Raw genomic sequence first — 69196 nt, 5'->3', positions numbered from 1 at the left:
CGGGGGCTTTGCCAGCCGCCCACAGTCTCTTTGCTGCCTCGGAGAGCTCCCTTTTCGAGATTTCCAGATCCTCGGACCAAGGAGGAGGGTCCCTCCTCACGAGGATGTTCACATCCCTTATGGGGAAGAGGGTCTCCATCACCTGACCGAGGAATTCTGGATCGAGCGTCTCCGAGATGGAGGGGCGCCGCCGGTCTTAGCCTGTTTAAGACTATCCGGTAAGGACGCCCCCATTGGTCCAGGTCGAGTTCCGCTATCAACTCCTCCCAGGCCTTGGCCTTGGCCCTGCTGATGGTAGACCGCAGTGAGTACCTTGCGGCTAGGTACACACCGCGCGCCATAGCAGTGCTGTCATCGTTTCCACCCGCCCTTCGTTGGGCCCTGAAGAGATTGCGTCGAGCCGAGTTGGCTGTTCTGCGGAGTTCCGCGATCTCCTCGCACCACCAGTAGGCCGCCCGACGAGGGGCGGATCTCGATCGGGGCATGGCCACGTCACATGCCCGTGTCACGATGCCCACGATCGCGGCGGCCTCCTCTTCGGTTTTAACGTGGTCGGGAGGATCCGACCACGTTTCCACCAAGACCGCCGCCTCCAATTTATCCCGGTTTAGTTTAGCCAGGACCCATCTGCGTAGGGGTCTGTTTCCCCTCCGCAGGCGACGGAGCAGCACCTCCCGGGGGCTGTCAGGACCATCTCTATGGTCTGGTGGTCCGACAGGAACTCTCTGTCCGTCACCACCCAGGACTCCACTAACCGCGCAGCCCGCGGGGAGGCCCACGTCAGATCGACTATGAACTCCCTACGGGGACGCACGCACGTGCTTTTGGACCCCCAGTTTAACAGCTGGAGGTCCAGCTTCGCCGCCCAATCCATCACGTTCTCACCCCTTCTACCGATGCGCCGGGAACCCCACGCCATGTTTCAGGCGTTGAAGTCCCCGGCCACCAGCACGGGGTAGGGGAGGCATCGGCGAATGCCTGCCACCATCTCCCGCAAGAGCTGTAGAAACTCGGGGTAAGACATGCTGGGAGGGGCATAGACCCCCACTACCCTTATGGCACCCCACCGCGCAATGACAAATCCTCTCCCCTTCTCCAATAAAGATATGGGGGAGGGGGAGCGCGGGAATTGCCTTCAAATGATGACGGCGGAGCCATCAGCGGCAGCGACCTAATTGGGATTTGAGTCGGGCACGCCGTATGGCTCCGCCACCACGCCTAACCCTGCACCACGCCCGCACAGGTCCGCGAGGAAAAGATCCTGGGCCTGTCGGGCGTGATTCAAATTGGCCTGCAGGAGTCTCGTGGACATTGTCAAGTCGGCGGAATCTGTTACTCCTGCAGGCCAACCTCCATCGTGTCGTCTATCGCGACACTCGGCGACGGCTCGCACTCCATATCAGGGGGAGGACAGGGTCCCTCCCAATTGGGCAGAATCGCAGCTGCCGTCGCCTTCCTCTTTTTTGGTTGAGGGAGGGGTGCCTGGGCAGTCCCCTCCTTAACCTTTTTCCCCCGTTTTTCGGGGCCTTGCACGCCGGGCCTCCCAACCGGTGGGAGGCCGGGCGACCGGCTGCACTGCATATAGCGCAGTGGGCCGGTGCCGTGCACGCTCTCGCCTCGTGCCCCTCGGTGCCACAACGGTAGCAGCATTTGCTGCGGTCTATGTTGCCCGAGGGGCATTTGGCTTGCACATGCCCCTTCTCCAGGCATCTGTGGCACTGGAGGGGGCGTGCATCCAGTGGTTCCACTTTGAAGTGGAACCACCTTATCTGGAGACGGCCGACTTTCCCAATTTTTGTGGCCGCCTTCAGGGGGCAACGGACTCACGCGGTCCTGGTGCCCCTTGCCGTAGTTTTGATGTCCCCCACCTTTATTTCGGTGAGGGGACATCCTCCCTGCTCTGCCACCGCCCGGGCAAAATCCTCGGGTGTGGCTGAGGGATCCACGCCGCTGATCCTGATCTCCCCCATCTTCTGGGGGCGAGCGACCCAAATTTCCGGCCTGTCGGCGAACAGGTCGGTCATTATCTTGGCCAACCTGTCCGCTGTTCCTTCCTCTCGGGGCCGGACACCTCCATCAACATGGCCCCGGTTTGGGCCAAGCGGGACTTGGATGGCTCCGTGATCCCCAGGTCTTCGAGGGGGATCTCCTCCTGTGCCCTCTTCATCACCGCGGCGTATTCACCTACTGGGCAGGTGATCATGACCGCCGCTGTGCGGGGGCCTTTCTCTTCTTTCCCCCTTTTTTCCCCGCCCCCTGAGAGGGAGAAGAGGGGGGGGGGTTTGGGAGCCGGACTGCTCCCTTCTGGTTTGGAAAGGGTCTTCTTCTTACCCCTTTTCTTGACCACCTCGGAGAAGAGTAGCTCCTCTCGTCGGGGTACGACGGCAGAGGAGGCCACGGGAGTGGTCTTATCCCCTTCAGGGGGGGGTTAAGGGACTCGACTTCTTGCCAGAGTCCCTTTTCTTCCCTTCAGGGGGAGGGAAAGGGCAGTGGGCTGTCGCTGAGCGACGGACTGCGCCGGCACCTTCTTTTTCCCCTTCTTTCCCTTTCCCTTCTTGGAGTCCTCGGGGGGGGGGGAAGCTACCCTCTTAACGGAGGGTGGACCCGATTCGCTAGGAGGCTTGGGAGGGGGGTAGGGTTAGGCGAGGAGGAGAGCCTCCTATTCACCATCTCCTCAATTGCATTGAGGAGGAGCCCCATCATCCTCTTTTGAACTTCGTTGGCAATATTACCAACGAAGTCCTCGTTCTCTGGAATCCGGTGATTGCTCGTGATCACCGGTTTTTGTGGGCGGTCCTCCAATACTTTACGGACCCCCAGTATCGGGGGCCTTACGGCGGGGTGACGCTCCAGTTCCTCTCTGGAGGGGGGGGGGACGATTTCGGGAGAGGGTACCGGGGAGGGGCTCCCCTCCAGTCCCTCCATGTCCTCGTCCTCCTCCATTTTTTCCTCTTCCCCCATAAGTCCAGATCTGGCTCTGGTGACAATGGGGGATGGAGAGGGAGAAGTTCTCCGCATCTCCGCGATTTCGTTGCGGAGGTCGCGTAGTTCCTCCTCAAGGCGGAGGTTTGCCTCCAGAAGGTCTTTCACTTGTACGCCAACATGGGAGGGGGTTCTCCCAACCAAGGGGTCGTAATGGTCCTTCTAAGTACGGGACGCCAAGGCCATGGCTCCCGCCTCTATCGTAGAGGCAGCGGTGTACAGGAGTTTCTGTAGTGTACCCTGTAGCCCGCTGCCTATACTTGCCAGACACATTATAGACTTCACCTGTCCATTGAGAGTATGTAAGACCTCTTGGATAGGTGAGTCCGCAAATTGCTCCGCCCGGAGCTTCATCTCCGCCTCGTGTATGCGGAGTCTTCTCGTCGTTTGATCGACGTTAACCCCTTTTGTAATGGAGAGAGCCAGTTTCTCGTTCTGCTCCTTTTTTTTAGCAGAGTCCTCTCCCGAATTTTCTGGGCGGTGTGCTGCCCCTCCTGTTCGGCCGATTTTGCCGGGCGACCCTGCTTCCTCTTGATCGGGGGGCGAGGATCCGGAACGTCCATCTCCTCGTCCCCTGAGGAGAGTTGGTGGCGCATTTCCACCGTCCTCTTTCTCACCCTTCTCCCGTCAGGGGAATCACTTCCCCCTCGATTGGGGCCGGAGTGGGTCGAGACCACCGAGATGTCGGACGTCTCCGCATCATCTCCGGACTTTCGCCCACTTCCGGACCCAATCAGGGTGTCCTCCGTATCGGAAGAGTCCCTGACCTGCGGAGGCCCCCGGGAGAGGAATTCAGAGGCGCAATTCCGCCTCCGAACTCCGCCTGAAAAACTCCCGGGAAGGGGTGAATCTCTGGTTCCCTCCCTGTCGGCTCCGCTTCTCAGCCTCAAAGGAGGAGGAGAAGGGGTAGCCTTCATTCTCTCCGGATGCCCGTGATGGGCAACTCCGGCTTGCGCATTGGCGCATCTGCGTTGCGAATCTTCGCAGAGCTCCTCCACGTCGTAAAAATAAGAGCAATTCATTTTTGGTTTTAAACCCACAACCCATTACGACTCCGCCGGCCGGGCATGCCCAGTTACCCCCGAGTTCCCCCGAGGAGTCGGCATATGGCGCTGGCACCGGAATGGGCATCCGGTGCACGGGCCTCCAGCCCCTTACTTTCCCCTGGCAGATGTGACTCCAACCAGGGGCTTTCAGGGGTCCCACACCTCCGACTGTGTGAGCACCGTGATGGGCGCCGCCACGCGGGAGGCCCCACGGACGGATGGGGCAGAGGGTTGTAGCAACCCAACCAACCGCCTTGCCCGCCGTGGCAACCAGCGTCGATACTCCTCGTCCGCGCACTCTGAGACCGGTAGAGCCACCGGGACGCGCTCCGAAAGTGCACGGACCTCGCTACTCGACCCCGACCTCAGAATACGTCTGAGCGGCTCGAGCAGCTACCAAGCCAGGCCGAAAACCGCGAGCTATGCTCCCGGAAACCGTCCTAGCCCCCACCGCCGTCCGACCCGACCTCGGATAACTTCCGAGCGGCTCGGTACGGCCCAGCCCGACGAGCTCAGTGAATTCCGGGACATCGATGGCCCGTCGCTCTCCTTCACGCTCGCGTACACAGGGACCACGTCCCCGTGCCGTTTGAGTGGAGAGAGAGAGAGCCATCCTTGTTGTTGTGGGACGCCGCTTCCTTCCATGTCAGACCGCATCCGTTTCTCACTCAAGACCGGGAGAGAAAGGATCGGCCCCAGACACAAGAGGACCGGCACCCACATCCCTTCCCTTTAGACGGGGCCACCGAAGTGACCCCACCAGAGACCCGTCCCGCCGGAGCAGCAGTTCCGACCAGGACAGGCCTCAACCATGGGAGGAGCACCCCCCTGGCCAGCCGCCCCACTGGGCTAACGAGCCTGGCCGCCCGTGCACGGAGGGGAGATAAAAATCTCCCCCTAACAGTGTCGTGCCACCGGGGGTTTGTAGTCGGAGTCTCTATCTCCTACCGGCGATTGGGCAAGCCCTAAGGGAGTCGCCGGGCTCCCTGTTCCCCTATAGGAGGAACTGTGCGCTCTTGGCACCGCAGAAACACCTTTTCAGGTATTCCCCCGGTGAGCCCTCTCACCACGACAAGGTGGCGCACAACGAGAGGGCGACTTCCAGTGCCTCCTGAATGAGCTCTAGAAGCGTCTCTAAAAAGGGGCCTCGCACAAGTATTGCCATGTCATCCGCGTAGCCTTGTGCAGTGAAGCCCGTATCGTCCAATACCTTTAATAATCCGTCTGCTATCAGACACCATAAAAGTGGGGAAAGTACTCCACCCTGCGGGCAGCTTCTTCCCACCCAACCACAAACTTTCGCAGTTCCTAGCGAAGTCATCACACGCCTTCCTAGCATGCCCCGGATCCACTCGACGAGCTTCATTGGGACACCTCTTCTGGCGGCTTCCTCACACACTACCTCGTGCGGTGTGTTGTTAAAGGCGCCCTCTATGTCCAAGAAAGCACCCACTGCGTAGCCCTTCCTTTCCAGCTGCTCCTCAATAAACGCTACCGTCTGGTGTAGAGCAGTCTCGGTGGAATAGCCCGGACGGTACGCGTGCTGACCTCTATGGAGAGGATGCCTCCACAGAGTAGTCTCCCTTAGATACGCGTCCATCAGCTTCTCCAATGTCTTAAAGAGAAACGATGTTAGGCTAATTGGCCTGAAATCCTTTGCCTTAGTGTAGCCTGTTCTTCTTGTCTTTGGGATGAATACTATCCTGGCCAGTTTCCATGCGCTAGGTGTGTAGCCCAGCGCGATGCATGCTCTTAAGGTTCAAGTCAGTGGGCCCACGATCTGTTCCAGTCCCTCTTGTAGAAGATCCGGAAAGACGCCATCCGGTCCCGTTAACTTGTAGGGCTTAAAGGTGTTAATTGCCCATTTGACCTTCTCGGGCATGACAATCTTGGCCGCCATTTGCCAATCCGCTTGTCGGGCTTTTCTGAGTGAGCCCGGCTCCTTATATGCAGATAGCTCTCCCGGCTCCCTATGGAAGCCCGGAAAACTCACTTCCAGTAGATGCTCCAGACATTGCTCTCCAGTCACCACCGTTCCATCAGGGTCGCATCCAAGTTCCTAGCGAGAATCCTGCAGATTCTTGTCGTTTCGGGCATTCCCTCCACTTCCTCGCAAAACTTCCTCCAGCTTTCTTGTTTCGCCCTAACTACAGAGTCTCTATACTCCTTCTGTGCCCTCTTAGAGAGCTCCCAGTCGGATTGACGGCCCGTGTTCCTAGCTCTATTCCAGGCCCTGCGAGCCGCCACTCTGAGACCCTGCAGTCCAGGGGTCCACCAGGAAGTTTCTCTACTATTTGTAGCCGCCCTTTTGGAGCAATTACTTTCGTAGCAGTTTACCAGAAACCTCTGCAAGTAGTCCACACAGGTTTCCAGTTCGTCTTCTGTCCCGTGCCTCTTAGGGAAGCCTCTGAGACTGCTGGCCAGGTCTTTCCTATAAGAGTCCCATTTGGTTCTCCTTTGGGTTCCTGAATTTGACCTCCTTCTTCCTAGCCTTAGCTATCCTGAAAGTGATCTGCCTGTGGTCTGAGAGCGAGGGCTCCGTCGAGACCCTCCACTCCACTATTTTCTGTAACAACTGCCTGGAACAGACAGTGATGTCGAGCACTTCTCTTTTCGCTATAGTGCAGAAGGTGGGTTTGTTTCCTGTGTTGAAAATCTCCAGATCCTTGGATGCTAGGAACTCCAACATTTTCATTCCTTTTTCATTGGTGTCCGAGCTTCCCCACACAATGTGATGCGCGTTAGCGTCACATCCCATGATCAGGGGAAGCCGTTTCTCTTGGCAGTATTCTGCCAGTTTTATCACCGGTGCAGGCGGCACTGCCTCCCCCTCGTCATGAGAAAAGTAGGCCGAGCAAACAACTATTTTTTTTACCGGAGTCAGCAGTGAAGTCCACTTCTACAGCCGCAACGTCCCTGGAACACAGGTGAGGTATTAGCTGGGCTTCTATACCTTTGACGGCCACGCAGGCCCTGGGCCGATCCACTGATGGGGCCCTAAAGAGCCTGCCGCAGGCCGCCAAGTTCCTAATGCCACCCCGGATTACCCAAGGTTCTTGCATCAGTGATATGCATGTTTGCTTCCCAGCTTGTTGCCTGGCCAAAACAGCCGAGGTCCCTTTGCTGTGATGCAGATTAATCTGGGTGAAGGCCGCCCCTCCCGATCCTGCCATTTTACTACGAGACCATTTTAGGGGGCTTCTCCTTATCCCCGCTTACCCTCCCCCCCTTTGGCCTCACTTACCCGAAAAGCAATCCTATTGAGCCCAAAAAATGGTTTGAAGTCCAGCGTCCTCAATTTGAGGACACTAGACTCCGGGACACCGAAAACTAGATTAGATTCCCACCTTCCTTGGTGGCCCCTACTCCCTCCGCGAACACCTTCCAGCTTCCGGTGACAAGACCCGGGTTCTGCTTCTCCAGCCGCTTCAAGACCATGGCCGCGCCCTCGGGAAGTCCCGGGACCCAAACCACCGCCCTGTGCTGCTTTTGAAGCGCGTCTATGCCCACCACCTTGAGTTTGGCGCCCTCCCACGAAATGATGCCGCCGATCCGCTCCACGAGCCAGCCCAGCGACGCCTCGTCCGCGCATTTTACCACCGCCGCCCCACTCCTTAGAGAGGTGCTGTGGAATCTGGGCACCGGACCCTCTTGGATCCCGTCGATTTCTTTTAAGACCGCACCCCTCAACAGAGTCAACTGCTCTGCAGTGATCTCTGCCTCGGGGTAGCCGCTATCCCTCCGCCACAATCACCCTCGCCAAAGGGTCGGCAGCGTCCGCATAGGCATGGTGCCCATCATGAGCCCTTTGCCTCTTCAACAAACGGCCGCCCGATAGAGGGGTTTCATTGGAGCCTTTCCGATGTCGGTCTTACCGTCGGTGTGCTCCTTCACCACCTACACCGGCGTACAAGGAGGAGCCACGAGGAGAGAGCGAGCCCCTTCCGGAGCCCCTGCTCTAATCCGCTTTGCCCTCCTTCTTTCGGCCCCGCACCGGTTCTTTTTAAAAGGAGGTGAAGCCTCCTGCCGCGCAGCCGAGCCGGCTTCACTTCCGGAGCCCTTAAGAGTCCCGTCCGTTACCGCCGTCCCAGCCCCTTCCCTCGGAAGCCCGTCACTCGAGCCCTCCCGATCTCCCACTTTGCCCTTTGAGTTTAAATTATCAACTTTCATTGTGGTCCCACGAGTAGCTAGGGAATTACACGGTTCGCCCACGCAGAGCCCCGCATGCGTGGGTAAGGCTGAATACTCTGGGGTTTTGCCCGGTTCCCCAGAGGCATCGTTCGCGACACTGCTCCCCCAGTGACATGCAGCCATCGCCACGATGGCTTACAACTTGGTTTGGGGAGCTGGTCCGCGGCAACGGTCTTCCCTTACCCTCCACGGGGTCTTACTTCCGTGGGGCCAGGTTATAACCGCCACTACCCAGCAGCATTGAATCCCCTCAGGGGGCTCACACCTACTGGGCGTCCTCCTATCCGCCACCTTGGAGACGCGCCCGGTGGGTAGCTCAACCCCCGGGAAATAAATCGTTTTTTAATGGTAAACGTTAATGTAAATATAATCGTTCGATCAATACGCGATAGCCAAGCTCGCGTTAATAAACAGTTTAAACTTACCTGTCAAAAACTCGATCCACCTGTTAATCAGCGGCATAGCGCAGAGCTCGATGAGGGCCATCGCTCTATCGATGTCGGACGACACAATCGACGGTTTTCTCGTTAAAATGCGGCACATCTCAAAAGGATGTGTAAACTTAGAAAAAAAATCCACATTGGTTGCGAGTGCACCTAAACAAAATAATAACACTTGTAGAAACTGTGGCAAAAAGGGACACTCGCACAAAGAATGTAAAGGTGACACTACCTGCTTTTATTGTAAAACAAAGGGTCATCGCCAATATGACTGCCTCGCGCTCAAGAACAAGAGCAGCGGAAAGCAGACGATGCCGCAACAGCCAACGACGGCCTCCGCAGCGGCGGCCGTCTCCAGCGAGGCGGTGAAGGACGACGTGGTGGCGGTTATCTAAGCCCCGGTTATTTAAGCCCTCAGATAATCTGCAACAAATTTTGGAAAATAGTATTAACGATTTAGACTTAGACGTAACAGATAACTTAATAAGTTTAATATTAGATATAGAAAATAAAGAAATAACGCCGATAAAAGATGATTATAAAGTGCGAGTTCATTTACGTGATGCCTCCATCTATGCGTATGCGCCGCGACGCTTTGCATATGCGGAGCGCATTCAGATCAGAGAAATTACCGATGACCTCTTGAAAAAGGGAATTATTCGTCCGAGTGTCTCACCATATTGCGCTCGAGTAATTCCTGTAAGGAAAAAAAACGGGCAGGTCAGACTATGTGTTGATTTAAGGCCGCTAATTAGTCGGGTCGAAAAACAAAAATATCCTTTCCCGGTGATAGAAGATTGCTTGTCTCGATTATGTGACAAGTCCGTATTCACACTTCTTGATCTCAAAGACGGGTTTCATCAAATAAAAGTACACGCCGACTTAACCCGCTATTTCTCGTTCGCGACGCCAGACGGCCAGTTCGAATATACGCGCTTGCCCTTCCGGTATTCAGAGGCACCGGCCGAATTTTAAAAACGGATTATACAGATATTAAATTCACTTACCCGAGCCGATAAGGTATTAATATACATAGATGACGTGCTGATATCAACACAAACAGTCGAACAAAACCTCGAAATTCTCAGCGAGGTGCTTCTCATTTTGAAGCAATACAGTTTTGAATTAAACTATAAGAAATGTTTGTTTTTGAAACGTAAAATTAAATTTTTGGAATACATAATTTCGGTTAACGGAATTACGTTGTGCGACGTAAACTAGTCTCGGGCACGCCACGTCCGAGGGAACACGTCCAATGTAAACGGTAACCCGCGGTACTCCACGTAATTCGGGAGCTAGGTAACTTGCGCGATACCGGCAATAAATGCACGATTCTGTAACCCGCGATACTCCACGTAATTCGGGAGCTAGGTATAACTTGCGCGATATCGGCAATAAATGCACGATTTGGTAATCAAGACGGTAACAGCGGTAACAGCGGTAACAGCGGTAACTGAAGCGGTAACAGCGGCAACTTAAAAAATCGGTATCTGACAATGGGCGCCAGGTACGTGTAATCGCACCGCGGTAACGGTAACTCCAATAAATTACTTAATATGTCTGGCCGTTCCTTGCTCAGTATATGGTAGAGGGGCGCAGTTCTTTTATTTTTGTTGAGGAGTGAGAGGCGAGCACAACTCAATATTGTACATTTAACAATAATATATTGTTACGTTTCCGAAACGCGTCGCACAGTTCGCACAAATAAATGAACACTTTTTATAAAAGAGAACACTTTAATAAATAACACAGAACTCAATAATTAGTAACCGGGAATACAGTACTAAGATCGGAGCTGTCATAAACGTCCGCCCGAGCAGACAGCTATCAAAGATCTGACATATAACAGTTTGTTTATAACTGTCATAGAGACCCTTTAAACTGTTAATCAATATTCGTTGTCTTGACAACGAATATAAGAAAGATTATTAATAAATGCCATTTGGCTTTAACTCTCTAATGACCGATCGATATTATCGATCCCCACCACCTACCCCATATTTGACCCAGTGACCTACTTATGGTCTGGCGTCAAAACATTCCCCCACCCCTCTCTAACGGGATAGAAAAAAAGATGGCGGTCAAACAAGATGGCGGCTACTGGTAAACAAGATGGCGGATGTTGACAAGATGGCGGAAATTTTTATTTTTCCGAATTGAGAAAATCCAAACGGGGTTCGAACCTGTATCGCTGGGTTTCTAGTCCTGGTCCTAGTCTGCTGGGCTACCTATAGATCTAATGAAGTAAGTCGTAGGATCGTATTTATAGTAGGCGCGGGATGACGTATTTTTATTTTTTTCCGAATTGAGAAAATCCAAACCGGGTTCGAACCTGGATAGCTGGGTTTCTAGTCCTGGTCCTAGTCCGCATGGCTACCTATAGATCAAATGAAGTAAGTCGTAGGGTCGTATTTATAGCTATGGGGCCTGGCAGGTATGGGGCATCAAAACAAACGACGTCACGCAGTCGAGAAGGGGTCGTATTTATGGCGGGGCCGCGTCTATATGAGGTACCCCGAACTCTCTGGCAGGTATGGGGCATCAAAACAAATGACGTCACACAGTCGCGAAGGGGTCGTATTTATGGTGGGGCCGCGTCTACATAAGGTACCCCGTACTCTCTGGCAGGTATGGGGCATCAAAACAAACGACGTCACACAGTCGCCTCGTGAAGGAGCGTATTTATGGTGGAGCCGCGTCTATATGAGGTACCCCGGACTCTCTGGCAGATATGGGGCATCAAAACAAACGACGTCACACAGTCGCCCCGTGAAGGAGCGTATTTATGATGGGGCCGCGTCTATATGAGGTACCTCGGACTCTCTGGCAGGTATGGGAAATGTAAACAAACATCACCAAGGTGTCGGGCGGGGGATGATAAAACTACGACCTGTGAGCAAGTATGGGAGAACAAAAGAACGGCGGAGTCAAACGGTGGATTCTAGTTTGCTAGACCAATATTCGACGAAATGACGACTAAGGGGGTGCAAACGGTATGGTAGAGCACGCGCTGGTATAGCGAACAAAAGAACGCAACGACGAATGATCGGACGCTTTTTAGTCTGATATTCGGCATGTTGGTTAAGGGCGCAGCGATATCGCGTGAACGGAGTGAGCCACCCGTTTTCGCGGATTGAGCGCGCTGTATGGATTGGGGAGTGCAGGAACATGTGAAAAGAGGAAGGAAACAAACACGAGAAATGGAATACAAAATCGTTTATTTGAAATTTTTCTTAAGAATACATAATTGTACTGACAAAATAAAGTTTATACATTTTATGATTTTCAATAGAATCAAATTTAATTATAAATGATAAAAGTATACATTAATGTATGAATTACAATTTTCGTTGAAATCTAATTATATGTACAATTTGATCGAAGTAAAGAGCGATTAATTCTAAAAATATAATTTCAAATTGATCGTCGAGAAATGTTAAATCTTTTAGTTGCGTACGTACATTAGTTTGTATTTCGTGACAATTAGATTTGAACGCGAGTTTTATAATATCGTGTTCGATATAGCCCACGATAGGTAGTCTTATTTGTATTTCATTAATAAGATATTTAGCGCAATCATTGGCACTAGTGGTGATTATATTCAGTCGATTCAAATTAGCGTTTACACATTCGAATATATTTTCTAGCCCCAGAAAACTAGCTCTCTGCATTGCTATAGCGAGCGAATAAGTCCGGCGTTTCTTCGGAGCATGAATTTCTTCTTTAGTCGTGGTATTTTCCAAAGGTTGAACTTCTTGTTCGTTTTCTTGATATGTCAATAACAAAGCTCTTGCTCCATAAGCAGTGGTGAAATTTATAATTATCTTGTTGATAATAATCGAGTTTGCCGTAATACTATTTCCATTTAAGTAATCCGACATTTGCTTCATTATTTCTTGAAATTTTTGCCATTCCGCCATGTTGAAGCAAATACCATCGGCTCCCTTGGATGAAAATTTAACGAAAGGTTGAAAATCAAACTCGTCGCCGTTGATTGAAGTTTGCAGCCCAACATGAATTTTCTTCGTATAGGAAAAATTCAATCCATATGTTGTAGATAACAGCATGCAATTCTGCACAATTTTTTCGGAGATGTCGCATCTTGCTTCGGAAGTGTCGCTGCACTTTGTCGGCTTTTCGGATTTCACAATTTCCCGTCGTTTATCCATGACACTGATTTTTATACGCAGACGCGAAACAAAAATACGAAAACTGAAACTTGTTCGCTGTTGAACTTGTAGGTTCGAATGCTAGGAGACGAATGAGAAAAATGTTACAATCTTTCGCGTAACAGAAAATCGGAAAATGGTGAGGGAAATTTAAACACATATAAACTTTTAAGCACTATGATTGGTCGCAAAGGCGACGCATTAACAAATATTACTTTTCCGAATTTCCACGAAAATTTTACTAGATAAAGAAAGTTTCGATTTTCGTGTCGCAACATGTTACGGAATAAATTTTCATGATCTTACAACGGAAAAATTTTTGCTACCCTATTGTGGTTTTTACTACGCAATTGATATATAGTGTATTATTCTTATTTAATCAATAGAATTTCTACCCGTCGCGTAGTATTTCTTAACAAGTTTATCGTCGGAATTGTTACTACGTGTTCAATACTATAGGATTATTCTTACCCTGAATCAATCAGCTTAATATTTTATTTTTTCCGAAGCACCTTGCTCTCCTATCTTGAACTATCGTTCGTTGAATAATAGGATTATCATGAAAAGTATGACGAAATGACCGAAACGTTGTACGCCGAAAGGACCTGGGTCGTTGTCCAGTTTCAAAGGAAGTGTAATAAAAATATTTGAAAACGATGCTTTTTTCCTAAATTTTTTCAAGGTGGGGGGAAAACTGGTATAAAACGGGAAGACGCTGAAAAATCGCACAGTTTCACATTTTCTCGCGCATTCGGGATTATAGCGATCTGTATTTCCGTCTTCGTGTGATTTCACTGCGTATCGAAGCCGCGTTGAATTAAAAATGTCTAGTTTGCGGGAAATTATCGAATCATGTTTGCGATTGACGCGTAGTTTAAACGGGCTCTGCATCGATAATTATTTATCGTTGTTATCCGACAACGACGATAATAATTATGTTGTATTCGCAAAGTTTGCGCGTGCGTGCCCTAGCGCGGTGCTCGCGGTTTTATTCCGTTTGGGGCATTTCTTGATTTACCTCCAGCTTTTGATTATTGCCGGCGAAATAATCGAGATGAGGCGTGTGTTTAACGACAACGAAGAAGAGGATGCGGAAGGCTATATCGCCGGCCTGCTGAATTACTATCGTGGTGCGGTAAAAAATGGTAAGTTTCTATTTTTTATTATGAATATTTAAAACAAAATTTAAAAAAATTAAAATCATTATTTTTTAGGAACACTACAATGTCACGAGCCGAAAAAAGTTATGGCGGTGGAGGGTGTAGCGCGTAGCATGCGTCAAAATTATGTCGAAGAGCGAGCTACTCAACGCCGCGGGGTAAGACGGCGAGCCGATACCTCGCCTGAGGCTGGACCAGGGCTGACGAAATGTGGCTCGCGAGCCGACCCCTACTTCGGACGCTTCTCCCTCCAACGCGTCAGCCGGCAGAACCGACCGACGTCTGTCAGGACCGTAGATAGCCCATCGTGCGAGATTGCGGGGCCATCGTGAATTTTTGGAAATTTCGATGTTTAACGACGTAGTGAATGTATCGTGAATAAAATGAGGAATGAAAATATTAATGTGACAAATGGATGCGCTTAGTATTGCTAATAAGTTCTTCAATGTCAATATTAATTTGCGTTGAAGCGAGACGAAGTTGATGTTCTAACACTTCATTGGACGGCGAACAACGTTGAGCAGATTTGATGTGCTTCATAATAGAAAACGTGCTTTCACAGATGTAAGTTGATGCGAATAATGATTTTATATAAAGTGCAAAGTCAATGAGTTTCGGATACCGATCTTGTGGCATAACTTCAAAAATTTTTGAGTCTGTCTCCGTTCTCGATAGCATAAATGGATCGTTTTGTAGATTGCACACTTCTTCTTGAAGATCACTTTTAACGCACTGAACATTTATTTTCATTGGGTTATTGTAAAAAATTAAATCTGTTTCTATAGATTTAAAATCTTGAAAACGACGGTCGAATTGATCGGAAACTTCAGAAATAACGGAAGTAAATCTTGAGAATTTTATTTCCTTGAACTCTTTTTTTCAGTTCAGAGCAACTTGGAAAATGGCAAACATTTTCGTTGTTTAATTGGCATTTAAATAATGTAAGTTTGCTTCGGAATCCATTAATATTTGCCAGCATATCTGAAATAGTGCGACCTTTCCCTTGCAAATTTAAATTTAAATTATTCAAGTGATTTGTAAAGTCCGTTAGAAATGCCAATTCTGATAAAAAAGATGGATCCTGTAGTTTTTTTACGAATTTGGTAGTATCCGATTTGATTTCTTTACTCAAAAACTCGGCAAGTTCTTTTCTGAGTGCAAAAAAACGAACTAAACATTTTCCTGCACTTAACCAACGAATTTCAGAATGAAGAAGTAAATCTCCGTATTCAGCATCCACTTCTTCTAAAAATGTTTTCCACTTTCGATGAGACAGCGACCGATTTCCTCCGCGAATAAGGTTCGTAATTTTTGTTACAATTTTCATTGCTGACAGCATTCTAACACTTTTCTCGCATAATGCTTCCTGATGAATAACGCAATGAAAAGTTAAACAATTTATACCGTTTTTTCTTAAGTGACCAACAAATCCATTTTCGCTACCAATCATAGCCGGTGCTCCATCGGTAGCAATAGCAGAACATTTCTTGAAACCATCAATTTCGTCGATACACTTTTTTACAGCTTTAAAAATATCCTGGCCTGTTGTTGTTCCATGCAACGGAATTACAGCGAGTAGTTCTTCATATTCCGAAAAGTCGTCCATTATTATACGAATAAAAATAAGTAATTGACTTATATCTGTTCGGTCAGTACTCTCATCCATACACAAAGAATAATACCGACAGTGAACAACTAAATTCGTTATTTTCTCTTTTATACTATCGCCCATGTCAGTAATTCGACTTTTCACAGTTTGTTTTGACAAGGCAACTGTTGCGAAATCTTCAGCAGTATTGTTATGGTCGAATGCTTTTGCCATTTCTATTGCACATTCTTTAACAAGTGTGTCATCGCTGAAGCATTTTTGGGCTTTTGCTAATTTCAAGCACACCGCATATGATGCAGTTAAACTCTTTTTATTAAGAGATGCTGGCACAGACACTTGCATCTCTTTTTTGAATTTGTCTACAACGGCGCGTCGCTTGTCATCAGAGTAATTTCCATATGTTTTTTCATGAAGTGAAGAGAAGTGTCGAACAAAATTTGAACTTTTATTATTACTCAAACAATTTTCACATAATACGCATTGCGGCTTCTCGTCCGAATTCTGAATAAAGAAATACTTTATTTCCCACTCTTTATTGAAAGCGCGGTTCTCGGTGCTCTTTCTTTTAGACATTTTGACACTTTTATTAAAATGAAGTTATCTGTTTTTTATAGAGTCAGAACTAGCTGAATACGGAGATTTACTTCTTCATTCTGAAATTCGTTGGTTAAGTGCTGGAAAATGTTTAGTTCGTTTTTTTGCACTCAGAAAAGAACTTGCCGAGTCTTTGAGTAAAGAAATCAAATCGGATACTACCAAATTCGTAAAAAAACTACAGGATCCATCTTTTTTATCAGAATTGGCATTTCTAACGGACTTTACAAATCACTTGAATAATTTAAATTTAAATTTGCAAGGGAAAGGTCGCACTATTTCAGATATGCTGGCAAATATTAATGGATTCCGAAGCAAACTTACATTATTTAAATGCCAATTAAACAACGAAAATGTTTGCCATTTTCCAAGTTGCTCTGAACTGAAAAAAGAGTTCAAGGAAATAAAATTCTCAAGATTTACTTCCGTTATTTCTGAAGTTTCCGATCAATTCGACCGTCGTTTTCAAGATTTTAAATCTATAGAAACAGATTTAATTTTTTACAATAACCCAATAAAAATAAATGTTCAGTGCGTTAAAAGTGATCTTCAAGAAGAAGTGTGCAATCTACAAAACGATCCATTTATGCTATCGAGAACGGAGACAGACTCAAAAATTTTTGAAGTTATGCCACAAGATCGGTATCCGAAACTCATTGACTTTGCACTTTATATAAAATCATTATTCGCATCAACTTACATCTGTGAAAGCACGTTTTCTATTATGAAGCACATCAAATCTGCTCAACGTTGTTCGCCGTCCAATGAAGTGTTAGAACATCAACTTCGTCTCGCTTCAACGCAAATTAATATTGACATTGAAGAATTTATTAGCAATACTAAGCGCATCCATTTGTCACATTAATATTTTCATTCCTCATTTTATTCACGATACATTCACTACGTCGTTAACATCGAAATTTCCAAAAATTTACGATGGCCCCGCAATCTCGCACGATGGGCTATCTACGGTCCTGACAGACGTCGGTCGGTTCTGCCGGCTGACGCGTTGGAGGGAGAAGCGTCCGAAGTAGGGGTCGGCTCGTGAGCCACATTTCGTCAGCCCTGATCTACATTAACCGTGAGGTCGTTCCGATACGTATTATTATAAAATACCTATGAACATGGCAGCTATTAACATAACATATAAAATTGACAGGTTAAACGCTGACAATTATAGAACATGGAAATTTTCAATGAAGATGTTACTAATTCAGAGAGAATTATGGTCATACGTGAATGGAACAGCTGAGTTAAAGCCGGAAGCAAGTGCGGCTGAGAAACAAGCATTCAAATCTAAAGATGAAAAGGCTTTATCTACATTAGCGTTAGCCATCGATCCAGATCAACAAATCCATATAGTGGGTTGCAAAACTTCGACTGAAGCATGGGCCGTATTAGAACAAGTCTACGAACCCAAATCGAGGCAAAGGATTATGCAACTAAAACGACAATTCGTAAGAATTAGATTAAGGCTGCGTTCGGTTTGGGCGCTTACACGTTTAAAGCGCTTATAAGCGTTACTCACATCGTTCGCTTTGGAGATGTTAGCTATTGAGACAAGTCATCGCATTTAAATTAGGCGACAAACGCGGGGCGAGAGCGAGAAAAAAAAAAAAAAAAAAGGATCGAGTCGAGCGTCGGCCGAACGGTACGGAGACACACGAGCAATTCGAGTGTCCTTTCATAGAAGTCAGTTGCGAGCGAACCATTGTTCAGAAAGCACGTAGTGGTTCTCAATAAAGAAAAGTTCACTCTCTCATTTAGAGACAAACACAAATTAGCCACGATCAACTTCCTCTCTCCTTTCGCGAGACCATCCTTGATATCAACGACCTCAACATTAGTGCTCACAAATCGACTAATGACGTCATCGTGACGTCATAATTTCTGCTTACAAACGCTTATTTCTACGAGGTAGGGCAGTGTGAGCGCGAGTAAGCGTAAGCGCTGGTAAACGCTTATGTTTATTTCGGAACGCAATTGTAGCGAAACACATGAGAAGATGGCTTTCAATAGAACAGAATTTACACAAATATATTTAAAAGATGCAGAAACCAATCGCGTGTACACAATAAATGTAACACCGGTAGAAGCAATGCGCTTAGAAACTGGTAAGTTTATTAATATTTTCAAAGTCATTACTGTGAAATATTTGAAGGTTATGAATCATTTTTTTTCCCCTAATTTCTATTTTATCATTATTATACAATTATAGTTATTTTTTTTTATTTTTAGATCTTGCTTTCGCAACATTAAAATTAAATGAAATAAAAAAGAAACATGGTAAATATAACAAGTGGGATGGATTTTTTTTAAAGAAAATATTGTAATAAATTTTTTATAATTATTTTTATTTAGAAAACAATAACATTATTGACAACCATGAAGAGATATTACAGGGAGAGGAGATATTTCAGAAAGAGGGGACACATCAGAATATAAATGAAGAAATTAGAGGCACTTTTAATAATTTTTCTAAATAATATATAATTTAGTATATAATTTCAGATATTTCTTTAAACATATTTATTTTTACAGTTTTCAAATGGCCTCATGAGGCGATTCTTCTATTAATAGAAGAATATAATTTGAGACAGAACGATTTAAGTTCTGGAAAAATGTCGCAAAAAAAAGTATGGTCCTTAATTGCAACCGAATTAGTGAAACATGGTTACAATGTAACAGGACCACAGTGTTTGTCAAAGTTTTCTGGATTAAAACGAACATATAAAACTGTCAAAGACCATAATAATAAGTCTGGCAATGGAACAAGAAAATGGCCATATTTATCTGTAAGTAATTATTTTAGAAACAACTGATATTTAATTTGCTAATAACAGTCTTTTTTCAGCATATGGAGAATTTATTAGGCTCGAAGCCATTTATGTCACCGGTAAGTACTATATCCTCAACAGGGAAAGGATCTCAATCACCATCAGAATGCAGTACATCTAGTATTGACAGTTGTTTGGAGACTGAAGAAAAGTCAACACGTAGTAAGTTAATACCTTTATTCTAAATACAGAATCGAAAATATTAGTTATATGTACAATGTTAATATACAATGTTGTTACACGCTCAATAATTTGTTTTATTTAGAGAAATTTCGGCAATTATATAATCTAGAAACATTAATAGAAGATTTAAAAGAAAATAGGAAGATGGGAGAAGAAGCCATGGAAAGAAGACATCAAGAAAACATAGAAATGCGCAAGAGACTTCTCGATTCTTTTGAAAAAATAGTAGATATTTTAAGTAAAAAGTAATTTTTGGTTATATGTATTTTAAATTAGATGATTATTTGTTTTTCTTTTTTTAATTGATAATTTTTCTTTTTAAATAATTGACATTCAAAAGTGCAAATATTTTCGTTATTATTAAAATCCATTTAGGGTGTGAAATGTGAGCTAGTCTTTTATTTTATAAAGTATGTGTATTTCCGTAAAAGAAGTTATGTTGTGTTACCCATATCATAAGATATGCAAATATTTAGATATCTAGATATATATATATATAGAGATATACATATATTTTATACAAACGTTATTTTTGTACTATGCTTTATTCGTTATAAAGTATAATAAAGTTTATATACAAAGTATAAATGTTTTATTAGTAATATTGTACACTTTACGCATTTTGTATTATTAAATTATCACAAATTAGATCTCGTTTTATGTAGCCTGCATTGTTACTTCTTCTTTGATAAATTAATTGTTCATTATTGTCAGCTTCTAAAATATCTGGTTCTATAATAGGAAAGTCATCATTTTGCAGGAAACAGATATTGTGCAGAACACAACATGAAATAATAAACTCTGGAATTAAGTCGACCCGTTCCATATCAAGAAGTGATAGCAAACTTCGAAATCTTCCTTTTAACAATCCGAATGCTCGTTCAATCGAAATTCTGGCAGATGAATGGCAAAAATTATAATTCTTTTGTCTAACTATGAGATGTCCGTTATCATGAAATGGTGTCATTAAGTGTTCATGTATTGTGTATGCTGCATCGCCCAATATATGGCTATCATTAGGAAATTTTTCTGCGTCTTCTAAGTAATTATTAATTTCAGATAAACGAAACACTCTTTGGTCATGTACAGAACCAACATGTCCAGCAAGACAGTGAATAAATTGGCCCGTATGATCACTAACAGCCTGTTAAAAATACATAAAAAATTGTAATTATTTAAATAATTATATTATATAAAAATGTCATTATATTATAATAACATGAATTACCTGTAAATGTATACTATGATGATTTTTTCTATTAACGTAACATTCAGGATTGACATGTGGTGCTTTTATATTTATATGTGTGCCGTCGATTGCTCCTATTACTCTAGGAAAAGCGCTAGTTGCAGCAAATCCTCTCATAATTTCTTCTGCTCTATGACCTTCCGGCCATGTAATAAAACGAGGAGTTAATTTAACTAATGCTTTTGTCACTTTTCTTACAGCATTTAACGCAGTGGCTCTTGCAACATTAAATTTCTCACAAATGGATCTGTATATAATTTAAATATTAAATATTAAGCAACGAAAAACTATATGCACACACAAGGATAAATTAAAAATTAAAAGAATAATGTAATGATAATATTAATAACATACCGATATGAATCTGGAGTAGCCATTTTCCATATAGCGATAAAAAATTGTTTTTCAGGTGATATTGTTTTACGTCCAGATCTTGATCTTAATAATGTAGGTTTTATAATTTGTAAAATGTAATTAAATGTTGCTCGTTTCATTCTAAAAAAATAGGTTTATTATTTTAGGAATCAAACGCAAAAATTATTAACCATTTTAATTTAAATATATTATAAATATGCATAAATATTTTTCATAAATATTGTTCAGCTTAGCAGCGTTTTTAGGGATTGCACAAGCCTGAAATGTGATTTAAATTGTTCATCATTATAACATGGTATGACGTTTTCTACATATCCTTGCAGTCGTTTTATGGGCCTTTTAATAGAAGGTTTGCTTAGAAACATTATAACATTTTCGAATTCCTTGTTATATGAATTTTCATGTTCTTCCTCATAGAATAATAATTCTGCACATGTCAATATTTGCCCAAGAATACAGATAAACTTATCGTCCGCCATCTTAATGTGCTTATAATCGCTTACAATTGCCAAAACAAACCGTATTCTTTATTGTCGTGTAAGCGCTCAAATATCAAACCGAACGGTTGAAAACAACGCTTATAAGCATGAGCGCTTACAGCGCGTGGGCGCCCAAACCGAACGCAGCCTAAATGAAAACAAAACCATGACGTCATATTTATCAAGAATGAAGATTTGCAACGATTATCTACACGCAGCTGGATGCGACGTAAAGGATGAAGATTTAGCATACGCCATGCTCACAGGACTACCAGAATCGTACGATGCGCTAACAATGTCTCTGGCGAACTTAGAAGAAGCTAAATTTACTTCACACGAAATCAAGAAGGCATTACTGATGGAATACGATAGAAGGATGTCGAAAAATGAAAATCAAGACACCAAATCAGAGGTTACCGCGTACCAGGCTAGTAGCAAACAAAATACATCTAAAAATAATACGCCTTAAAAATGCTTTAAATGTGGAAAACCCGGACATTTCGCAAAACAATGCAGAAGTAAGGTCTCGAATACGAAAGACAATTCCAAAATACACAAAAAGGATTCAGTAGCCTTGTTAATGGCACTGCATCACGTCAAGTTAAATGATGCTTGGTTATTGGATAGTGCGGCGACGTTTACACCACGTATGTAAACACAAAGAATGGCTGAGGAACTTTAAAGCCACGGCACCTCAAGCAATTGATACAGCGGATGCATCATCAAATACGGACGAAGCACCACTCACAGCGGAAGGAGTCGGTGAAGTCGTATTAAACACCAAGATTGGTTACAAAGAATATGATATAATTCTAAATAATGTATATTATGTACCCGGTTGTAGACGAAATTTAATATCGATCGCGCAAATTGAAAAAAAGAATAAAATAATCAAATTTGAAAATGGAATAGCCAAACTAATAGATCAGTACTCAGGTAAAATATATGTAAAAACTCGTCAAATTGATAATTTATATATTATACAAGCCGATGTCATACATCCGGATAATGGCGAAGCAATTAAACTACATACACTAAAGTTAGATAAGCAAAATATATGGCATGGAAGATTTTGCCATATCAATAATCAAAGCATAGAGGCATTAGCTAGAAAAAGATTTGTAAGAGGACTTGAAGATAACAAAATAAACCCAGAAAAATGCTCAGGATGTTGCATAGGAAAATCAACTAAAGCTCCATGCAAAGGGATATCCGAAAAGCAATCCAGTCAAATCCTAGAATTAACACTCAGACATATGTGGCCCAATGCCAGTGGAGTCAATAGGAGGAGCAAGATATTTTATGACTCTGGTAGATGATTACTCAAGGAAAGTACAGGTACACTTCTTGAAAAGCAAAAATAAAGCTGTACAAATTATTCAACGTTACATTACTAAAACAAAGAGAGAAAGGATTGAAAATCAAGAGATTACATACCGATAATGGATTAGAATACTGTAACAAAGAATTAAGGGAATTGTTCAACAAAATAGGAATTAAACATGAGAGAACATGCGTGGAAACACCTCAGATGAACGGAGTGGCAGAACGAATCAATCGTACACTGATGGATATGGTGAGATCAATGCTGTCATCTTCGAAATTACCCACATCTTTTTGGGCTGAAGCCACTAGTGCTGCGGCTTATTCAAAAAATCGCATGGTTCACAGTAGTTTGGAAGATGGTGTCCCAGAAGGCATCTGGACAGGAAAATTACCCAGCGTTAAACACTTAAAAGTATATGGATGTTTGGCCTACGCTCACTTACCAGCACAAGGTAGAAAGAAGATACTAGACCCACGTGCGACAAAATGCATCCTAATCGGATATTCAAGCCAGACAAAAGGATACAGGTTATAGGATCCAAAGAAAAAACAAATAATCCAAACAAAACACGTACAATTTGATGAGACAAAAATTGGACACGAAGCAATACTTAGAAGCAATAATCACGTCCGTTTTGAGTTTTTAGAACCATCACATTTAGAAACAAATAAAGAAGTTCGAATAGAATCACCAACAAGGAAAGAACAACCAATTTCGCAAATAACACTGGATGACGATGATAGCGATACATACGACAGCGATAATGAAGAATCACAGGAATCCACAGAATCGAGGATAGTGGGGGAGACGGAAGATCCAAGACCTAAAAGCCGAGGAAGACCCAAGAAGAAACCACCAAGAAATCCGTATGGTTGCAAAGGCAAACCCAAAACAAACATAGAAATCAATCTCACTGAGATTGCAGAACCAAGGAGTTTGAAGGAAGCATTGGAATCACCGCAATCAAATGAATGGATACAAGGAATTAACGAGGAAATCGAGAACTTGGAACGACTCAAGACATGGATTCCAGAACTATCCAAACCAAAAAATTATATTGGAAGTAAATGGGTATTCAAACTAAAACGCGATGCCAACGGAAAAATTATGCGATATAAGGCGAGATTAGTCGCTCAGGGCTTCAACCAACGAGAAGACATAGATTACAATCTGACTTATGCACCGGTTGTCAGTTTTTTCGTGGTAAGATTATTGCTCGCTTTGAGCGTTACATTCGGATGGGTTACTCGACACATAGATGTGAAGAGTGCCTATCTAAACGGGCATCTAGAAGAAGAGATATATATGAAGTTACCCTCGTTTCAAGATAACGAAGAAGAAAGAATCGTAAAATTGTTGCGACCAATTTATGGTTTGAAGCAAAGCGGAAGAAATTGGAACGATGCTCTAGATAATTTTCTAACACGAAAGGGTTTCGAACGATTACGATCATCAAATTGCCTATACCAACAAGGTTTTTGCACATATTTAGTCGTTTATATTGATGACATTTTGATTTTTTCCAAGTACAAAGAAAAGGCTATTGAAATAGTACAAATAATCAGACGAGAATATGAGATTAGAGATCTAGGAGAGGTTTCTTACTTTCTTGGAGTTGGAGTTGAACGGAATTCAAACAGAGTTTCACTTAACCAAAGATCATACATAAAATCTATAATACGGCGTTTTGGCATGGAAGAATGTCGACCGGCAAATACACCTTTGGAACCAGGAATACAACTAACCAAAGATGATTCACCCGAGAACGAACAAGAAAAAAAGAAAATGAAGAACGTTCCATATAGTGAATTAATCGGTTGTCTTAGCTATATTAGTCAAAGTACGAGACCGGACAGTACGTTTGTTGTAACTAAATTAGCTCAATATTCAAAACCAGGTCATATTCATTGGTTAGAAGCAAAAAGAATAATTAGATACCTACTTAAGTAATACTTTAAATTATCGTCTAGAATATAAAGTCGGAGAAACAAATGTCGAGATTTGGACTGATGCAGATTGGGGAACCGACGTAGATGATAGACATTCTTTTAATGGCTTTACTGCGATAGGAAAAAATATTATAAATTGGAAAGCGTCAAAACAAAAATGTATTGCGACATCAACTATGGAAGCCGAATACATTGCTTTGTCAAGTGCAGTAAAAGAGGCCAGTTGGTTTAAAATGTTCATCGAAAAATTACAATTGCACGAATGGATAACAACACCATATGTAATGTATTGTAATAACAAAGCTACTATAAATTTTGCGAAGAATTGTATAGAAAAATCTAAAACTAAACACATAGACATAGCGTATCACAATGCAAGAGAAGCTATAGAAAATGGTTTAATAACTATTAATTACATACCGAGTTCAGAGAATATTGCGGATATTTTAACTAAAAAATTACGAAGACTACAACATCAGGGTTGCGTTGAACATATAGATTTATTGAAGAAAATTCCAAGTGGGGGATTGATGAAAGGTTAAATTTCCCGCGTTATTACATCCCCGCGACATCAGCGTCATTAAGGTTCTGTTTTAGTAAGTAGAGTCGCGGAAAGCGATTGCGTCATACAGTTTCTTTTAATTTTATCGTTCTTCTTACGTATAAGTTATCACACGCACCTAAAGTGCATCAAACATTGTATTTACTTTATTTACATTGTATTAAGTATACCAAGTAAAAGTGCTTTTTGTTCTACGAATATTATTCGTTAATACTTATTCACAACAAAATATTTTTGAAATATATTTTAGGAAATATATATATATATATATATATATATATATATATATCATTATTATTTAAATAATACCTTTGATGTTTTTGCAGGGTGTTCCATACTGCGAATTGCTGCATTTATAATTGTCATATATTTTGACAATTTGTTTCTAAGGAGGTTAAATAATACATAAACAAATAATAATTATTTAACAGAACATCTAAAAGACAAAAAATATAAAAAAGTAAAAGTTTATGGCATGTGATAAAGAAAAATGAGAGGAAAAAGAAGAAGAATAAGGTAGAGAAGCAAAAAAAAGGTGTGTATGATATGCATGATATTACGATTAAGGCTGGTTGCGATTAAGGCTGATTGCGATTAAGGTGGTCTTACTATTTAATTTTTTATATTATATTATTTACTATTAAATAACTTAAAATAGAGTCATATTTTACGAGGATTTTGAAAAGCGAGAAATTTTCACGTATTAAGAGGATGCTGAAGTGACGGGCGAACTCCGACGCGAAAGCGCCATCATTTCGATGGTACTAAAAATGAAATGACATTATCGGCGCAGCCTACGGACCTATGCCGCGTAGGTCCGTGTGTACGCATTTGTTTGTAGTGGTGACTCACTACACTGACGTGTGGTCTGTGTACGTGTGTCATCGGAAGTTTGTAAACAAACGATGCTTGCGCTTGTTTCCTCGACTGAAATTTCGTCGCAAAGTTGCAATATAATGTCCGAGAAAACATAAGCGTATACAAGGTGTCAAATAAATACAAACTAAATATGACAAAATAATAAATAAAAAATATACATATAATACTATATATATCATTGAAGAAAAATGTCATATACTTTTCTTACTTTTATCCTTATGTAGTAAATATACTAAATAACTAATTAATCAATTAATTAATATATACATATACACATATATTCAATAAATAGTTATCTTTATTTTGTATTTTATATGATAATGACTAAAATAATGAAAGTATATATTATTTCAGTTATATAAAATACAAAATAAAGATAACTATATTCAATATGTATATGTATGTATTCAATAATTAATTAACTTATTTATTTATTTTGTATTTGTTACATAAGAATAAAAATAGGAAAAGCATATAACATATTTTTCCAATTAGACATATAGTATTATACATACATTTTTCAAATAAAATATTTTATCATATCTAACTCATATCTATTAGACACCTTGTATAAGTCTATTTTGTCTCGTATGTACATCATTCAGCCATACGATAGAATTTCAATTGCGAGAAAAAAGGTTAAATGACCTTATAAATTATCTGATAAAATATAAACAGACCACACGTGCAGTAAATTGCTAACTAAAATAAATACGTATTTCTTCAAATCTGTCAGCTGACGTTAGATCGCCTATGACAATATTTCTTAAAATCTGCCAGTTCACGAATAAATTGTCTTTAGCTCTCTTTTTTCTAAACTGTCAGCTGACGTTAGATCGCCTCTGACTATATTTATTGAAAATTGTCAGCTCACGATAGATCGCCTCTGACAATATTTCTTACAATTTGCCAGTTCACGAATAAATCGTCTTTAGCTCTCTTTTTTCTAAACTGTCAGCTGACGTTAGATCGTCTGTGACAATATTTATTTAAAATTGTCAGCTCACGATAGATCGCCTCTGACAATATTTCTTACAATTTGCCAGTTCACGAATAAATCGTTTTTAGCTCCCTTTTTTCTAAACTGTCAGCTAACGTTAGATCGCCTCTGACTATATTTATTAAAAATTGTCAGCTCACGATAGATCGCCTCTGACAATATTTCTTACAATTTGCCAGTTCACGAATAAATCGTCTTTAGCTCTCTTTTTTCTAAACTGTCAGCTAACGTTAGATCGCCTGTGACAATATTTATTTAAAATTGTCAGCTCACGATAGATCGCCTCTGACAATATTTCTTACAATTTGCCAGTTCACGAATAAATCGTTTTTAGCTCTCTTTTTTCTAAACTGTCAGCTGACGTTAGATCGCCTCTGACTATATTTATTAAAAATTGTCAGCTCACAATAGATCGCTTCTGACAATATTTCTTACAATTTGCCAGTTCACGAATAAATCGTCTTTAGCTCTCTTTTTTCTAAACTGTCAGCTGACGTTAGATCGTCTGTGACAATATTTATTTAAAATTGTCAGCTCACGATAGATCGCCTCTGACAATATTTGCTTACAATTTGCCAGTTCACGAATAAATCGCCTTTAGCTCTCTTTCTTCTAAACTGTCAGCTGACGTTAGATCGCCTCTGATTATATTTATTTAAAATTGTCAGCTCACGAAAGATCTCCTCTGGCTTGTCTTATTCTATATTGCCAGTCCACGACAAAGCCGCCTCTGGCTTGAAGACAAGAATAAGAATTTTCTTCTAATGCCAGTCCACGAGAAAACCGCCTCTGGCTTGTCTTATTCTATATTGCCAGTCCACGAGAAAACCGCCTTTGGCTTGTCTTATTCTATATTGCCAGTCCACGAGGAAACCGCCTCTGGCTTGAAGACAAGAATAAGAATTTTCTAATGCCAGTCCACGAGAAAACCGCCTCTGGCTTGTCTTATTCTATATTGCCAGTCCATGAGAAAACCGCCTCTGGCTTGTCTTATTCTATATTGCCAGTCCACGAGGAAACCGCCTCTGGCTTGAAGACAAAAATAAGAATTTTCTAATGCCAGTCCACGAGAAAACCGCCTCTGGCTTGTCTTATTCTATATTGCCAGTCCACGAGGAAACCGCCTCTGGCTTGAAGACAAGAATAAGAGTTTTCTAATGCCAGTCCACGAGAAAACCGCCTCTGGCTTGTCTTATTATATATTGCCAGTCCACGAGGAAACCGCCTCTGGCTTGTCTTATTCTTTATTGTAAGATACTTTTATTACGTCATATGCTTTATGTATATATATATATATAATGTATATTATATGCTCCACATTATCTATATTTATATCAAAATATTTTTCTAAGAAATTGACATCATTTTGTATACTCTTTTTACAATAAATGTATATGATATATGCCATATTTTTTATTTCTAAAGCATGAAATATAAAGATATTTTTATTTTTTTGTGTCTATCATTTGTAAAAAAATTTTGATAAAAGAAACAACATTAATTTTGCGACTTGCAATAATCTGTTTCATTATATGCTTCTTTTAAATACTTACACTTAGCCTTATTTTATGTGATTAACTTGGTATTTAAAATACGTGTCAAAATCGAAAATGTATTTCTATTACAGTAGAAACGAAATATTCTTGTCTTACAACAGAGAGAAATGGCAAAATATAATATTGTCTAAAGTACAGTCCAATAAAAACTGTTAAAATTGAACATTTTATAAAACCACTGTGATTCATGAAAAATCAGAATTATTATTTCAAAAATATAGATATATTTCGACTGTGTGTTTTAAACTGCACTACACATTCAAAATTCACAGAATAAATTTATTTCTGCAAAGTTGTGTATAATGTCAGTGGAAAAGTGATTTATTTGTTATTACATATACATGATATTTTACCATTCCTTTCTGGTGTAAGACTACAATGTTTTTTTTCTACTGAACTAGAAATTAATTTTATATTTTGATGTGTATTTTAGATACCAAGGAAAACGCATAAAATAAGGCTAGTTGTAAGTATTTAAAAGAAGTATATATTGAAACAGATAATTGCAAGTCACAAAATTAATGTTTTTTTTATCAAGATTTTTTTACAAATGATACATACAAGAAACTAAAAATACCTTTATATTTCATGCTTTATAAATAAGTTATATGACATATACATTTATTATAAAAATATATACAATATACAAAATGATATTCATATAAATGATATACAATATACAAGATGATATAAAAAGTTAATTTTACATAGATACTTTGATGTGAATATACATAATATGGAGCACAGAATATACATAATATATACACATAAAGCACATGAATAAAAGTATTTTGTAGAAATTAGAATATGAATGTATGTAATTAAATAATATAAATGTTTGCAAAAATGTTGCAAAATTTATGTATAATACATACACTTTTTTATCCTTTAGAGTGCCTTCAACCCATTTTTTTCAGCCGGGTTTCGTAGCACATAACACAAACACACACACACGCACAACTAACACACGCATAACTAACCTAAAAGATTCTGTATATGACAGATAGCACTGAGAACTGTATAGCGCCTCTATCCCAAAATCTCGGAACTAATCTATAGCTCTTTTTTACCTTATTCTTTCTATATTGCACACATGCTTTACATAAATCTGGAAAAGGGTGGCGTTTTGAAAATAAGTCTCTAAGCTCTATTTTTTTGGTTTTCCATTATTGTTTCATACGCTCTTCTTCGGCACATGGTCTTGTTTTGCAGATTGAAGCAGTATAATTTTGATATAAAAGATATAATTCTTTGAGGTGACATTGTCGGTAAATTTTCAAAAATTTTTTTTATTTTTTGGTTTAAATTTGACCAACTGCCGAAAGATTAGCATATGTACTTTATTTACACCAAAGGATTTGTAATTCTATTAAAGCAATAAAAAACGCCACCCTTTTTAGAAAATTGAAGTTTCGGTCGGTAACAATATGACTTCAGCATCCTCTTAACAACCATGAGCAAACAAAACCTCATTCTTTATTTGAATGTTGTCAAACTCTAAAATAGAGTTTTAATTTGCAAATTAGTTACAAAAACATTTAGATCTACGAGCAAAATGTCTTTCAATTTTTTTTATAAAAAAATCTACTTTAATTTATTTAAAAAATATACAATATTTTTCTTGCATAAATAATATTCTTTAAATGTATTTTAGGAAATATATATATTATTATTATTATTACATTATTAAAAAAATGTTTTTGATATATTGTTTACCTTTTTATAAAGCAACAGCAAACTTATAAAACTTTATTTTATTATAAAAAATAAATATGTTAAAAATTTTTTTTTTAACAAACTACAAATTGTAACAAAATTAAATAAAATCGATATTTTATATATTATAATATTTTTAAAATAAATAAATAAATTTGTAAATAATGATAATATTGAATCAAGATCGAGTGATATTGTTAATAATAAATTTTCTTTTTGCTATGTAGTTACAATTGTTTCGATTTACACAAGAGCAAAGAAAAGTTTAAAGAAGGAAGAGAAGCAGAATAAAAATAAAAGAAAAAAATATAAAGAAATAAGAAGAAAAAAGACAAAAAAAGAAAAAAATAAACAAAAAAGAAAGAAAGACAAATAGAGAAAAGTATATATATATATATATATATAGTTATTCTCTCTCTCTTTTTCTCTCTCTCTCTCAGTTACAAAGAATCTTAGAATCATTTGAAAAAAAATATATTAAAAAAACTTTCAGCTTTTATTTTAAGAAGTTGAAAATATTCAAAGATTTTTTTGGTGGTTTATAGTGAGTAGAAAATTTTTTTATTTTGTCTAATTTGTAGTTTTTTATGTTTAAAAATTACCAAAATTATAGAAACTAAAAAAATACTTTCTGAAAGTAAATATATTTTAAATCTCGTCAATTTTTTTATATTAAATTTTCTTTTTAAAATTAAAAAAAATTTATTAATTGTTAATAAAATTATAGCGGATAAATTTATGTTTTAAAAATAATTTATTTAAAAAAATATACAACTTTTAAGAAGTTTAACATTTACTCGGGAATCATTTTATTTCTACATTTTTTTATGTATTTTTCTTCGTAGAAATTAAAAATTTATTCTTATTATATACATTATAATGCCATACTTAAGAAAAGTTAATTACATTGAAATAAAACAAACATAGCATTGTTACAAAATTGTTAATTATGTTTCAATAATTTAAAAATTAATTCAAAATTAGATTAAACGTGAATAATTGTATCGCAAAACATTAATTAGTTTATATTTTTTACTATAACATTTATTTCAAAAATTATTCATTTAATTATTCACGTTTGATTCAACTTTCAATTAATTTTTTCTTTATTAATAGTAATTTTGTAATAATGCGATGTTTTATTTTAATGTATCAACTTTTCTTTACGATGATGTTATTATAATTATAATTTTCAGTTTTACGAAAAAAATGCATAAAAAAATGTAGAAGTAGAACGATATCCCAGCGAAACCCCTTAAAAGTTATATTCTCTTTTTTAGTACATAAAAAGTATTTTTCACTTTTTTTGAGTAGTGCATAATAATTTTTTATATTTTTAAAATAAATATAAATATATTAATATTTATTATTTCTTTTGTTTCAAATACTTTGAGTAAATTTTCTAGAAAAAATTAATAAATATAAACAATAGAGACAGAAAAAGAAAAAGGGAACACAAGAAAAAAAGAGAAGAAAAGAATATCAATTCATATTATAATATTACGAATTAGTTGAATATAATAATTATTATTATATTAAAATGTTTAATTATATTGTGTTGTAATATATAATTACGTTGTATATAATAATTTTAAACACTTAGTTAATATTTTATTACAGTTATATTTATATTATTAATTATTGTGTTGTAATTTATTTTATGTGTAATCTATTATATGTGTAATTGATAATAAATATAATGTTAATTTTAATAAATGATAATTGATGATAAAGATGATTATAATAATGATTATGATGATAATTATGATGATGATGATGATGATGATAATGATGATGATAGTGATGATGATGATAATGATGATAATGATGATGATGATGATGACAATGATGATGATAATAATGATGATAATAATGATGATGATAACAATAATGATAACTATGATGATAATAATGTTGATATTTATCATTTTCCTACATATTTGCATGCATTAAAAAAATTCTTTATATATAATTTTTATTGTATACTAACAATTAAAAGAATAAAACAAACTAAATTTTGATAACATATTTGTTTAAATTTAATAAATAAAATTTTTTAATTAATGTAATTATATAAATATATATAATATAATATTGTTGGGGATTCGCAACTCCTCGACCCTGTCGCTAGTGACTCCCGTGACGGGCCAATGCGCTTCCGCTGCGCCGACGACTGGCCCGTCTCTATCTCTCTCTGTGTGGTCGTCCGTCGACACACACTATAGTTCATGCCCGAGCCTCTTATCTAACTCGTATACGTCATAGACTTATATAAATAGACCACGAAGTAAAAGTAAGGAGACGTAACTACATAGATTGAAAGTGGTCACGAAAAATGTTCCGTGAAGGAGGAGGTTTGCCGAGTGGAATAACTTGCAACATTTCGTCGCCATCTTTAAATTGTCAATGACAGATGAGACCACAGTGAGAGAAAAGGTTATAAGGATTAGAAAAGCATGGAACGTAAGTATGAAATTGAAATAAACAAATAAATTTTTAAAAAATAAAAAAAATGTTACAAATTTTTAAAGAACATAAAGAATATAAAGAATATAAATCTTATATAATACAAACTATGTTTATCTTAAATAAGGTTAATATAATTATAAATATATTTTAGAGAAGAAAACGCCGTAGATGATAATATATATAATTTAGAATATACTTATCAGTATCAGTATTCAAGAAAATAAAGATTGAAAATAAAATATACATATACACACACATTTCTGCAGAGAAAAAAGGTAATAATATTAAAAAGTATTATAATATATAATATTGTATTTATTTATAATAGATATAGTATAGAAGTAGTATTAAAAAAAAAAAACAAAAGTCAGTTTTAAAGTAAAAATATTAATGTTGTAGAAAAATAATATTTATATTACTTTATTATTTTTTAGCATTTCAGACAAAGAAACAAGATGAAATCTAAAAATGATGGACGCAATAATTTTAAATATTTGCAAGACAACTTGGAGTTTATTACATTTCCTTCTACTGAATGGAGTTGTTCAAGAGGGAATGAAATGTTTTTTGGTTTTCAAAAAATAGAAAGTGATTATAGTGTAAGAAAAAGAATTGCTTTTTTGCAAAATGGACAGATTAATATTGTGACGTGACGCTTTTCGAGCGCCGTCACAAGGGCGATAGCCCGGCCGAGGGAGCAAGGAGCCCTGGTGTTGCTCCTCGCGTGGAGAGAGCAACCCGCGAGACTCCACCATTTTTGCGCGTCGTTTGTATTGTAATTCCTGTTTTTGTACCGTAATACCGTTTTTGAGTTGTAAGGCGAGACCCCGTGCGGGCGGCGTTGCGTGTTTTGTGCCTCAGGGCGAAGACAGCATCGCCAGGGAAGCCGGACACCGGGGGATCATCCGCAGGGGCCACGCGTTAGTGACCCCACGAAAAAGGTCAGGTACCGCGATTCCGTCGCCTCCGCCATCCAAGCCCTATCTAACTCCGCTTTGGTTTCAGCCACAAAGTCAAAAGCAACACAAAGACACGCAGCAGCGGACCTCGCCCGACTGCAGACGGCTTCGAGGACCCCGAAGATGCTGCACCCGGAAGGACCGGAGTATGGCCCGGCCAGCCTAACCAGTCTCTTCCGGGAACATCGACTTACCGACACACTATCAGCCGAAAGACTTGAGGAAACCACAGTGAGCGGAAGGGGGCGCCCTGGATGAACTGTGGGCGGTTCTCAGGGGCCCCCCTTTTCGGAAAATCGGCAGGATGCGCAGGAAGGCGACGCGAATCTGGAAGGACCTAGAGGCAGAGCCGAGAAGAGGCACTGTTCGGTGTGCCGCGAGTGCGTGAGGACGAACACAAGGACTCAACCCCACGACGCCGAAGACGCCGAAGACGTCAACTCGATGTAAGCCGCCTCTCGGGTAGCCGTAGAGTTCCGTCCGGTTATGGCTGGTAGCGTGAGTCTGTTTTGTATTTAGTGTCTCTCACACAACTAACCGAGATTTTTGATACCGTGAGCGTGTATTGACGCTCAATTACCGCGTGTCCAGCCGGCTCCGGATATCGCGTAAAAGTCTCTCCGTCTTGCGTGAGTTAAGCGCCGACAGTCTCTTTCTCGTTGCCGTTTCGTTTGCCGTTCGTTTCGTTACCGTACCGTCTTCCCGTTACCGTTTCTTTTTGTAGAATACTGACTAATTGCTACCGTTTTTCCGTTACCGTTTCTTTTTGTAGGAGACTGATTAATTGCTACAGTCTTCCTTACGATATCGTTTTGTTACCGTTTTTGTCGCGTTATCACCGTACCGAAAGTACCGTGGGCGGATGTCCGCGGACGGATTTTGCTCGGGAGCGTTCTCCGCGAGACCGCTGTTACCGCCACGTTAGCGTCTCGGCGAGAAACGTGAAAGCCCGCGAAAATAGCCGTTCCGCGACATCGCATTTCTGGCCGTTAGGCTACCGTCGTTCAAAGTATATTTATTTGGCCTTCACCGACCGTATCGGATGGTCGTAATACAAGTCATTTGTTTTGTCAAATATCGTCGGATCAGCTGCGAATTATCGTGATCGCGTTTCCGAGATTTTATATGGTTACCGAAATCGGTTCTCGTTATCGATTGATTGAGCGAATTACCTTACTACCGTACTAGACTATTTCCGCCGTATCGGCTCAGGCCGAACGATCTACTCATCTTTACCCTTGTAACCGAATCATGGAAATACATTATTGTTAAATATTAATGATTGAGTTGTCCTTGTGTTCACCTCTCACTCCAGATATCTACGTTAAGTAAAAGAACTGCGCCCCTCTGCCATACTGAGCGGGGAGCGGCCGAGCAAATTTTGAGAACTATTAAAGTTACCGATACCGCGGTGCGATTATTCGCACCTGGCGCCCATTTCCGGTTACCGTTATCGCGTGAGTTACCTTGCTCCCGAATTGTGTGGAGTACCGCGAGTTACCGAATCGTGCAGTTATTGCCGATTTCGCGAGTTACCTTGCTCCCGACGAGCGTGGAGTACCGCGAGTTACCGAATTAAGCATCTGTTTCTGATACCGTAAGTTACCGAGTCGAGCAGTTATTGCCGATGCCTCGAGTACCGATTTCCATTGGGCGTGCTCCCTCGGATCTGGCGTGATTCCGAGGCTAGTTCACGTCGCAAATTTTGGCGCCCAACGTGGGGCCCACGCCGTGAAAAATTATCGGGAAATTAGGAGAGAGTAAAATCTGGAGAGTGAGAGAGCGTAACTCAATTAATTATATCTGTGTCTTTGTCAAGGTACTAATCCACTTATTACATTTCATGTTCTTTCGTCTGTGTATAAGACAAATGTACGTATCGTCCACAATATATATATGCTGTCCTATGCAAGTAAGTTGCAATAAGTATATTCTAAGTCCTATATAAAAGAAGAGGACTCTGGAATTTGTGTGCCGCCGCGTATACGTGTGATACCGCTCGCTGTGTTGGCGCGTGCCGCTCAGCTGTAGAGTTTTTCTACCCGTCGCTCGCTCGCGGCCGAACGCGACGTAAACACTCATACACGCGCTCGCTTATATAATATCGTCTAGACCGATTTCGCAGAAATTAAGTAGGTCAATAGAAAAACGGAGACCTTTAAAGTTCCACCTGTTCAGCATTATTTCCGCCTGACTGATTTCGAGCGTGTTGTAGAGAGCCGTTTATCGTATCTTTCCGATATTAATTATACGCGAGGCCTGATTTTCAAGATCTTTTCGTTAATTTCATAAATTTCCGTTATAACGAATCATTCGCATAATATTGTTCGCATAAGAGAATCGTTATTATGACCGCTTGACCAACTTGTTTATTATTTGATACCGTTGATCTCAGTTGCTTTCTTTTGATTATTGTCGATAGCTCATGTGTTACTTTTTTTTCGGATTTTGTTTGTTACTTCTTTTCTCTTAGGCTTCAACGTATAAGGTCGTGTTTAGATTCGTTGCGTTTAAACTTCCGTCTCAACGTATTCTTTTGATTTTTATTACTTACGGAATTATTTAATTCAACTTTGCGTGATCACATCACACCTTTTTTTTTGCTACCTTTCTTTTTTTCTCTTTTCCTTTTCTTTTCGTTTCGCTCTTTAAGTGCATAATTATTGTCTTTTCAAAATTAATTATTTTCTTTTTGCCCGTTCTCGTTATCTCTTTCTTTTTCGTTAATATTTGTGGATTGATCATTGCGTTCCGTATTCAACAACTAAAAACGTCTTTCTTTCCTTTGTCTTTTTCCTTTTCTTTCTTTTCACGATAACGCTGGCAATTAACGCGTTTCATTTCCGATATATATTGATTTTAAAATTACATGACAGTGATCTTAGCCTGCTAACTTTCTTTTCTTTGTTTCTGTGTAAAATTCTTTTTTTTCTTTCTCTCGAGTCATACCGAATAACCTTTTTTTTTTTCTCTAAGTAATGTATTGCCTGACTGAGGCCGGATTGAAAATATCGTTACCGTTATTATATTGATATCGCCACATGATGAAAATTTCGATAGTGGGTTTAACGGACTCGCATTGAATTTGGCTGATTTGGCGTATCAAAGTCGTTAAAACGTACAGTTTTCGTGTCGTTTGAAATTGTTTGTTTCTCGTATTTATTCGTTACCGTATCAATTGTGTTTATGATTTCTTTTTTTTCTCGTGTCGGTTACTCGAGCATACGGTCCCTTCGTGTGTTGTTTTTATCTTGAATTAAGCTACCGTTATTAATTTCCTTTTCATTTCTTTTTCTCGTTCCTTTTCTCTGTATGTCCTTTTCTCTTTTATGTCTTCTCGCGTACGGATAACAAGGAAGGCGTATGTGAAGCTTAATTGCAGTGAGACCGCGCAAGTGTAGCGGTGTTATCAGTATTTTTTTTTTTTTCTCCTTTCGGGAGACTTATTGAAATTTCGTGGAGATTTGGAATACGCCGTCGAGAATCGGCTCTCGGCGTGATTTCTTTTCTCTTTCCGTGTCCCTTTTCGTTTGTCGGCGATTATCGTCTCGTGAGTCAGTTGAGAGTAATAAATTAAGCTTACTTTCGATTCTTGGTGTTCGTTCGTATCTTCGATTTCCTCTCGTCTTGTTAGTGGCGTTAATTATTTTTTCTTTCTTTTCTTTCTTTTCTTTTTCGTTCTTTTCTTCTATCATATATCGTTGATTTCTTTTTTTTGTTGTTTTTGCGTGTGCATTTTCCGGTATTGCGTTCTTTTGTGGCGAATTCTCGTTCGGTAACTAAGTACTTTTGGTTAGTACGAATCAATTTAGCGTCGTTTTTTTTCTTTCTCGTCTTTCTTTCTCGTTAGTACCGTTCCTTACTGAGATTATAATTTTTTTTTGGAAGTTGTTTTGCGTCTTGACTGCGTTTTTTTTTTCGAATATTCGAGTGGGTCTAGGGAATAGGACCGGATAATTTTTCTTTCTCCACATGAGGAAGGATAGTAATCCTCATCAGTGGATTTACGAACTGACTATCGAACAAGCACGACAACACTTATCGGATAGAGGATTAAGGATCCAGGGAATTTTGCCGGTTTTACGAGCGCGACTTACGCGGTACGAGAACGCTCAGCAGGAAAAGTCTCCCCCGTCTCCGGCACTTAGCCCGGCTGAGGACGCCGCGATGTCACTTGACAAGGGCGCGATGTCGGGTGAATCCACCCCCCGAAGGGAAGACCCCACTTACCCGGGACACCCCCGTTTCACGTTCGGGGGGGAAAAGGAGGATGCCGCGGTGGGAGGAGCTTATCCTACGCGTCCCCCGAAAATTCCGGAGGTTCCCCCGCAAATATACGAACCGCGTCCGTCACGCGCGTCCACTGCGGAGGCGTATAATTTGATGCGTAAGTGGAACCTACAGTTTTCGGGAAAACGGGGTAGCGACGCGGAAGCATTCCTGCTAAGGATAAAAGAAGCTCGTGCGATCGTGCCGATATCGGATTCGGATCTATTTAAATGTTTACCGCTGTTCTTATCGGACATGGCGCTTTATTGGGTGAGATTAGAGAGCGCAAATTGGCGAAATTGGGATGATTTTGAGGCTGGATGGAGAGCGCGATTCGGGGATCCCGATTTTCAGTACGCGCTGCGTGACGAAATTTTCAGGCGTACCCAGGGGGAGCACGAGACAGCTGCCGATTACCTAACGTGCTTACGCGCGTTATTAAATAGAATGACGCCCCCCTGGCCCTTAGCGGAACAGCTTAATTTCGCGCACCGCAATATGTTACCGCGTCTGCAGATCGCGATCCGCCGGCAAGAATTCGGGGATTTTTCCACCTTGGAATATCTAGCGAGCCGCGTAGAAAGAAGCTACCTCGCGGAACAAAATTACCGACCCCCGTTACCGCCGGAACAATCTATTTTCCCGGACTTAGCGTACCGCGCTCCGAAAGGAAAACCGAAAAACCCTGTTACCGTTGCTACCGCTGCCTCCACTAAAAAGGAGAAGAAAAAGAAGGCCAAAACCGCGAATAAGGCGAAGGCTGATACCGATAAGGATACCTCTACCGATACCGCTTCCGATTCGTCAACTAACGTTACCGTTTCCGCTACCGCTACGGCCAGCAATGTTAAATGCTGGAACTGCACTAAACTCGGACATTGCGCACGCGAATGTACCGAGCAGCGCCGTATGTATTGTTACCGGTGTGGCAAACCGAACGTTACCGTCAGAACCTGCCCTACGTGTGCGGGAAACGCGGACCGGAGCCAGTAGGTAGGGTCCCTACGACTCCGGATCCACAGGGAGAGACCCGAGCTAGATTGACAGATACCGAAACGCTAATACATTCATACGTTACGTTCGAGCGAGACGAATTGCCGCCCCTGCGATATTTTACGATCCGTATCGACAATTATACACTTTCGGCCCTCGTGGACTCCGGAGCCAATCGAACCTTACTCGGTCGAGAGGGAATAAAAATTATTCGTACGTTAGGACTCGTGACTTCTAAGGGGAGAGGAATACAAATTCGCACAGCGAATGGACAGATCGCAAACATTCACGAAGAAATCAAGTTACCGTTAGTATTAGAAGGTCAGTGTCGTGAGGTTACCGTTGCATTATTGCCGACGTTGGCAGTACCATGCATTTTGGGGGTGGATTTCTTAACGAAATTTGGTATAGGGTTAGATTTCGCAACAGGTGAATGGTATTTTGCGCAAAATCCAACCGTTCGTTACCGTCTCGCTACCAACCGAATTTCTCGTGAAGGCTCATATTATGGATTGACGGAATTAACGTCAAAACAGGAGCATACATTAGATACCTTTTTGAAAACCCTCCCGGAACCGTCTGTGAATCCCGGTATTACAAGCCTCACAGAACATAAGATCGATGTAGGCAGTAATCCGCCCGTGAAGCAGCGTTGTTATTTAGTGTCGCCTAAGGTCCAAGAAGCCATCCGTTCGGAAGTAGACAAAATGTTAGACGCTGGGATAATAGAACCTTCGTTTAGCGAATGGTCGAATCCGGTGGTTATGGTCAAAAAACCGAATGGCAAGTACCGATTCTGCTTAGATTTTCGAAAGGTGAATAGTTTATCGAAGAAAGATGCATATCCGTTACCGAACATGGCGGGAATTCTGGACAAATTGCGATCAGCCCGTTACATTTCGACTATAGATTTGAGTCAGGCATATTTTCAGGTACCGTTGGCTAAGGAAAGCCGAGAAATTACCGCGTTTAGTGTTCCGGGTAAAGGACTCTATCAATTTACGCGGATGCCGTACGGTTTAACGGGGGCTCCCGCAACCTTTCAACGGTTGTTAGATCGGTTGATAGGCCCCGAAATGGAACCTTTTGCGTTTGCATATCTCGATGACATTGTGATAGTAACGCCTACGTTTGAGGAACATATGATCTGGCTGAATAAAGTATTGGATAGAATTACCGCTGCCGGTCTTACCGTGAATCCCGACAAATGTGAATTTTGCCGTGCTCAGGTGCGATATTTGGGATTTCTCGTGCAAAAAGAAGGGCTAATGGTCGACCCTGAAAAGACGCGACCGATCCTCGAATATCCCGCGCCGCTAAATATCAAGCAAGTGCGCCGATTTTTAGGCATGTCGTCCTGGTATCGACGATTTATTCCACAATTTGCCACTCTTAGCGAGCCATTGACACGCCTTTTGAAAAAAGGCAAGCGCTGGGAATGGGGGAGTGATCAGGTCCGCGCCTTCGATCAGCTTCGAGACCATTTAGTTACCGCACCAACACTTGCGTGCCCAGACTTCGAAGAACCTTTCGTATTGCAGACTGACGCTAGTTCTGTAGGATTAGGTGCCGTTTTGACCCAGAATATCGATGGCGAAGAAAGGGTAATAGCTTTCGCAAGTCGAGCTCTGGCAGGCCCCGAAACAAGATACACAGTTACCGAACAAGAATGCTTAGCAGTCGTTTGGGCGATAAAGAAATTCAGACCATATCTTGAAGGCTATAAATTCACAGTTGTTACCGATCACAGCAGTCTACGCTGGTTGCATAATTTGAAAAATCCAACAGGTAGATTAGCTCGATGGGCTCTCGAATTATTAGAGTACGATTACGAGGTAATTCACAGGAAAGGTGCCTTACATCATGTGCCTGACGCACTCTCTCGCATGTTCGAAACTCAGGTTACCGTGGAAAACTCAGATACCGTTACCGATACCGCTACCGATACCGTTAATTTGGTTACCGAAAATGATACCGCTGGCGCGCTTGCCGCTGCCGATACCGCTCCGGGGATAGATACAAAGGATGAGTGGTACCGCAAAAGATATAAAGAGGTGATATCAAGTCCGAGTAAATACACGCAATGGAAGGTCGTGGACGGGCAATTGTACTTTTTGAGGCCGAAACGCGTGATTTCCGAGATAGTCGAAGACCTCGACCGGTGGAAATTAGTCCTACCGAAAGAATTGCGCCGAGAAGCCTTAAAAGACTCGCACGACGCGCCGCAGGCAGGTCACCTGGGCGTAGAAAAAACTTATCAGCGTATCGCCGTTTCTTATTTCTGGCCGAATTTGTTTCGGGATGTTACCGATTACGTGCGAGCGTGTGATATTTGCCAGCGCACCAAGGTCGAACAAACGGGTCCCGCAGGTCTCATGGGTCGCCGAATTGCGGACGGCCCATGGAAAACCGTAGCTGCCGATATCATAGGACCATTGCCGCGTAGTAAATCGGGATTTCAGTACATTCTCGTTATTCAGGATTTGTTCACAAAATGGATGGAGTGCAAGGCACTCAGATCGGCTACCGGAATCAAAATTAAAGAGGCCCTCGAAGATTTAGTAATCTCTCGGTGGGGCGCTCCGAAATTTTTATTGACGGATAACGGTACCGAATTTATCAATAAAACGATGAAGGCGTTTGCCGAAGGGCGTAATATTACGCACACCACGGTACCGCCCTACCATCCTCAGGCTAATCCCGTAGAGCGAGTAAACCGCATTCTTAAGACGATGGTCATTTCGTTCATAGAGAAGGACCACCGCGAGTGGGACGAACATTTGTCCGAATTTCGTTTCGCATACAACACCGCGTTTCATTCGTCCTTAGGGACATCTCCTGCGTTCCTCAATTTAGGAAGGGAGTTGGAGCCGGTGCAATCGCTAAGGCGTCGCGATAATGAGGTTACCGAAATTGAGAGTAAAGATACCGCGGACTGGGGGAAGCGCATGTCGAAGTTACAGTCATTGCGCGAATGGATTGTGGAAAACCTAGACCAGGCGTTTCAAAAGCAGTCCTCCCGTTATAATTTACGCAGGCGTGATAGACGTTTTGAGGTCGGCGATTTGGTGCTGAAGCGACAGCACGTATTATCGTCTGCGGCGCAGAATATAGCCGCGAAGTTGGCACACAAGTTCCAGGGCCCTTTGAAAATCTCGCGGGTGATCTCGCCCGTCGTGTACGAGCTAGTCCAGCTGGACGGATCTCCCGCGGGAAAAATTCACGTACAAGACCTGAAACCATATTGCCTTCCTGATCCCGAACAATAGATGCAGCGCAACGTAATGGATGGCGAGGAATTACGCCGGATCTCGCGCGCCTTCTGGCACCGCCACCGTCGTGTATGGCGGTTTATACACAGCCACGAGCCCGGTTTCTGGGACGACTTGTGGGACACGATGGAGGTGGCCCGCCGCTGGCGGTGGACGGAGGAGGGAGCCGTAGTGGCCGAGCCTCCTACCACCCGGGACGCAGAAGCCCAAACTCCGGCGCGAGAGACGAGAGACGCGGCGGTGGAAACGACTCGGGGACCGACCTGCGAGGTCGGCACCCAAGCGGATGCCCAGGAGGGCGCCCGACAACCGGCACCAGTCCAGGAGGACTGGCTGCCGCCGCCGCCGCCGACTAAGACGGTGAGGGAGGACCTAGCCCGGCGGTACGGGGCCCCTCCAGCGGAGAACCTGCGGCATCCGGGAGGCTGCTGGAACTGTCTCTCCGAGCTGCACGCCTACCCGGAGTGCGACCTGCCCCGGATGCAGAGCTTTTGCTTTGGCTGCGGGGAGAGGGACGTGACCGTCCGCACGTGCCCGCGCTGCGGACCCACGTATCGGCGGACGGAGCCCTACACAGGGCCCCGGGGACCGCGAGAGCGGAGACGACGAGGCGACCGGGGGCGAAGGACCCGGCAAACCTCCACCAGCTCCGAGGGATGGCCGTGGCGAAGCCAGTCGGAATCCTCCTCGCAGTGAAGGCCCAGGGGTCACATACCCCAACATTTTTTTTCTCTTCTTCTTTCTTTTTTTTCTTTCTTCCTGTTCTTTCTTTTTTTTCTTCTCTTTTCTTTGTCCTTCTTACTTTTTCGTTTTTTTTGCTGTTTTTTTTTCTTTTCACTTTTCTTTTTTTGTATTTCTCATAGGCTAAGTTAGTATAGTTTTTTTTATAATTATAGTTTTTTGTTATAGTTTTTTTTAGTTATAGTTTTTTTATATAGTTATAGTTTTTTTTCCCTTATTCTGTTGATTGTACTTTTTTTTCTCTTCGTTGTTGTTACCGACCAGTCGCTGCATTGACAGCGCACAAATAAAGCCCGTCAAACCGACTCATGTCTACTTCCTCACCCTCCCCTGGTAGTAAGGCGTGAACCTCCCGTTAACTGAGAAACACCCCGTGACTCTCGCGTGGACGGGAAATTCGTGGAGACTTCCGGGAGGGTCGCACGCGAAATCCGAAAGGGACAGGGGGGGAGGAAAAACGAAGCGACTGGGGAGGCTGTCGAGTTTTTGCGGTTTTGGAGTGAGAACACACAGGTAAGGCTACCGGAGGGGCGGTCACCGGCGTTCGTCGGGACCGAAAACCCCGCGGTCCTCCTCTGGGAAGGGGGAGTTGTGACGTGACGCTTTTCGAGCGCCGTCACAAGGGCGATAGCCCGGCCGAGGGAGCAAGGAGCCCTGGTGTTGCTCCTCGCGTGGAGAGAGCAACCCGCGAGACTCCACCATTTTTGCGCGTCGTTTGTATTGTAATTCCTGTTTTTGTACCGTAATACCGTTTTTGAGTTGTAAGGCGAGATCCCGTGCGGGCGGCGTTGCGTGTTTTGTGCCTCAGGGCGAAGACAGCATCGCCAGGGAAGCCGGACACCGGGGGATCATCCGCAGGGGCCACGCGTTAGTGACCCCACGAAAAAGGTCAGGTACCGCGATTCCGTCGCCTCCGCCATCCAAGCCCTATCTAACTCCGCTTTGGTTTCAGCCACAAAGTCAAAAGCAACACAAAGACACGCAGCAGCGGACCTCGCCCGACTGCAGACGGCTTCGAGGACCCCGAAGATGCTGCACCCGGAAGGACCGGAGTATGGCCCGGCCAGCCTAACCAGTCTCTTCCGGGAACATCGACTTACCGACACACTATCAGCCGAAAGACTTGAGGAAACCACAGTGAGCGGAAGGGGGCGCCCTGGATGAACTGTGGGCGGTTCTCAGGGGCCCCCCTTTTCGGAAAATCGGCAGGATGCGCAGGAAGGCGACGCGAATCTGGAAGGACCTAGAGGCAGAGCCGAGAAGAGGCACTGTTCGGCGTGCCGCGAGTGCGTGAGGACGAACACAAGGACTCAACCCCACGACGCCGAAGACGCCGAAGACGTCAACTCGATGTAAGCCGCCTCTCGGGTAGCCGTAGAGTTCCGTCCGGTTATGGCTGGTAGCGTGAGTCTGTTTTGTATTTAGTGTCTCTCACACAACTAACCGAGATTTTTGATACCGTGAGCGTGTATTGACGCTCAATTACCGCGTGTCCAGCCGGCTCCGGATATCGCGTAAAAGTCTCTCCGTCTTGCGTGAGTTAAGCGCCGACAGTCTCTTTCTCGTTGCCGTTTCGTTTGCCGTTCGTTTCGTTACCGTACCGTCTTCCCGTTACCGTTTCTTTTTGTAGAATACTGACTAATTGCTACCGTTTTTCCGTTACCGTTTCTTTTTGTAGGAGACTGATTAATTGCTACAGTCTTCCTTACGATATCGTTTTGTTACCGTTTTTGTCGCGTTATCACCGTACCGAAAGTACCGTGGGCGGATGTCCGCGGACGGATTTTGCTCGGGAGCGTTCTCCGCGAGACCGCTGTTACCGCCACGTTAGCGTCTCGGCGAGAAACGTGAAAGCCCGCGAAAATAGCCGTTCCGCGACATCGCATTTCTGGCCGTTAGGCTACCGTCGTTCAAAGTATATTTATTTGGCCTTCACCGACCGTATCGGATGGTCGTAATACAAGTCATTTGTTTTGTCAAATATCGTCGGATCAGCTGCGAATTATCGTGATCGCGTTTCCGAGATTTTATATGGTTACCGAAATCGGTTCTCGTTATCGATTGATTGAGCGAATTACCTTACTACCGTACTAGACTATTTCCGCCGTATCGGCTCAGGCCGAACGATCTACTCATCTTTACCCTTGTAACCGAATCATGGAAATACATTATTGTTAAATATTAATGATTGAGTTGTCCTTGTGTTCACCTCTCACTCCAGATATCTACGTTAAGTAAAAGAACTGCGCCCCTCTGCCATACTGAGCGGGGAGCGGCCGAGCAAATTTTGAGAACTATTAAAGTTACCGATACCGCGGTGCGATTATTCGCACCTGGCGCCCATTTCCGGTTACCGTTATCGCGTGAGTTACCTTGCTCCCGAATTGTGTGGAGTACCGCGAGTTACCGAATCGTGCAGTTATTGCCGATTTCGCGAGTTACCTTGCTCCCGACGAGCGTGGAGTACCGCGAGTTACCGAATTAAGCATCTGTTTCTGATACCGTAAGTTACCGAGTCGAGCAGTTATTGCCGATGCCTCGAGTACCGATTTCCATTGGGCGTGCTCCCTCGGATCTGGCGTGATTCCGAGGCTAGTTCACGTCGCAATATTTATATAAATAATGAAATTCATTCTTTTTCAAAATTTATTGTAATTGAAAATATTGAGGAAGTAAATGAATTTTTAAAAATTGTTGATAAATTGTAAAAATAATACAATATTTATAAAATCAAACAATAGTTTAAACATTTGATTGCATATAATAAATATTTTGATAATTTTAATTTAAATTAGATATTAGAAGATTATTATATCTTGAAATTATTATCGTGAAAGCATATTAGCTTTCTATCTATATTACAAATTATGTATATATATATGAATTTTAATTTTATAAAAATAGGGATTGGAATTGTAAATATGACAATAAATTGTATTAAAAAGTAAATTATTTTTTATTTTATAAAATAAACATTTTTTTTTTTATAAAATATAAAAGTAAGTATATAAAATATATATAAAGTTTAACGCTTACTTTTTACGCTATTGTTTTTTACAAGAAGTTATTTCAATTTTACGCCTTTTTGCATTTGTTTTCATTTGTATTACAGTTTCAACCGTATTTGTTTCATTAATTATTTGAGAATGCATATTTGTAGCATTTGGAATATTTAATTGAACTAATTTGGAAGATTTCCTTTTTTCCTTTGTTTTTTCTCTTTCAGCATTATCATTTTTGTTCGCTTGCTTGACCAAAAAAAACATCCGTGTTATTAAATAAAAGCGAATAATATTTTTAGTAAATTCATATTTATGTTTTTCACAACCGATGAGAGTGAGTGAATTTTTTTCTTCGTCAATTAATTCCATTATTTCAAATAATGTATTAACATTAATTTCTCCACATTTTGTTGCCTCTATTATTCCTTTTTCCAAAATTGAAAGCAAATTAAATAAAGCTATTGAAGGATTTTTTAAATATCCCTTTGTTTTTATTTGAATTAATTTATGTCTTTCTGGTATTACATCATTTGGTTGTAAAATCAACGTCTTCAAACATTCTTCGCAAATAACATTTTTATTATTAATAATATTTTTAGAAAACCTATTTCCTTTTCTTGCCACATATCCAGCAATGTACGTCAGAATATAATCTGAAGTAGTACATATATGCAAATCATGATCATTAAGAATTGATGGGGCATATGCTAAAATTTCATTATTCCTTCCTCTATCCAAAATAGTATCTATCTGACTTATCCATCGTTCTTCTCTTTCTTTTGTATCTTCTATATCTTTAATATTGAGAAGAACGTTCATTATTTCTCCAGTAGATACGTTACAACCTTTAGGGGGCTTTACAAGAGAATACGTTGATATCAACCTGTATATTTGTATAAATAATTGAGAGTCAGGATGATCATTGGAACCACAATTTCGCATCATCCCAAAAAATCTCTACAAAAATAATTATAAATTATATATACATTACATATTTTATTAATATTTTAAAAAAGTTATGCATTACAAATATTTTTTATTTATATTTTAAAAACGAAATATACCTCTAAATTATCTTGATTTAATCTAGATGTCATTAAATATTGAAATTTGCATTTATTAATCAAAAAAGAACAAATCTCTCTCTCTCTCTCTCTCTCTCTCTCTCTCTCTCTCTCTCTCTCTCTCTCTCTCTCTCTCTCTCTCTCTCTCTCAAGAGTAGCTTTCAAAGAAATTTTTAAACCATAACAAGTTTGATCAGTTATAAAATTATAATGCATTTTTTTAGCTTCTTTTTCCCATTGAATTAAAAAATTTAAAAAATCTTCGACATTCTGTAAAGTACATATATATGGATAATCATTATAATAGTTAATAAAATTAAAAATTGATTACAATTTTATATAATTCAACGCTAAATGTTAATTACTGTATTATAAAATCACTTGCTATGTTATATATGATTACCTTGTAAATTTTGTTATCCGGTCGCAATGAGTTCTTCGGAGTACGACTATTCATAGCAGTGATTAATGCATTCACTCTTTTGCAAAATTTAATTGAGCCGTCAGCATCATTCAAATCATGATGAATATTTGCTTCTTTCAATATTTGCATGGTAGGTGCCACATTAAAAAACTGAAAATTGCATAAAACATTTAATTTCATTGTATTCATATATATAACATATATGATTATAATAATGACTTAGTTTACACCGATTGTTTAGTATGCGTACAAAATATTAAATCTGCTTTGATTGGTGTAGATTTTATCCTAAATGATTTAAATCAATCAAAGAAGCAGATTTAGTATTTAACGCTTAATAAACTGTCGGGTCGGTATAGCTTTATCTACATACTCGAAATGCCATTGCTACATTCATTTTTTGGTAATACTTAGGTTTAATATGGTTTTCATCCAAATAATAACTAGATTTTAAATTAAAACCATGAGGATTTTCAATGGCAAGTATCGCATACCAATGTTTTAAAGAAATTATACCATCTGGAGTCTGTATGTAACGGAGAATAACTATATGAAATTGTTTAATGCCAACTGCATATTAAATGTATAGTATGCTTCTATGTTAATATAAAGAAATATGAACAATATAAAATTATAAAAAATATATTATAATTTATAATTATTCAGTGTTTGATTATAATTGTTTATCATATTTTTTAATTATTAAATTAAATAATTATTTGAAAGAAATTATGTGTACTTAGATTTTTGTTTCTTATGATGCAAATTTTTAAACTCACCCAAATTCCTGCATATCGATCAAACTGAGAAAAATAATTTCGAAGATATTTTATTAAATGTGGAAAATCAGAAATAAACCACAAGCGTCTTTCTACATCTACAATATGTTGTATACTAACACATTCTTCTTTTACTCCAAATATATTCCACATAGATCGATTCCATGATGCTCCATCTGACACTACAGCGTCTACTTTTAGTCCACATTGTTCTGTTAAAATAATACACTCCATAATAATTTTATGCAAAATTGATGCACTTGCGCTGCCAACACTTAAGAAGCAAGCTAAAGATTGAACCCATGTTCCTTTAAAAGGCTGAAACATAAGAACCAATGCATGGTCCCCCTTTTTTTTCTTTTGTTCTTCTGGAGTATATTTATCTAAATTAACAAAGCCTTCAACTTTTAGATTTGTTCTATTAAAATATAAAGTTTTTGATAATTTCATTTCATCCAACAACAAAACACCTAAAAAAATTTTTTTGGCTATTAAAATATATAATATCTATTGATATACGATTTATGTTTTATGTTTGTATTACGTAAAAATTGCATTGCATATTAATAAAATTGATTTTTGTAAATCAAATATTGTATGTATACCTCGCACATCATTAGGTTCCATGTTTGCCGTTTTCTTTTTCAATATTTCAAATGTGCTCGATTGAAAACCATAACAACCTTTGACAATTTTAATATAACGATTTAGTGTTTTATTTGAAGGTAATGTTAGAATATTATGAGATCTTAAATGATTGTAGGTTTTTGCACTTTTAATCCGAAGTAAAATGCATTCATATACCCATTCATTCGAATATCTCATGCCTCTGTTATCTTTTAACTTTGCTGCTGCAAAACAAGCTTGTACTGCCAATTGTTGATTTTGTGGTAATTTGGAAATAGTTTCTTCGATTATTTTTTCATTACATTGAGTGCACTTATGTTTCAAATATTTTATTTTGTTATATAATTTTATAATCTATATACAAATATGTTAAGTTAAAAAATAAATTCCAATAAAAAATGTAATTTGTATGTTATAAAAAAATATATAAATATTTAATATACTTTGTTTCGAAGCCTCTTTTCTCGACGTTTGTGATTTAAATTTGACACTTGTAATTTTTTGCTTTTATTTCTTAATTTTTGCATTGGTGTTAAATTATGCGCTTTTCTTAATAATATTTTCCAATTTCTCTTACAAGCCAAACATCTCATGTTCTCTCCTCTATATTGCTCTTTAATTACAAAACCATGACAATTTGTAACCCTGTAAAATTGGTTAGTGCATTTTATTTAAAGTGTGTTTTTCATTTTATTTTTATTTGTATAGTGCACAGTATATTATAATACAGCTTATATTACATATAATATAAGCTATATTATAATACACAATTTTATTAAATAAAAACTTTCTAAAAAATAAAAGTAAATATTTTTATTAATATAAAAGACTAAAATAATATTTTTGTTATTACTTTAGTATTATTTATGTAAAACATAAAAATATAATTTGATGCACAAACCTGTTTTCATTATTAACTTTTTGGCAAGGAAAAAAATTTTCTAATTTCTTCAAAATTTGTTCAATTTCTTGTATGTTATGAATTATTTTTGTGTCAAAAGAAATTTCTTTATCTCCAATAAATACCTATTTTATATATCAACATTTTAATAAATTATTGGTATAAATGTACATATATATTAAATAATATTGTTTTATTGAATTATATTTACTTGAACCTTCATATTTGCTTTAATAATAACACGTCTTAAAATATTATGCAAATCTCTTGTCCAGCATGTCCACATCATACAGCTATTGTTAATATTTGTAAACCAATAAACTGTTGGGACTTTAATATTTTTAGCAATATTGATATCTTCAATAGAAAATTCAATTGTTTCTTTTCTTGACATAAAAGATACATCTTCTTGCAAAGGTTTATTGATTTGCAATACTTTATTTATCACACATGATGTAGATGGAATTGATTTTTCTGTTGAAACTGTTTCCAAAGTTTCATATTCAACTGAAAACTTGTCAGAAGACATAACATCATTGTCACTTTTATGTTCTATCTGTTGATAATATGATATACTTTTTTTTATTGGAAAAATTGTAGGAATAGCTTCTTCTTTTAATTTTGGATTTTTTCTTTGCACATAAATGACTGATCCATCTTCTTGTAAAAATGCATCTTCTTTAATAATATCTTCAGGCTTAAAATGCAGTTCACAAATTCTGCTAGTTTTCTTTATTTTTATATCTTTATTACACATAATATTGGACCAAGAAATAAACATATCATTCTATAAAAAAATTAAATAATTCTTAATAAGAAATATTATGGGTTATTCTTTAAACAATTAATAAAAATAAAAACACAAAGGAAGCTCTTTAAGACCCTGAGCTGGAATAATTATCTACGTTGTTATTGTAGGTTTGTTATTGTAACTAAGATTACACTGAAGATGGCCTAAATTGTTGCGCCGAAACGTTTGTACAAGAATAAAATAAGTTTATTGAGCGATCTTATTCCAGTTCAGAGCGGGGATTCTATAACTTCTAGCGACACTATCGATATCGTTATGTTATCGTTGCGCAGATATTATAGATGACAAAAAAGCTGCGCAACGACAACATAACAATATCGATATCGTCGCTAGAAGTTACAAAATCCCCGCTCTGGATTATAAAAGAGCTTCCTTTGTGTTTTTATTTTTAAAATTAAATAAAGTATATACTTGTACAATATACTCATATATATACTCGTATACTATAATATATACTCGCGATAACTTTGGAAAAAACTTGAATAAAAATATTTTTCCTTAACATAAATACAATAATGATTTCTGAAAATAAAACCAACATAAATACTTACAGTACGAGGTGTGAACAAACTTCTTTTTTCTGATCCTTTTTTATCTCCCCTTGAATTGCAACCTTTGACACAACAGGCCATTACTTCAGAATTTATTATATCTATAATAAAAATTAAAAATATTTAAAAATAAAATGCAGTTAAATTATCTTATAAATAAAAAAATGAAAATATTAATATATTGCTAAAAATTATTTATATTAATATTTGGACATACTTAGAAAATATATCTATGCTGATTTATTAATAGATAGATAAATAGATAGATAGATTAAAAGATATTGCTTATAGTGAAATATTAATTGATTTAACATGCAACAATTTTAGGTTATAAAAATTAAAAGTTAATACTACAATAAATTCTAATTTTCTGCAAAACAATTAAAAATAAAATGTTAAATGTTAAACTACATTTACTTTAAAATTTATAATCTTGAAATATATACCTTATATAAATGTTTAATTAAAATTATTTGCATACCACGTTGCATACGAATATTTCACAAGCACAAAGTAAGCTTTTTACTTGCTCTTGCTCTTAGTGCAGTCAGTTCAGTTCATGTTCCTCATGGTACAGCTAAAAAAGAACAGATTTAAGATGGCGACGAAATGTTGCAAGTTATTCCATTCGGCAAACCTCCTCCTTCGTGGAACATTTTTCGTGACCAACTTTTTTCTCTATACGCTATCTAGTTACGTCTCCTTACTTTTACTTCGTGAAATAGACCCAGCGTTCTGTGAGAGGAGTTGTCCGCGTCTTCTAAAGGACAGAATGATACGCAGTAAGGTGCTGTCTCCGTCACTTGCTGGTCTGGAGGGGGAACGTCGACAACGTTGAGGGGAACTTAAAAGCGCATCCCTACTGAAAAAAATCACGTGATAAAATCAAGTGATAAAATTACATAACAAAATCACGTAATTAATGACTAAGTAAATCACGTAATGAAATGTTCCAAATCAGTACATGATTTTTGAAAATTACATGGTTTGAAAAATCACGTAATGTTAGAAAATCATGTGATTTTATAGCAATCATATTTTAAAGAGCTGAATGATAGAAATAGAAAAACGAAAAAATATACAATTTTGATTTAGATATGTTTATTAATTTTGCATGTAGTAATGGAATTACATTATGTAGTCTCGATAAATGTAGCAATAAAATTACATTGTGATATCTTAATTATATGAAAACATTTTTTTTTAATAAAACATTTTGCATATAAAAACTAAAAACATACAAAAAATTCAGGCGTTTAAGCCAGAATTGCGTGTATTCTCTATTGAAAATACCCGTTAAATTGTTTAATTGCATAATTAATAACGTTATTTTCAAGAGTTTTCATCAGTTTTCATCAGTTAAATCGCATAACGAAATCATGTAATTTTATCACGAAGAATTTAGAAACATTTTATTAAATAACAAAAAGGCCTCCAAACATGTAATCTGTTACTTAAATTATCGCCATTTGTTTATAACATCATAATTCTCATTTATACGTAAAAAACGATTAATAAAAATACAGATTCGGCACTGGACATATATACATCATGTTATCTATATTCATAAAAACGCAAACTCTTTCAATGCTGTTAGTGTCTTTTATTATTAAATTATCAGAAATATTTACAACTTTTTTCAATGGTAAAGAATTGTTATTAAAAATATCTTCTTTAATCACTAAATGACAGATAGTGTACTCTTTCCTTGTTGGAATATCGATAATAAATTCTATAATGCGAATAAAATCTCCTTTTGTTGTTACAGCATACGAATTATCTGATCGAATCATATTTCTTCTTGATGATGTGTACAAACATCGTTCTTTTACCATTTTACGATATGTTCGACTTTCATCTGATAATTCAAGTTCTTCTTTCCACATTAAACTAGTTTTATAATGTGGTCCAAAGTATCTTGCATGCGATAATTTACATGTTTGTTTTGCGTTTTTTTTGTCCAGATAAGAAATAAAACTACTTACATTTGAAAACGCATTATGTAGTCTCGATAAATGTAGTAATAAAATTACATTATGAAAGTATGAATTACTTATTGACTAGTTCAAAATCTTAATTATATAAAAACATTTCTTTTATAATAAAACATTTTGCACATAAAAATATTAAAAACAATTGTGAAACCAAAAAAACATATATAAAAAATTCAGACTAGCGTTTAAGCCAGAATTGCGTACATTCTTTGGTAAACAATTTTCGTTAAATTGTATGTTGAATCACATAATTAATTACATGTTATTTTCGATTTTTTTTGACCAGTTAAATCGCATAACGAAATCATGTAATTTCATCACAAAGAGTTTAGAAACATTTTATTATATAACGAAAGTCTCAAAAATAACATGTAATGTATCACTTAAATTATCGCCATTTGTTTATAACATGTTATAAATAAAAACGTGATTAATATATCATTATAAGCTTATTTTAGTCATCATCTGATGATGATTCATTGGAACTTGAATCATTGCTATTGTGTGAAGAACTTGATGACGCTGATGAGTTGGATGATGTGCAAATACTTTTTCTTTGTTTTTCTTCTGCAAAACATTTTTAACATTGTTATTATTAAGACATTTTTTTATTTTTTAAATACTAAGTACTTTTGAAGTATATTGTTTTCTGATTGTTTGGTGTTTATTTGCTGAAAGGTGTTTTGATCTAAGATTCTCCTCTAAAATCTAGAATGTTTATTTATTTGTTATAATCATCTATGCTAAAAAATGTTTAAAATATAAAAAATTTTTTATTTAATTCAATGTCCTATATTTTACATGTAAACACAATTTTATTACTTTTTTTAAGTGAACAAAGTAAAGAAAAAAATCTATTACTTATTATTAGAAAAAACTACTATGCTTTAAGGGTTAATTTCATTATATTAATTGCCTTTACAAATTTTTCATTAAAGAAAAACAAAAAAAGATTACCTTTTAACAGATAAAAATTATTTGTCTTGACGTTGTTAAAATAATATTTACCTTTTATTTCTGTTTCAATAAGAAAATTTATGTAGATGCTCAAGTAACGTCTCCATTTATTTATCAGTTGTTTTTTTTCTTTCTTGTGGTGCATTTCGATAAAAGCTGAATAGCATTCTAGAAGAAATAAGTTTTTATATTACGCTCATTTTGACGGAGTACATTAAAAATGCGAGTGTGTGAAATCCTAACTTTATTATTGGATAATGTTATTAATAGCACTATTAAGCCAAATAAATGTCTATTAGATGTCTATTAGACGTTTTTTTGACCTGTATTATAATGATTTAGCTTTAATAGTGATATTAATAAAATAATCCAATAATAACTAATTCTTTACAAAGTGATTATTTTTTCTGTTATACATACTTTTTAAAACAGCTTTTTTTACCGGTGTTAGTGGCTTTCTTGGGGATCGGTTGGGCAATCTATTTTTACTTCTTTCCAACAACACAGCTCTATTCATCAATTTGTGCACTCCCCAAAGTGCTCGGCTCAATTGTCTAACAAATAAAGAAGGTCTTTTCAACTTCTTTATTTCTTTCCATGTTATATACGGTATTGAGATACCGTACCTCAAGTGCATCATTTTAATCTAAAAAAAAGGAATTAAAATTTTTGTTATTGTTTTAGAAATTATTCTAATAATTATCGTTATTGAATTAACTTATAAATACAGATTTAAAATAATTTTAATAATTTTCAACTTATATTTAAGTTGTATGTTTCTTAAATACTTAAATTTTAATTAATCTTCTTTAATAATATTATTAATTAATAACACACATTATATATTTCTTAAATTTTAAGTTCCCAAAATAAAAAAATAAGTTCCAAAAGAATTATTGTTTTTATCAAAACGACGTACAAAAACGTAAAACAAAAACTAGTTACGTAGTAAAACAAAAAATACGTTACGAGGATGTGCGTGACAAGATAAAAATATTGAGTTTATAAGTGCGGAAAGCACACATCGCTACATTCTCGCGAATACATTAAAAATGCCTTTAGCCCGTATCAGATTGCGGATTGAAGATTAAGATTAAAGATTGAAGATTGGGACTAATCAAGAAGAAGCAATATTTGTTTGCTTCTTCCCGATTGATCAAATTCCCAATCTTCAATCTTTAATCTAAATTTTCAATGCGTAATCTAATACGGCCTTTAGAGTTCCTGCTCACAGGACGCGGAACCACTTGCCGTGCGACAAAAAACGACGCTGGAATCAAGATCACTCTTATGGAAGAGTTGTAAATTGATTGGCTATTACGATGCTTTTTGCTGCGCGGCAAATGTTTCCGCATCCTGTGGAGCTCTTAAATTTAATTTAATTTAAACAACATTTTTTACATCTAAACTTACAGTTGTTCCGCTTACTTCGTCGTTCCAAGTAGTCATATTCTCTTTATCTGTTAATCCAATATATTGATCAGAATCGTAATCCAGGTCACTTCCTTTATTCTTATTTTTTTCTTTTATCTTTCTTTGACTTTTTATTTTTTTTGCTTTCTTTCTTTGTTTTTTTTTTATTACTCTTTGCTTTTTGAGTTGTTTTATTGTTTTTTGCTAAAACTTTAATACAAAAGTCATCTTGCAATAAAGATTGCTCACTCCTTAGTTGAGAAGTACTAGGTTCACTGAAAACAGCATCTTGTAAGGGAACATTAACTGTTTCACTTCTCATCTTCTTTGGAGTACTGGTTATGCTGGGTGATGCCGGACGCTTTATTTCTGTATAATTACATTGCCAAACATTGATAAAAATTATGTAAATAAAAAAACAATTTTTTTTCAAAATTAATGTTTTTTACCTTCAGGAAATAATTGTTTTTTTGTTTTCAATGAATGAAGTTTCTCTTTCAAAAAAAATATATCATTTTTCAAATTATTGTTTTCTAATTGTAATTTTTTGTTTTCATCTTGTAAAGACTGAATTTTCTTTTCTAGAGCAATTGGAATATCAAAAAGTTTTTCACGGTTCCTTTCAAATATTATATCGTCACGATTTGAAGCTTTCAACTTCTCTTTGATTATATTTTCATCACCTTCTTTCGATGTTCTTTCATTATCAAACTCCTTAAAAATTCATAATTTTTAAGAATTTTGAACATCATAAAATATGTACATTATATAAATAAAATAAAAATAATAGTATACTAGCTATAATTAAAATAATAGTTATAATTAAAATAAACAATTAAATGTTTGTAAAAATTTATAACAATACGTGATTGAAATATTACCGTTTCTTTTTGAGTTTCGTTAGGCTCTGGATTTTCTTTTTCTAATATTTCTTTTTTATCTAATATTTTTTGTACGGCATCACTGTAGCGCATTTTTTTAAAGACATAACGTTGTTTGTTATGTTTCAAGTCCTCTTCATTAGCTGCAAAGAATTACACATTAGTAAAAACGTAATAAAATCACATTATTTGCTGAAAAGAAGAAATACTTATTAGATGTATTCAGTAAAAGATTAGAATGAATAATACAATTATTGTTATAAGAGAAAGTAATATCAAAGCTACAAAAAAATAAATTACAGAATCTTTTTACATAACACATACATAATACCAAGCTAGAATGGAGTATAACAAACAAAATTTAAAAAAAATGAAAAAAATCAGTTTGTAGAAAAAAGTTTTAAAAGAAAACAAAGAATACCGCAAAAGATTTGAAGAAAAAAAGAAAAGTATTAACTTTTCACTTAAAATTAAAAGTTATTATAAGAATAAATTTTGTACATACTTCCTACTTCCATAATTTGAGCTGCGATCAAACTTTCTTCATTGGTTATAGTATTCAGTCTTTTTACAAAATATGGATCTTCATACTTATCCAGAACTGTAAAATCTTTTATTTTGTCAATAGAAATAATGTGGATTTTTTTGCTCTCATCATTGAAATAACGTACACTAGCAAATTTAATTTGTGAATCCATAATACCCTATAAAAAATATTTTTTAATTACATTTTCAAAACTTGAAAAACATTTTTAACTATCATAAGAAAATGATTCAAATGATATAGTATTACATATTTATATTATGATTAATATTGAATTCATTTTTAAATCATAAATAAAAACAAAATTAAATGTTTCTTACAATGTATATAAAAAATAATCATAAACTATTTTGAATAGAGATAAATGATAACATCTCTCATGAAATCGCACAGCATACCGAAAAAACGTCTAGAAAATGTTTTTGGGATGATAGGATATCTTCTGGATATTTTCTTTGAGTGTATTTTGGATATGGGTGCTGTCTGAACTATTTTGAGAACATCATTTTAATGGTTATGTAATCTAAAAAAAATACAAAAAAAAGAATTTATATTTTAATTTGCTCTATAATTATTTTTTTAGCAACACATTTTGCTAAATCAAATGAATCACTCTTCTCACTATTCAAGTAGACTGAGAACAAAAATTTTATAAAAAATGTTTATTACTTACCTCATGTGTGCTTCTGCAATCCAATAAAAAAAACACGATTGATTTTGTTCATTATTTATCGTTCACTGTCTCTGATAAGACTCGTTACTGTTGAACGAGAATTTTTCGGTAGGAAACAGTGATCTCAGAAACAAACGTGTTGCGAATTGCTGAAATGCCGTCAATGGTTGATTCTCAGGACTCGATCACAGACTCTACATCAGTTATGTCTATGTTCATTGTTACACGGAATTTGCGCGTTATAACCTTTAAGACCCTTAAGCGCGTATCAGACAACGTATTGAAGATTGAAGATTAAAGATTGAAATTTGACCAATTGAAACAAAAGAAACTAAAAGTTCTTTATTCTGATACGTCAAAAAAATTTCAATCTTCAATCTTTAATCTCAATCTTTAATACGTCGTCTGATACGGGTTTTACAAAATGCAAGAGAATAGCGATAGCAATAAAATTAATCTATAAACATAACAATAAGAACAAAAAAATCCACATTTGTGAATGCATATATCGATGCAATGCGAATAGAAATACGGAACAGGTAATAGCGATGAAATTTTCGTCGAGAATTCTGTGTCTATCGCCTTATAGTCTGTGCTATTTCTGTCGCTATCGCTATTCTCTTGCATTGTGTTTCCCGTTTTAACGACAAAAAGTCGTCATTCTCGTTCATGACCGTTCATGTGTATTTTGTTTGTTCTCTCTTTTCTTCTCTTCTTATTATAATTATATAAATATTAATAACATATAATGCGGAGGTATCATAATTACCTCGAAAAAAAATTTCTAAAAGTGCCAAGAACGAGTCAATACAGGAGAAATATAGAATGTGAATCAAGTGATGAAAGCAGTGATAACAGTGTCGAAGATGCTCAATGGCGAGTAAGTATTATACAGATTTCTAAAAATATTTAAATGGCTATTCTTGTAGTGTAGAATATAAAAACATTTTGCATCATAATTATATTATTTTATTGCTTTCATTTAGGAATACTGTAATCGTCAATCATCCAGTGATAGCGACAATACAGATTCTGATAACACAAGTCAACATAATAGTATTTGCCTATCATTCTCCAATGAAGCATTGTTAGCAAATATTAGAAACAATGAGCAACTTACAATTAGTTCTGACTTATCATTGCATTTAGTACAAGACCAGCACATGGAACTCGTACAACATAATTATCATGAATCTTTATCAACACATGAAGATCCATTTATTGAGCAAAATAACGATCAACAATCATTGTCAGCATTAGAGCAAGTTAGTGTACAATACTTTATACTAAAGGTACGTTCCACTTGGCGATCGCAACGCTTGTGGAATCATTTTATCTTTGTTTTTCATCGAAAGTTAAAGAAAGATAGATAATGTTCACGAGCGTTGCGATCACCAAGTGGAACTCAGCCTACAAAATTATAAATTCTTATAAAAAACGCACTTAGCATTCATTTATTAACAGATATTTGCATTTTTTAAGTAGTATGCAGAGGCAGACATCAATATTTAATTGTATTTCTACAATTTGTATTTCACACATTGTATTTCTATACTTTTTTATTTTGAATCTTTATAAATACTTGATATGCATAAAAAAGATTTTTCAGAAAAGTTTTATTCAATTTAATTAGCTTCACTTTTGTGTATAAAAGACATTAAACAAAATTCTTATTATTCTAAATATAATATTTTATAGATTTTTTTTAATTATAAGTTTTTTATTCATTGATACAAGACTATGCATTAAAAACTTTGTACCTCTAAGTGTTAAGGATTAATTTAGTACATTTTTAAAAATATAAAATTTATTTTTTGCAGATGGTAGATGTATCTCAGATTTCAATAAATGACACGAATGAACTGTATGGCTTATCAGATTCTGAGAATGAAAATTTTCGTGTAAGATTATATTTTTTAATTTCATATAATTCACAATATGTATGTAATTTACATCAATAACACATCAATTTCTTTTTTATTTTTTTATATCCGTCTGATCTTTAAGAAAAGTAAAGTTAATTTATTAATATGTATAAGATATTATTCTAATTCTGTATTTTCTCTCTCAAAAATTTTAAAAATTACAAGTATTTTTATAAATCATTTTTTAAAACTCTATAATGAACATCATTTATATCCACAGGATTCATGGTATTACGATGCACATGAAGAATTATTTCAATGTAGCGATGAAGATGATAGCGATAACGAAGATATTCACGAAGAAGTCAACTCTGAAGATATCAATAGTGAAAATATTGGTTTTAGTAGATTAACAGAAATGATGCAAAATGAAGATAATAATGAGACTATTAATGCTCAAGTAGTTGTAAGTAAAGCTGAAATTTTACTTGCAGTTTTGAAGTATGGGCTTACGTATTGTTTATCACAAAGTGCATTAGCTGATCTTTTTAAAATGTTAAATTGTTTTTTTAATTTTTCTTTATTACCTAGTACGCGCTATCTTGTTGATCAAATGTTCAATCCAGAAACAGTCATAGAATATCATGCAGTTTGTCCAAATTGCAAAAAATATGTAGCAATGTTTGATCGCAAAGATCATCGCGTTGAATGTCAAACATGCGATACTGTAATTGCATTGAAAGATACAACATATAATGACTTTTTTGCTATTATTAATGTAAATAACGAAATTGCAAATTTAATTCAAGATAATCAAAAATATTATGATTATGTAGTGCGCGAAAAAGTGCGAAATAATGAAAAATTCGATGACATTACAGATGGAATATTATACAAAGAATTTGTTGACTCATTGTCAATACATGATAAACTTAATTTTGCTACAACTACAATGAACAGTGATGGATCCCCAATTTTCGAAAGTTCTAGATTTTCTATTTGGCCGATTCAAATGATTATAAATGAATTGCCTTTGGATGTAAGAACTTCTAGACCTATAGTGTGCGGCATATGGTTTGGTAAAGATAAACCAAATATGAATATTTTTTTAAAACCGTACGTTGTTCACATGAACAAATTGTCAAATAATGGTGTACGATGTACTATTGCAAATGAAGTACGTATTATTAAAGTATTCACCTTATGTTGCTGCGTAGACTCTGTTGCTCGTGCACCGATGCAGGGTATAGTTCAGTATAATGGCTATTTCGGATGCAGTTGGTGCTTACATCCAGGATATTATGTTGTTTACAAGAGAGGTGGAAGTGTAAAATATACTTTAATGAATGAAGTACCGCCTAAAAGAACTGAAAATGAAACAATCGAGCACATGCGACTGAGTCTTACATCCCGAAAACCCGTTTATGGTGTAAAAAATCCTTCATGTTTAATTAATTTGCAAGGTTTTAACATTATATCTGGTTTTGTACCAGATAGTATGCATTGTCTTTGTTTGGGAATAGCGGAACAATTTGTAGGGTATTGGATCGAATCAAACAACTTGCCATATTCTTTATCCAATAATGATATTAATAAAATTGACAACTTGTTATTAACAATAAAAGCTCCCAATCAAATTGTTCGTTTATCTCGTTCCATACGAGATAGAAAATATTGGAAAGCAAGAGAGTGGGAGAATTGGATTCTTTACTATAGTTTACCGATTTTACTATGTTTTCCACATTTAGAAATATGGATAAAGCATTGGTCACTTCTAGTAGAAGCATTCCATATTTTATTAAAGAAAAGTATTACACGTAACGAAGTCAATCATGCTCATACTTTATTAACAAAATTTGTTGATTACACCGAACACTATTATTTCAAAGCTGCTATGACGTACAACATCCATCAACTATTGCATTTGGCACAAAGTGTAGCAGATTGGGGCCCACTTTGGGCTCATTCTGGCTATTGTTTTGAAAATGGAAATGGTCAAATAGTTCGAAAAGTGCATGGTGCTAAGGGCGTTGTACATCAAATTTGCAGATCGATAGCAATGAGTCAAAGTGAATTGATTTTAAAGAAACATATTGCTTTGAAAGCGTTTTCAAATGTAAGTAGTTTTATTTCTTATCTGGACAAAAAAAACGCAAAACAAACATGTAAATTATCGCATGCAAGATACTTTGGACCACATTATAAAACTAGTTTAATGTGGAAAGAAGAACTTGAATTATCAGATGAAAGTCGAACATATCGTAAAATGGTAAAAGAACGATGTTTGTACACATCATCAAGAAGAAATATGATTCGATCAGATAATTCGTATGCTGTAACAACAGAAGGAGATTTTATTCGCATTATAGAATTTATTATCGATATTCCAACAAGGAAAGAGTACACTATCTGTCATTTAGTGATTAAAGAAGATATTTTTAATAACAATTCTTTACCATTGAAAAAAGTTGTAAATATTTCTGATAATTTAATAATAAAAGACACTAACAGCATTGAAAGAGTTTGCGTTTTTATGAATATAGATAACATAATGTATATATGTCCAGTGCCGAATCTGTATTTTTATTAATCGTTTTTTACGTATAAATGAGAATTATGATGTTATAAACAAATGGCGATAATTTAAGTAACAGATTACATGTTTGGAGGCCTTTTTGTTATTTAATAAAATGTTTCTAAATTCTTCGTGATAAAATTACATGATTTCGTTATGCGATTTAACTGATGAAAACTGATGAAAACTCTTGAAAATAACGTTATTAATTATGCAATTAAACAATTTAACGGGTATTTTCAATAGAGAATACACGCAATTCTGGCTTAAACGCCTGAATTTTTTGTATGTTTTTAGTTTTTATATGCAAAATGTTTTATTAAAAAAAAATGTTTTCATATAATTAAGATATCACAATGTAATTTTATTGCTACATTTATCGAGACTACATAATGTAATTCCATTACTACATGCAAAATTAATAAACATATCTAAATCAAAATTGTATATTTTTTCGTTTTTCTATTTCTATCATTCAGCTCTTTAAAATATGATTGCTATAAAATCACATGATTTTCTAACATTACGTGATTTTTCAAACCATGTAATTTTCAAAAATCATGTACTGATTTGGAACATTTCATTACGTGATTTACTTAGTCATTAATTACGTGATTTTGTTATGTAATTTTATCACTTGATTTTATCACGTGATTTTTTTCAGTAGGGATAATACGTATCGTACGGTTACCTAGCGTTTTATCTGTTGATCTGTGGTGTATTATAAAAAATAAAATGTCTTATTGCTGCATTTGCAAATCGCATTCTGGCTCTCATGCAGATATTACATTTCATACGTACGTATATAACTTTGAATTGCTGTAGAAATAGTTTATATCTACCTACAATAATGTGTATAACCTATACAATATATGTATAATAGCAATTTGTGCTATAAGACTCGAAGAATCACTTCAACCAATTCCGGCTAATTTGTTTTTCTTTTCCTTCTTATGGATTTCCGTCCTTAGAAGAAAAAGGAAAAGAAACTACCTGGAATTTGGTCAAAGTAATCCTAAAGAAGAGTTGAAGGCACGTTGTTTAAAGACCCACGACACAATTTCCTTCATTTGGAGGATACACTATTAAGAAAAAAAAGATATATATATATATAATAATAGAAACATTTTTTTTTAAGCATACCACGGTCAGAAGAATTGCGAGCAAAGTGGATTGCTGTAATCGGAAAACATGTTTCTAATTACAGCAAAGTGTGCAACGATCATTTTAAGCCAAATGATTTTCAGTACAAAACTAATAAATTAGGTCAGATACAAAGACATTTAATAAAAGGAGCAATTCCTACAGTAGAAAAATGCCAGGATTTGTACGATACAAGGTAAATTCATCATAAGCTATTTATGTGATAAAATTGTTGTGATAAAGCTATTTATGAAATAAAATTGTTATCTTTAGAATATTGAAGTTGCCAACAAATGAAAAGTCATCTTTTTGTGAATCGCAATCAGATTCGTACGAACAACAGCCCGGAGTAATTGAAGATGTTCTATCTCCTGTACTTATAAATAATGCTGATAATAGTCAGAATGATTCAATGTCAACAAGGTAAGTCACAACATGTGGTAAGAAAAATATGAAATTTTTAACAACAGCATCATATTAATATTTCTTTTCGTTTTTACAGAAAAAGAAAGCAATCTGTGGACGAAACTGCCACATGCAATAAGATACGAACTGTCAAATTTATTGGAGATCTTTGTCCTGAAGATTTTACTTCGCCCGAATGTTATGAAGTGGTTAAGAAATACCTTAAAAAGCACAACACCCGAGTAAATAGTCTTTAAAAGCAAGTTGGCCGACTAACAAATAAAGTCAAATGCCTTAAAGATTTGCTGTCACAGTTACACAACAAGGGTCTTTTGTCAAGTAATGCCGTCGATACTTTGAAGGTAAGGCTTTCCAACGACTCACTTTTCTCACTATTTTTAGCAAATTCCGACGAAAAAGCAGTTGAAAGATTATGAACACATAAAAAAGTGATTAATTCTTAAACATAGTGAATGATCAGCTCACACAGAAGAAGTTATAAGCCGACTGTGGTACAAAATTAAGAAAAGAAAATTCGGGCTCGTTATTTCCTTCCTCAAACTCAAATCATAAAAAGTACTACGTTTGGAATAAATGTTATATGTTCTGTTTTTTAATTCTGTTGTATGCTTTTGCTATTTAGAAGAATATTTTAATCTTTCTCCGTTTTATGTAGTTTAAGAATTTTTTGAAGTATTGATCATTTATAAATCAAAATACATCGATTTTAGTACATATTTTCTTTATATTGCACACTTTTATATGTTTTCAAACTTATGAAGAGTACTGTATGTGTTATACATAATAAGCCATCATTATAAATTTTTACATTATGCCTTATACATTTTTAGTGATATTTACATATAATTTACATTGTATTTTATTAACTTGAAAATAACAATAAAAAGCATAAAAGTCTAATACAATATAACGTGTATTTCTTTCTATTTTTTTCTAACAGTGTTCAATAAGTCCCGCATTGACCGAAATCCTTAAAAATGTCATGTCCACAAAAAAAAATAATTATCCTAATGAATTAAAAGAATTTGCGGCTAGTTTGATGTTTTATTCGACAGCTGCCTATGAGTATACAAGACAAGTGATAAGTGGCTTGCCACATCCGGAGACTGTACGTCGATGGTATAGAAAATTCGACTTCAGCCCTGGTATAAATGCAGATATTTTAAAAAGTTTACAGCACTTAGTTGAAGAATATAAGAAAGAAGGTAAACAGTTGCAATTTGGTTTGCAAGCAGATGAAATGCATATAAAAAAATATATTGAATTTGACGGTAAAACTTCATACGGATTTGTTGATCTCGGAACTGGGGTGTCAAATGATTCAGATGAAGCAACCTCAGCATTGGTTTATATGTTAGTGGCATTAAATGGTCACTTTAAAACTCCTGTGGCTTATTATTTAATAAATGGTCTCGCAGCTGAGGAAAGGGCTAATATTACAAGAGTAATTTTACGCACTTTGCATGATGTTGCTATTGATAGCATATGCACCTTTACATTCGATGGCACAAGCGTTAATATTTCTACAGCTGAACGTCTTGGAGCTAACTTTGACGACATTGATAAAGAAATATTTTTTAGACATCCCATTAATAATAATCCCATTTATATTGTGTTTGATCCTTGTCATATGATGAAACTTGCAAGAACCGTATTATCAGATTTTAATCTTCTTGATGACAACGGTAATGAGATTAAATGGAAATATCTTGATAATTTGGTTACTCTTCAAGAAACAGAAGGTTTACATTGCGGAACGAAAATTCGAAGAAGGCACATAGACTTCAAAAGAGAAAAAATGAAAGTAAATTTGGCCGTGCAAGTTCTTAGCAGAAGCACATCTGATGCGTTATCTTTCTTAGAAGATGATTTGAAATTACTAAACTTTCAGGGTGCCAATGGAACATCCATATTTTGTCGAAATTTAAACGATATATTCGATTTTCTAAATGTCAGAACAAATTTTTGTTATAATGAATTTCAGCACTCCATTCGTCCTGAAAATATTGAAAATTGGGAAAGAAAGGTAGAAGAATATATTACATACATTAAGGGATTAAAATTAAAACCAAAGGATACTTTAGAAAATCAAAATAATTTCATCGATGAAAACTCTATTGGAAATAATCTTAACATGACTAAAAAAAATGTAAATAATACCAAGAGAAAACAAAATACAGAGAAACCCATTTTAAAAAGTAATAGAAAAACAGGCTTTTTCGGTTTAATTATTACTATGAGAAATGTCTTACAATTAGCAAAAGACTTATTTAGAAAAGAAATTGTGGCATACTTTTTAACATATAAACTTTCTCAAGACCACTTGGAGACATATTTTTCAGTCCTCAGAAGAATGGGCGGGTTTAATAATAATCCGAGCTGTCGTCAATTTCAAGCAGCATATAAAAAAATAGCGACGCATGTACATTCGCTCGTTCCAAAGTCTGCAAACTGCAGATTACAAGACCAAACAGCTTTACTTAAAGTTAAATTAAATGATACAAGCACAAATATTATTAACGAAAATGACCAAATTGAAATCGAAGAGATTTTCAGTCAAAGTTTTGATCACGATTATAATATCGATAATTTTTTGTTTTGGAGTGAGTATAAAGATAGTGTCATTGCTTATATTGCTGGTTTTGTGGTCAAAAAATTAAAAGAACAAATAAAGAAAAAAGATAATTGTCAAACGTGCTTAGAAGCTTTAGAGAGTGATGGCCCTCCTTGTTTATTGCAAATAAGGAAGAATAGAGGGTTATCAAAAAATTTATTAACAACTCCAAGTGAAGATGTCATTAAAATTTGCGTTTGTGCAGAACGGATAATAAGGAATGAGCCAAACCTTTTAAAGATGAATAATGTAATTGCTAGACTAAGTTATCGAACAAAGTTGATACTTCCCACAAACTTATTTAATAATCTTGAAACAGGTATATTTCCACTAGATGTTGAATCAAATCATAAATACGATTTAATCAACCGAATTCTAGAAAAATATTTAAAATTAAGAATTCATCATGAAACTACATCATTTAAAGATAAAATTGTCCGATTTAGATCATTTTGTAATCGATCAGTTATATTTAGAAACCAGTAAATGTAAAGTATGATTAATAAAAATAATTAACTTTTTTTGTAAAAAAAATTTTGCTTTTTTTGGAGATATTATACCTTCTTATTACTCTTATTACATATATAAAATATAATACGCGTATAAGTATAAATGCGGTACGCGCGCCTTTTAATTCCCCTCAACGTTGTCGACGTTCCCCCTCCAGACCAGCAAGTGACGGAGACAGCACCTTACTGCGTATCATTCTGTCCTTTAGAAGACGCGGACAACTCCTCTCACAGAACGCTGGGTCTATTTATATAAGTCTATGGTATACGTATCTATCACACTGTATTATCTATCTTACGCGAATCCTTTTTTGTACTACTACTCTTATACCGTTTTGTTTTTCTGTTATCTCGTACACGCGGTAGTGGTCATATTTGCTGTATTTCTTCATTTAATAAAATAGAGTTTTGCTTTGGTTTAACCGCCGCTTCATTACTCGGTCGTTCCTTCCGCTCCGAAACAATTCCAAAAAATATAAATAATATAAGTATAATATAAAATTAATATAGTATATACTTATATTTTTGTCAAATGCCGAAGCGTAAGAAAGAGCGTACTTTAAACGAAGAACTTGAATTTCAACGACAATGTCGTGAAAGAATTGCAGAAAATCAACATCGTCATCATTCAGTTGCTAAAGAAATAAAAAATAAATTAAAAACAGTTGATTATAGAAAATATGCTATAAATGTTACTGGTACAATACATGATAATCATATAACAGAACTGAACAAAGAACATTCTTTAGATATTACACTAATAAACAAACAAATTAGTTGCACTGGTAACATACATACTAATCGCATAATAGAAATAAATGAAGAAATAATTGAAGGAGGTCCTGGAAATACTATATCATTAAATCAGCAAAGTCATGCAGAATATCTATCTCATTATTGATCACAGAAAAAACAACAACTTTGTTTAAATATTAATAGTACAATATTAATTGACGACATAAATGAATACTATATTGGTTCTATGGATGTGTCTTGTGTTCATTGCAATGCAAAATATTTTGCAGCCGAAAAAATATCTAATAAAAGCAATTCATTTCACGATTGTTGCAATCATGGCGCAGTATATTTGCAACCATTGCCTGAATTTCCTCAATTTATTCATAATTTATATATATATATATTTGATGGTAGTCATGTAAAATTTAATGATTTTTTTCAACATATTCGCAGTTATAACAGTTCATTTTCATTTGCATCATTTAATGCCAATTTAATTAATTTTCAAAATAGACGACCTGGTCCGTACTGTTTTAAAATACAAGGACAGATTTATTATCAAATTAATACAGCGTTATATGCTGCGCAAAATGAAAGTCCTTCTTACGGTCAACTTTTTATTGTGGATTTAAATGAAGCGATCGATCATCGTCTTAATCAAAATTCGTGTTTAGATTTTGAAATTGTTCAAAACCTTGAACATATAATGCGGAGATTTAATGTATTTGCTCAATCTTATCAAATGATGGGTAAAGAATTAGAAAATCAACGACGTTTGGAAATGGAATCTGGTGAATTGTTACCAGGATTACAATTATCATTTACTTTAAGATTAGGTATGGATCGACGTCGATATAATGCTCAAAGAACTAATGAAGTTGCAGCTGTTTTTCGTACTACTGCTGATGGAGAAATTCCAGAATCATATGTTACAATACATAATAAAAATACTAAAACTTTGCAAAAAGTAAGTACTATGGATCCAAATGTTGAACCATGGATATATCCATTATTTTATCCATATGGCACTCAAAGTTGGGTTTGGCATTGTGATTTAACAAAATTAAATTAAGCAATAAACGAATAACGAGAGGACAATGTATTAAATATCGTATGGCTATTCGTGATGAATTTAATGTTTTTATATTAGGTCGTCGCTTATTTCAACAATGGCTTGTGGATAGTTATGTAAAAATGGAAAAGGATAGAATTGATTATTGCAAAACTCATAAAAAAGAACTACGTTCTGAAACATATCAAGGTTTAAGAGATTATATACAAACTACGGCAAATAATTTAAATGGACGTATTGGCAAAATGGTAATACTTTCTTCCACATTTATTGAATCACCACGTAATATGATGCAAAATTATCAAGATGCAATGGCAATTGTTAGTAAATTTGGAAAACCAGATCTTTTCATTACAATGACTTGTAATCCAAAATGGCGTGAAATTGAAGAAAATCTTTTGCCTGGTCAACAAGCTTCTGATAGACCCGACATTTGTGCTCGCGTTTTTAACATTAAAAAAAATTATTTAATTGACTTGATTGTTAAGCAAAAATTTTTTGGTGATGTAGCAGCGTTTGTGTACGTTATTGAATTTCAAAAACGTGGTCTGCCTCATGTTGATATGTTGATTACTTTAAAATATAATTTTAAAATAACAACTCCACAGATTGTTGACAAATATATTT

General features: G+C 37.2%; 6 protein-coding genes across 13 annotated transcripts in view; 3 read left to right on the top strand and 3 right to left on the bottom strand.

The window, feature by feature from the left end:
* LOC136996999 (uncharacterized) overlaps window positions 1-139 on the bottom strand; it is a 2488-nt gene extending 2349 nt beyond the window's left edge. Inside the window, exon 1 of the mRNA XM_067347063.1 lies at window positions 1-139. This exon is cut by the window's left edge and continues 43 nt beyond it. Within this exon, the coding sequence (XP_067203164.1) occupies window positions 1-139 (139 nt within the window).
* Window positions 140-13882: 13743 nt separating this feature from the next.
* LOC105669274 (uncharacterized) lies at window positions 13883-19497 on the top strand. The gene is made up of 7 exons (XM_067347036.1): window positions 13883-13973; window positions 14043-14146; window positions 16724-16833; window positions 17351-17648; window positions 18690-18986; window positions 19046-19190; window positions 19294-19497. Exons 1-7 carry the CDS (start codon window positions 13883-13885, stop codon window positions 19458-19460), a joined length of 1212 nt encoding a protein of 403 aa, XP_067203137.1. The 3' UTR covers window positions 19461-19497.
* Window positions 19498-19738: 241 nt separating this feature from the next.
* LOC105668517 (putative nuclease HARBI1) lies at window positions 19739-20837 on the bottom strand. The gene is made up of 3 exons (XM_067347028.1): window positions 20815-20837; window positions 20440-20707; window positions 19739-20355 (listed from the first exon to the last, which is right to left on the bottom strand). The coding sequence occupies exons 1-3, from the start codon at window positions 20835-20837 to the stop codon at window positions 19825-19827; spliced, it is 822 nt and encodes a 273-aa protein (XP_067203129.1). The 3' UTR covers window positions 19739-19824.
* Window positions 20838-52249: 31412 nt separating this feature from the next.
* Window positions 52250-57842, bottom strand: LOC136997186 (uncharacterized). 3 transcript variants are annotated; one of them, XR_010887990.1, is made up of 8 exons: window positions 57628-57841; window positions 56916-57114; window positions 56411-56553; window positions 55979-56243; window positions 55530-55898; window positions 54537-54762; window positions 54168-54284; window positions 52250-53726 (listed from the first exon to the last, which is right to left on the bottom strand). XR_010887990.1 is itself a non-coding variant. In XM_067347640.1 (5 exons), exons 2-5 carry the CDS (start codon window positions 57106-57108, stop codon window positions 55630-55632), a joined length of 870 nt encoding a protein of 289 aa, XP_067203741.1. In that variant the 5' UTR covers window positions 57109-57114; window positions 57628-57842; the 3' UTR covers window positions 55619-55629. The 3 variants fall into 3 exon arrangements, 1 of the variants encoding a protein (XP_067203741.1); XR_010887991.1 differs by lacking the exon at window positions 55979-56243 and having other exon boundaries at window positions 57628-57840; XM_067347640.1 differs by lacking the exons at window positions 52250-53726; window positions 54168-54284; window positions 54537-54762 and having other exon boundaries at window positions 55619-55898; window positions 57628-57842.
* Window positions 57843-57994: 152 nt separating this feature from the next.
* LOC105679440 (uncharacterized) lies at window positions 57995-62509 on the top strand. 5 transcript variants are annotated; one of them, XM_067347633.1, is made up of 6 exons: window positions 57995-58166; window positions 58384-58507; window positions 58614-58892; window positions 59448-59528; window positions 59773-59958; window positions 60374-60696. In XM_067347633.1, exons 1-6 carry the CDS (start codon window positions 58144-58146, stop codon window positions 60446-60448), a joined length of 768 nt encoding a protein of 255 aa, XP_067203734.1. In that variant the 5' UTR covers window positions 57995-58143; the 3' UTR covers window positions 60449-60696. The 5 variants fall into 5 exon arrangements, with proteins under 5 accessions (XP_067203734.1, XP_067203730.1, XP_067203731.1 ...); XM_067347629.1 differs by having other exon boundaries at window positions 59773-62509; XM_067347630.1 differs by lacking the exon at window positions 58614-58892 and having other exon boundaries at window positions 59773-62509.
* Window positions 62510-62650: 141 nt separating this feature from the next.
* LOC136997187 (uncharacterized) lies at window positions 62651-64546 on the top strand. 2 transcript variants are annotated; one of them, XR_010887992.1, is made up of 5 exons: window positions 62651-62864; window positions 63206-63406; window positions 63484-63633; window positions 63713-63977; window positions 64086-64546. XR_010887992.1 is itself a non-coding variant. In XM_067347642.1 (4 exons), exons 1-4 carry the CDS (start codon window positions 62803-62805, stop codon window positions 63870-63872), a joined length of 573 nt encoding a protein of 190 aa, XP_067203743.1. In that variant the 5' UTR covers window positions 62651-62802; the 3' UTR covers window positions 63873-64546. The 2 variants fall into 2 exon arrangements, 1 of the variants encoding a protein (XP_067203743.1); XM_067347642.1 differs by having other exon boundaries at window positions 63713-64546.
* The last annotated feature ends 4650 nt before the right edge of the window (window positions 64547-69196 follow it).

This window comes from Linepithema humile, chromosome 1 (assembly GCF_040581485.1).
Source record: "Linepithema humile isolate Giens D197 chromosome 1, Lhum_UNIL_v1.0, whole genome shotgun sequence".
Taxonomy (NCBI): Eukaryota; Metazoa; Arthropoda; class Insecta; order Hymenoptera; family Formicidae; genus Linepithema; species Linepithema humile.
This window is presented reverse-complemented; position numbering and strand designations above follow the sequence as displayed.

Coding starts and splice junctions, on each gene's coding strand:
- LOC136997186 (XM_067347640.1), bottom strand. CDS start 57,108: ATGGATTCACAAATTAAATTTGCTAGTGTACGTTATTTCAATGATGAG. Junction 56,244..56,410: donor ACGAAACTCAAAAAGAAACG/GTAATATTTCAA, acceptor TGAATTTTTAAG/GAGTTTGATAATGAAAGAAC. Junction 55,899..55,978: donor AAAACAATTATTTCCTGAAG/GTAAAAAACATT, acceptor GTAATTATACAG/AAATAAAGCGTCCGGCATCA.
- LOC105669274 (XM_067347036.1), top strand. CDS start 13,883: ATGAGGCGTGTGTTTAACGACAACGAAGAAGAGGATGCGGAAGGCTAT. Junction 18,987..19,045: donor GAAAATGGCCATATTTATCT/GTAAGTAATTAT, acceptor GTCTTTTTTCAG/CATATGGAGAATTTATTAGG. Junction 19,191..19,293: donor TGAAGAAAAGTCAACACGTA/GTAAGTTAATAC, acceptor TGTTTTATTTAG/AGAAATTTCGGCAATTATAT.
- LOC136997187 (XM_067347642.1), top strand. CDS start 62,803: ATGTCTTATTGCTGCATTTGCAAATCGCATTCTGGCTCTCATGCAGAT. Junction 63,407..63,483: donor CAGGATTTGTACGATACAAG/GTAAATTCATCA, acceptor TGTTATCTTTAG/AATATTGAAGTTGCCAACAA. Junction 63,634..63,712: donor AATGATTCAATGTCAACAAG/GTAAGTCACAAC, acceptor TCGTTTTTACAG/AAAAAGAAAGCAATCTGTGG.
- LOC105668517 (XM_067347028.1), bottom strand. CDS start 20,837: ATGGCTACTCCAGATTCATATCG. Junction 20,708..20,814: donor GCTACTCCAGATTCATATCG/GTATGTTATTAA, acceptor AATTATATACAG/ATCCATTTGTGAGAAATTTA. Junction 20,356..20,439: donor ATCATAGTATACATTTACAG/GTAATTCATGTT, acceptor TATTTTTAACAG/GCTGTTAGTGATCATACGGG.
- LOC105679440 (XM_067347629.1), top strand. CDS start 58,144: ATGCGAATAGAAATACGGAACAG. Junction 58,167..58,383: donor CGAATAGAAATACGGAACAG/GTAATAGCGATG, acceptor TATAATGCGGAG/GTATCATAATTACCTCGAAA. Junction 58,508..58,613: donor TCGAAGATGCTCAATGGCGA/GTAAGTATTATA, acceptor GCTTTCATTTAG/GAATACTGTAATCGTCAATC.